This window comes from Micromys minutus (assembly GCF_963924665.1).
Source record: "Micromys minutus genome assembly, chromosome: 20".
Taxonomy (NCBI): domain Eukaryota; kingdom Metazoa; phylum Chordata; class Mammalia; order Rodentia; family Muridae; genus Micromys; species Micromys minutus.
This window is the reverse complement of record NC_137955.1, coordinates 47,243,620-47,315,708: the sequence shown is the minus strand read 5'-3', so window position 1 is coordinate 47,315,708 and position 72,089 is coordinate 47,243,620. Positions and strand designations below refer to the sequence as shown.

Sequence of the window (72,089 nt, the reverse complement as noted above, 5' to 3'; positions counted from 1 at the left end):
CAGTAGCTGTATTCAGGCACACCAGAAGAGGGTAACAGATCCCATTACAGATGGTTGTGAGCCACCATGTGCTTGCTGGGATTTGAACTCAGGACCTCTGGAAGAGCTGTCAGTGCTCTTTGCTGTTCTCTGGTAACATTCTTAGCATTTGTGCTGGTGAAGTAAGATGTTTGTGCTGACATTCCTAATTAATCCACTTAATAATCTACCCACTGGATTGATTTGAGTTGGATAAGGTCTGAGGATTAGGAAAGATTTTTACCACACTTCACACAGTCACAGAGTTTTATTCAGTAGGAATTATTTGATGTCTTTTAAGGGCTGAATAAAGATAAAGTTTTTAAGATCTTTGTAGGATTTCTCTAGAGCATGAACTTTCATGTGTCAAGTAAGGTGATAAACAGTAAAAAGACTTTTGAACATTCATCACACCTACGTGGATATTCTTCAAAATTGATTGTTTTATGTCTTCTAAGGCAGGATTATCTGGAAAAACATCTGCCACATTGGTAACACTTTAAGGTTTCTCTCCAGTATGAACTGGCTTGTGTTTCCTAAGGGATGAGTGATAACGAAAGGCTTTGTGACACTTTTCACACTTGTATGGTTTCTCACCAGTGTGAACTGTTTTATGTTCCTGAAGGCTGGATAAACAAGAAAACCTTTTCCCACATTCTTCACACTTATAAGGATTGTCTTCAGAATGGATTATTCGATGTCTTCTAAGATAGAAAGGCGTGTGAAAGAATTTGCCACAGTCTTCACACTTGTAGGAGTTGTCTTTAGAGTGAGTTTTTTGATGTCTTCTAAGGCAGGAAGATGAAGAAAGACATTTGCCACACTCTTCACACTTGTAGGAGTTGTCTTTAGAGTGAACGGTTTGATGTCTTCTAAGGCAGGAAGATGAAGAAAAACATTTGCCACACTCTTCACACTTGTAGGGGCTGTCTTCAGAGTGAAAGGTTTGATGTCTTCTAAGGCAGGAAGATGAAGAAAGACATTTGCCACACTCTTCACACTTGTAGGACCTGCTGTCTTCAGAGTGAACAGTTTGATGTCTTCTAAGGCAGGAAGATGAAGAAAGACATTTGCCACACTCTTCACACTTGTAGGGACTGTCTTCAGAGTGAACGGTTTGATGTCTTCTAAGGCAGGAAGATGAAGAAAGACATTTGCCACACTCTTCACACTTGTAGGGGTTGTCTTCAGAGTGAACGGTTTGATGTTTTCTAAGGCAGGAAGATGCGGTAAAACATCTGCCACACTCTTCACACTTGTAAGGTTTCTCTCCAGTATGAACTGTATTGTGTTTCCTAAGGTCTGAGTGATAACGAAAGGCTTTAAAACATTCTCCACACTTGAAGGGTTTCTCTCCAGTGTGGATTTCTTCATGTTTCTGAAGGTGTAGAGGAGCAGAAAATCTTCTGACACATTTGTCATTCTGGTAGGAATTTTTTGGACAATAAAATCTTTGATGCTCTTTAAGGAATGAAGGGTCATAAAATGCTTTTTCACATTCTTCACACTTGTAGGGTTTCTCTCCAGAATGAATTCTCTGGTGTTGCTTCAGCATTGAAGGATAATAAAATGATCTGCCACATTCTTCACACTTGAAGAGTTTTTCATCAGTGTGGTTTTTCATGTGTATAAAATGTGAGGAGCGAGTACTAAAGGCCTTATGACACTCTTTACACTTGTAGGGTTTGTCTCCAGTGTGAAGTCTCTGGTGTATAGAAAGTGCTTTATAAGAACTGAGGGCCTTCCCACACTTTTCACACTTGTAGGGTTTCTCTTCTGTACGAATTCTTAGGCACTGACCAAAAAGTGATTTACAATTAAGGGGCTTGCTGTAATACTTGGGATCATTGGGTTTTATTCCTGTTGAGCCAAAGTAGAGATAAGAACAAAAGTTAAGCAATATTCTTTATACTTCTATGGATCATTTTTTAAAATGAAGACATTAACTCATATATATTTAAGCATAAATAACAGTGTGCAGTATATTTCAATGGCTGTGGCACTGAGCAAAATTTACATAAACACTGGGTGGTAACTGTGTATGTTTTTTGGTGTAAGAGCCCATCACAGAGAACACAGAAATAAAGGTATTATTATTCAAAGTTAAATTGTTAAGTAAGTTCAATGGGCATTTTGCTTCCAAACATAAGCCTTTCAATCAATATAGATATTATAAGGCCACACATCCATGAAATTATAAAGTAGCCAAGCAGAAAAAAAATTTAATTGTGATTGTGTGAGATTGACAGAATATTGAATTTTATCCTAAGTATAACGTTTTACTTTGGAAGGCACATAAGATATGTTACATAATAGTTAGACCTTCCCCATCAAGACCAAATCACAGGGCCTAAGCACTGGGACAGTACCTTCTGTTTTCATGTGTCAATATGTGTCCATGAATAGATATCTCAATTATGGATTACTTTTTTTTTTTTTTTTTTTTTTTTTTGTGGCCCTGTTTGTCCTGTAAATGAGGACATTTGTATATGAGGCTGACCTTGAACTCAGAGATCCATCTTCTTCTTGCAAGTTCTGTGATTAATGAAATGGGGCACCAGGCTTGGCAATAAAATTAGCTTTATCTAAGACTAATTAATTTACACAATTAAATAACCAGGGCTAAAAAGATGGCTTAGGGGTTAGGAGAACTGACCTCTCTTTGGTCAAGAGAACTTGCAGTCCACAGCCTCCTGTGATGAGATCTGACGCCCTGTTCTGGTAAGTGTGAAGGGCTACAGAGTACTCACATATAAAGCATAAATCAATGTTTTTTAAACACCACATTAAGTAACCATTGAGAACTGAGTGGAGAGAGGCAATGAACAGGGCATGAAAATGGAAGGGAAGCATAGATCGCTGCAGCAGCCACCAGACCAGGTGCACAGCGGGCAGAAGCAGGGACGTGTGCATCCCAGGGGACGAGCCAGATGGTAGAACCAGTGTTCAAGGTACCGTGGATAAGGGGTGAATCCCGAATTTCTGTGGGGAGAATCCTTTCCCTACACTGCTTATGCATAAACTAGAGATAAAAGCAAGGTTGGGTCCTTTATATTGGGTTCACAAACCTCTGAGATAAGGCATTTTGTGAGTTTTTGGGACTCCCAGGCCTTATGACTGAAGTCAGCCTTTGTTTCTGCTCCACCAAGTGTAGATACCTTGAATTCTCATATCTAGAACTTTGAGTTCTTCAAATATAGTTTTCATGGTATCTCAGGTACTTATGTGTTTAAAGCATGCACACTGATCCACAGCAGACAACACATCCCTGTCTCACAGAATCAGGATAGCATCCTCAACACTGGGGTCTTTATATGAGGAAAATATCTATTGAGCTGCTGAGGTTGTCTACTCATCTGAAGACACTGAAAGAGGTTTTGCTTAGGTAACAACTGGGTTCAGTCTCACAGAGAAACAATGCCGTTTGAACATAGACAATGATTTTATAAATCGTCATAGGTTGTTTTAGCTCACTGAACACCTGGTTCTTCACATAGGCTGTGCCTGATATATTTTTTTCCATCTTTGGACTTGAACTCTGTCCCCAACCCCCACATTCCTACACACCTGAGTATACATAAGCTCTTGCTTGTTTCTTCATATCCCAAGGCCCTTGTCCATTCTCAAGATATCTCACCAGGAATGGCTTAGGGAAAGCAAGACCTGTTTGTAGGAAGGAGAACGAGACTGTTTGAGTGTTCATCTCCTGGGAACTGACATGTCCCTGTCAGTACAGTGTCCATAAGGAGATGATACAATAAATAACTGTAGACAGTTAGTTCCTTAGATGGTCTCTCACACATACAGTACAATACGGAAAGGAACGGACACTATCCTCAGTCTGTGTTTCCTTAAAGAGAAAACATTCAAACTGAATTGAGAAACAATTTCATTAACAAGTGTGATCCATGCCTGATGCCAATGCATTTCTAACAGTCCCACAAGAACGAAGGAGGCACGCTTCCAACACAAACATTCCAAACACAGGAGGAGAAAGAATGAAATGTTTCTTAGCTGTATAGCAAACTTTTCTACAAATGAAGGATATGAACCTCACTGTTGGAATACTCCCATGAGTCATTATACTAAGTGAGGAAGTTACATGTCGATGATGAAATACAACTTTCCTACATGCTCACCCAGGAACACAAGGTGGCTGTAATTCTCCAGCATCACGTCCCTGTACAGAGTCCATTGAGCAGGCTGCAGGTATTCCCACTCCTCTGGAGAGAAATCAATGGCCACATCCCAGAAAGACAGCATTTCCTGAAATAAAGACCAATGAAGAATGTCACAACTTTAATGAATTAAAACAATTTATAATATAAACTAAGTAAACCACTTTAAAGTATAATTTAAACCACTAATATTAATATAAATACCAAGACCCATTGGGTATATAACTATAGCTAAAAAATATAATTATTGATACTATCTTAATTATTTCAAAACTATCTAATGTTAGAATTGGTTTTTTTTTTTTTTTTTTTTTTTTTTTTTTTTTTTTTTTTTTTTTTGTCCTATTCATTAAAGTCCCAGGATGGCATACAATAATAGTCACAGTTTTTCCTTTTCTTTTTTTAAGATTTATTTGTTTTTTTTGTTTTTTTTTTTTTTTTTTTTTGAGTGTACTCCCTATAGCTGTTCTCAGACACACCAGAAGAGGCCATCTGACCCTGTTATAAGATGGTTGTGAGCTACCATGTAGTTGCTGGGAATTCAGGACCTCTGGAAGAGCAGTCAGTGCTTTTAACCACTGAGCTATCTCTCCTGTCCTTTCCTTTTTATTAATGTGAAAAATATGGGCCATTTGTGTATTAATGGAGAATTTTGTAGTCGTTGCATGAGTAAGCTTGGGATTGGTTTTCTCAATGTGATAAGCTCACCTCCTCAATCACTTCCTTTCCTGTAAAAAGTAACTTTGATTCTCCTGATGTAATTGTTGTCTCTGAGGCTCACGGCTAATGCAGGCCTAGTTCTGGAAGCTTCCGGCCTCCATAGAATCTTTTCCAGGCCTGGGACATTTTCAGCCTCTGAGACTTGCTGCTGAATAATCTGACCTTTCTAGTTCTTTCTGAACTCTTGCTGGAGGGTTTAACCTAGCGGTAGTGGATCAAACTCCTCTCCAGGCTGACTGATGCAGTCTGGCTGCTTGCAGCTTCTCCTGCATTGCTCTGCTTGGCCTCACACCAACTCTGTCAATCTATTCTAGTCTTCTGGCCTCTTCTCATTCTATGGCGTGTTCTGTCTTCACCCGTGTCTCCCTTCCTCACATAGGAAATGCAGACAATTAATCACCAAACGTAACATCCTTCACAAGAGCATGCTAAAGAAAGGAGTTTAAATCATGTGGACTGGGTCAGCATGAGAGAAGCACTTGGAGTTTGTAGTCAGCAAACTGCTGAGTGCAGGGATTTGCCATGGCTTGATTTCACTCAAGTACTGGGAGAATGCGAACCCAAGAACTCTTGGAGAGCCTATCTTGATGCAAGCAGGCAAGAGGTTTACTTAGGAGATCAGAGCTATGAGGACGACATGTATCTCATGCCAAGAGATAGAGGAGTCGACCCCAACCTCAAATGGGGAGACGTATTTATAGAAAAAAATATCACATAAGCAGTCAGCAACAGGCGCATAGCAATTTCATTGGTCGTTCAAATTGGCACACTCTGTGTATTTTGGACAGGGTTCAACTCTAGGCTATGCTATTTTGGGGCATGCTGACCTTGTACTGGTTTTTCTCAGGACCTTGGAGCCAGACCTTATCAAGTCCAGATGGTCTGGGGTTAGGCCATTTTTTCAAAATGTTATTTTGTTCTTAACCTTGAGGCATACTTGTCCTGAAGGCAGGTTCAGTGGGGCCAACTTAAAATTTTACCTCTTTCAGCATCTCATGCAGGAGACAGAGCAGTCCCAACACCGAGCTCAGGTAGGGGGATGTATTTATAGGGAAAAATCACATAAGCAGTTAGCAACAGATGGATAGCAATTTTATTGGTTCATTCAAATAGGCACACTCTGTCTATTTTGGACAGGGTTCAACTCTAGGCCACCCTATTTTGGGGCACGCTGACCTTCATACTTATTTTTCTCAGAACTGCAGAGCCCGAGACCAGATGGTCTGCAGTTGGGCCATTTCTTGGAACATGTTACTTTGTTCTTAGCCTTGAGACATACTTGTCCTCAAGGCAGGGTTAGTGGGGCCAACTTAAAATTTTAACTCTTTCACTGGCAGATCTGTGGCTCTGATCCAGGATTTTTCAACACGCCACCAGCGGTGCCTCGGATTTTTCCTCTCTTGGTTCTTTAACTGGCAGAGAAAATGAACACAATCAGACCTCATGCCGTTGCTATAAAGCTGGCTACAAAGTACACGGGGACCAGAAGCGCCATTTACTCTAAAGACACTGAGGAATCTGACAGCATCCAGGTAAGGATGGCACAGCTAGGGAAGTGTGTAGTGAGCAGTGCAGGTCCCTGAGCTCCTGCACTGCCACAGGAGCAGAAGGTCAACTGACCACCATTAGTTCGCAGTCCTGGCCCTTGCACCGTTATCTATTCCCCCACTACCAAGCTGCTCCAGAGCACCCAGGCAGACTCGGGCTGCACACGGTGTGCTAAGGGAACCTTCACTCAGGGCACAATCCCAAACGCCCCGTCCCCTCACTCCAAAAGGGCAGCCTCACCTGACCCAACCAGTTCAGCAAAGCCAGTCCCAGCAGCTACTTCTGCACTGCTACACAGCCCTGATGTGCTCCCGCTGAGACGGAGCCCTGCTCCCCGCACAGAGCCCCAGGCTACACGGCTCCCAGGACCAACCTCCAAGTCACAGACAACAGGAATGTACAGCCGCACACGATTTCCGCCCAACTTTGAGGACCAGACCCGGGTACAGACCTGAAGTTTTAAAACGGGATTTCCTGGAAGACTCCAGGCAGTCACAGTGCTGCAGACTACATCTCCCAGAAGTCCGTGCGAAGGAAATCCCGGAACCGAGGTTCAGTGAATTCCAGTGTTCCTTGTATCTGAGGATTTTACCCAGCAGTGGAGCTTAGGTGGAGGCAGCTTTATCTGGAGAGCAGCTTTTGGAACCACGTGGACCAATGACCCGGCTATCTATTCCCACAGAGAAACAAAGGCATAGAACGACTTAATAAGCGAAAGGTTTAATAGTTCCAGTGCACTGCGGATGTCATGCCATCGGGACAGAGGCGACTCCAAGGTTTCAAAGTACACATTTTTTTAATAGTAATTTGAGGGCAGATTTCAGCAACAACATAGGGTGGTGGCTTCTCATTGGTGGATCACAGTGACTCTTGAATTCATTGGGTGAGGGGGTTTAGGCTGCTGATCATGTGTATTCCGGACTTCTTAATGAGAGCTTGTGGCTGTCAGCCAGTAAACTCTGGTTTTTCATCCTCATTTGTTTCTCAGAACTGGCTGTTTTGAAAAAGTCTCAGAGTAGGAGCAACTTGACCTGACCAAGAGCCTCACACAGCTGTGGATAATGAGATCAGTTTCTGACTCCAGAATCACAACAGGAGATATATGGATATGAATCGAGTCTTCGACAGAACTATTTGGCTTAGGTCGTTTCAGGTTGTAATTTTAATATTACATCTTTCTGGGGGGAAAAACGTTGACTTAGTTGTTCGTTAAAATAGCATAGGAATACATAAAGGAATGTGGAAAAAAAAGGTAACTTTTTAAATGACGTTTATAACGACCCTTGGCGCGCCTGACTATGCTCCCAGCTCCTTAGGGGCTTTTGACAAATGGACCGGGGATACAAAGCTGGTGTGGCTTCTGCCCCAGCACGTTTGTACACTCTTGTTTGTGTTTCTACTTTTCAGAGATATAGAAATAATCCCCCCAGGGCATTGGTAATATTACACATACATGAACACATGCTGTTTTAGCAGACTGAGAAGGTTGACTCTGAAGCTAACATTTGGCATCCCATGTCATACCCAGGCATGCGTGTGTCTAAGGTCCCTCTAAATCTCCTGTCCTGAGTTCATGCCCCTGACTCTCAGGCACTGGACAGAAGATCAACAAACCTCAAGAAGGCATTGATTAAGAACAGCTAACAGGATTCCTATGTACCACAGATATTACCGCTGTTTATCTGTTAGATAGAGGTGTCTGTAGTAAAGGCAGGTCACATATCCAGTCATTTCTCCAACTTGTAGGACACAGTTCAGACATAAATGCACAAGGCTTCAAGTTTTACTTTTGAAACCAGAGTGTACAGAGTACACACATTCTAAAGTGGTCTCCACCCTCCCAGTGATAGGACAGTAGCCTGCAACTAGGATTTTCTTTCAAATGCCTCTGAAATCAGTGTTGGTGTGGCTACTCACAAAGCAGCCAGGTGATCACATAGATTTAAACCCTTGGCCGTTTCTTAGATCCTGTGAACCTGCTGAAGGTGGGTTCGAAACTTCAGATGCAGTGGACTTGACTGTCTCCAGGCTGTGGTTAGAGACTGTGATGGTTTGGCTCAGAAAGTGGCACTATTAGGAGGTGTGGCCCTGCTGGAATAGGTGTATCACTATGGGTGTGGCTTAAATCCAACATGCTAGCTGCCTGGAAGTCAGTCTTCCACTAGCCACCTTCAGATGAAAATGTTGAGTCCTCAGCTCCACCTGCACCATGTCTGCCTGGATGCTGCCATGCTCCTGCCTGAACCTCTGAACCTGTAAGCCAGCCCCAAATAAATATTGTCTTTATAAGAGTTTCCTTGGTCATGGTTTCTCTTCACAGCAATAGAGACCTTAACTAAGACATAGCGACAGACCCAAAGTAGCCCCTGAGAGTACAACAGGAAATACTATGGGTGCCCCCTTACAGATGAATACTTCACCCATAATGACCTCATCCTTTTGGACTCAGAGTGTGATAGTCCCTAATAACCCAATCCTGGATTATGCTCAGAGAACCTCATAAGTCACAGTATGTAGAGACTTTTGTGTCTTCATATTTATTGCTCCAACATGCCCACGGCTAAACACAAAAACACACACATACAGAGAGAGAGAGAGAGAGAGAGAGAGAGAGAGAGAGAGAGAGAGAGAGAAATGCTCCTTAGCTCTAAGAAATTGTAATTACAAAATTTATAGAAAAATGGATGGATATAGTACTCATGATCTTGAGATTATTTAGTCTTGTAAAGGTAAACACTGCATGTGCTTTATCTAGGCGTTTCATCTAGACAGTAATATTTCTCTATATATGAAGAAATTTGCATGTGGTTAAATTATATTGTAGGCACATTGTTTTGTGCACTGTGTAAATGTTATCAGTGTATTATTCAAATGCTGATTTCTCTGCCTTCATAGATGGTTGCAATCCAGACATGGCATTGCGGTGCTTAAGTCTGTCCTCTCTCAACTTGTGTAAGCATTGCTCCCCATTTATTATTGAACTCTTTAATAAAAGCTGATCAGCCAGCGGCTGTGCAGAAGGGAGAATGGAGGTGATCTTCTGCTAACCAAGGGAAGGGGAGACAGAGGAGGAGGAAAGAATAGGCCAGAAGGAGAGACGTGGAAAAACACATGAATCCCAGAGAGCAACACAAATACTAAAATGCAAGTACCTCAGGGATTTCCCCAGGGAGGTAGCCAGATTACCTGTGCCATGAGTGCTACAGAGGAAAGGTGAGCACTGGTCTTTTCCTCCCCTCTGCAAACCTCGTCATCACAGCTGTTTTGGTTCCTTGTTATCCATCATTACTAAAGTAAGGAAAGGAGTATACCAGCCAAGTGAACGTGGTGGGTAGATGTTAAAAAGACCACATATTACATATTTCCAGTGATTGATTTTGGTAGAAAGGGGGACTTTATTTACATAGAGATGTCACGTAAACATTCGCCAGAACACGGAGTGCTGGACACACTGAATAAGCACAGAGAAATGAACAACACATTGAAAAGAAAGGGCCGCATCCTCCAGCTCCGAAGCCCATCCCCAGTAACAGAGGCTTCTGTGTGGAAACCTACTTTAAAAAGAAAATGGCTAAGAAGTGGGCAGCAAGGCACTCTGAACAGAGACCAGGATTGCTATGTGTATGGGACTGAGTGTATTCTTTCTGCTTGGAGTCTCTGTAGACTTAGTTATCATTTACCTCAGCAAAACGGAGGCAGAGGTCATCACAAATGGGAGTGGCCTCTATGTGTATACATTGGTTCTAAAAGAGGATGTTTTTCAGAGCTATAGTCTGTGGGGGAAGTTTCTCAAGGGGCCCAGGCATAAATGACGAAGAAAGCAGAGACTCACACCCTAAAGAGGAAATAGCACACAGTAGAGACTCACTGTCAGGACTAAACTGTGTACCAGAGACACCTACTTCCTACCAAATTCCTGAGTTCAGGGTCAGCCTGGAACAGAGCAAGTTTAGGTCCAGACTCAGACCCGGTGGGAATGGTAAGTTCAGAATAGGACCTCACCCTAACTAAACTTATTGTCTGTGCCTACAAATTTAGGCAGATCTCTAAATTCATTTGCAATGCTAAATATACAAATAAAGAATGCACTTACTGTCCTTTTCTAAAACTCAGGGAGCAGAAGTCAGGGGGATGCTGATTAAAAGGATACTCAAAAAAGAACCAGGGGTGGACGATTGAATTGATATGCGAATATTGGGGTTTTTGTCTGCAAGAGATTCCTTATCCAAAGAGGTTTAGAATTTTTTCTAGCAGGAGAGAGCTGCATGAAGACTGAACACAATTCGTTTAGAATGTTTTTTTCTAGCAGGTTTTTTGACTTTGGTCAGAAAACCAAAAGCTATTTAGAGAGTTTATAGAATTTGTCTAGCACAACTGAGCTGCCTAGAGCAGAGAGTTATCTTGGCCAGAAAGCTCTCTCAACCAGACTACAGAGCAAAGAGCTCTCTGCACAGCTGTCTGGACGGCTGTCTTGAGCGGAACACAGGCTGTGAGCTTGTACCCACAATTTGACTTCAAGTCATCTGTTTTGCACTCCTTGAACACCCCTTCTTCAAAACCCCTTTCCAAACTGAGGTTGGTCCTTGGCATGTATCACCCAATTATTCTCACTCACAGTTGCAGCCTTTGGAATGAGCTTTAAATTCAACCAGAAAATAATTGGTCACTCCCATAACTTTGCTGCAACTATTTCTCTATGGGCACAAGTTGCCATGACATTTATTTCACTCCCTGGGTCCAAGGCTGGGTAAGACATCTGTTACTCCCATGGTGGCCTGACTAGATTGCCCACCATGAACATTAGCTGATAGAGAGGAATCTTCTCCATTTCAACCACCGAACTTTAGCAACACCATTCATAAAATTAGAATTCCACATTTACTTTAGAACTGGTAATTGAAATAAGTTCTGTGACCAATCACAACGATTATTAGAGCCAATCAAGAGCACAGATGGCCATGTATATCCAGTGTCACGCCTTAGAAAGACTCAGGAAGGCCGAGAGGGATGCTGAGACTCCAAAAGTAAAAATATCCATGCTCATATCAGAGATGTACAGTGAGGTGTTACATTATGTTTCTTTTTTTCATTGTGGTATTCCAAACAGAGAGGGCAGGACCCTTCGATCTATGAAACACTATAAGAAATAAGGCTATTTCTCAGAAAGGACCTTTTGTATAGTTCTTGATCCTCTCCCAGGAAGAAAAATCCATTCCCACCTTTCTTGAAGATGGGAGATAAAACTTACTCGCCTGAAGATACTCCAAATGGGATGAGGTGTAGTGTCAGGATAACCTGACCTAGCTCAAGTCACTCCATCCCCACTTCTTTTAGTTACTCAAATCTGATTTTTATGAAAGGCCAGGGACTAGAACTGCGGTTTCATTTTTTTTCCAAGGCTATCAATTGGCAAGCATGTAATAACCAGTGAATTAAGCAGGACCTGGTCACTAGATGTAGCAGACTTGGTAAACCTTCAAGACAGTGCCCAGTGTGAATGAGCTGCTGTGGCTGTATGGGAAGTGACGATGGCTAGTTTTCTGTCAGCCTGATGCAGGCGAGTCATTCGGGATGGAAACCCCAATCGAGAACATGCCCCGGTAAGACCCAACTGTTGGCGAACCTAAGAGCCAATATTCCCAATGTTCCTACTACTGTGAACTTTTAATATAATTAGAAGTTGTGGTGACCCGCTAACCATAAAAATAGTTTTATGGCTGCTTCATAATTGTACTTTTGCTGTTACAAGTCACAATGTCAATATCTGATATGCAGGATGGTCTTAGGTGACCCCTGTGAAAGCGCTATTCGACTCCCAAAGTAGTTGCCACAGGTTGAAATCCCATATAGGATATGGGAGGAACCAGTTTATTCAAGTGGGCTCACCCATGACCTCTGTACTTGTGCTGTAAGACTGGGCAGGCTTTGAGTGCAAACAAGTTAATTTGTACCTCTTCATGGCATCTGCAGCATGAGTTCCTGCCATCAGGTCGCTCTGTTTAGGTTCCTGTTATGACGCCCTTCCCAAATTTCTTGGGTCATGTTGGTTTATCATAACAATTGGAGTTATAGGAAAATCACTATTTAGAATTTAAAGGAAATATGAGATTCTTCATTCTGAAACCAAATATGACTTACAGTGTGTTTTGCTAGCTTTTCTGGGGAGACAAACACTTGTTCCCATTCAGATTAGATTAGCTCCAATGCAAATCACCTTACTGAAGTAAGCTTAGTGAGGAATATGAGTTTATGGAAATTCTTACACACCCGGGGAATAAGTTATTTCAAGAGGATGGCCTAACTGTGGAAAAGCAGAAACTATACCACAGCCCAGAGATCAGATTCCAGGCACCCAAAAGACCATGTTACAACACGGCAAGTTTCCTGAAATATCCATACCTACAGATGACAGGAACTCCTAAATTCCTACAGTACTCAAGCACAGCAGTTGAACACTGGTTAAGAGGTTACAGGAAAGACAAGTCTGTGCTGTTCTCTGATGGCTTTCTTAGCATTTGCGCTGGTGGAAGCAAGAAGTTTGTGTTGACGTTCCAAACCACTTGACTTGATCATCTTCCCTGTGGATTCCTTTGAATTGGATAAATCTGAATTGTTAGCAAACATATTACCATATTCCACACACTCATAGAGTCTGTAGTCAGAATGGATGTTGCCTTAGTCGGTCAATTACGGTTCCCACTGCTTCTACCATGTGTTAAGTAAGGCTATCAGATTATCTGGGATTTATCACACTTCCCACGTGTCTTAGTTGGGGTTTTACTTCTGTGAACAGACACCATGACCAAAGCAACTTTTTTTAAAGTTTATTTTTAATTGGGGAAAAAAAGGACAAAAGTGAAGAGGGCAACAAAGGAGGAGGAGGAAGAAGCAGGAAAGAGAGCAAAGGTGAGCAGGTTCTGACTTTTATTTAGGACATGACGTCCAAAGCAACTTTTTTTTTTTTTTTTTACAAAAGATATTTTAAATCTATTTAAAGTAGGTGAAAACACTGTCTCTGTCTTCAGACACACCAGAGGAGTGCCTCAGATCCAATTACAAATGGCTGTGAGCCACCATGTGGTTGCTGAGAATTGAATTCAGGACCTCTGGAAGAATAGTCAGTGCTCTTAACCACTGAGCCATCTGTCCAGCCTCCAAAGCAACTCTCATAAGGACAACATTTAATTGGGACTGGCTTACAGATTATAGGATTCAGTCTATTATCATCAAGGCAGGAACATGGCAACATCCAAGCAGGCATGGAGTAGGAAGAGCTGAGAGTTCTACATCTTCATCTGAAGGCTGCTAGAAGACTGGCTTCCAGGCAACTAGGACAAGGGTCTTAAAGCCACACCCACCGTGACACACCTACTCCAACCTGGCTACATGCCCTACCAGTGACACTCCCTGGGCCAAGCAAATGCAAACCATCAAACCACATCCACCAGTTTTCATTACAGTTAGGATCTCTCTTGTATGAATGTCCTCCTGTCTGCAAAGGGATGACCTATACTTAAAGACTTGGTGACATTCTTCACACTATTATGGTCTCTCTCCAGTATGAAGTCTTTTATGTTTCCTCAGATTTGCAGAATGGGTAAACTTCTTGTCACATTTTTCACACTTGTAGGGATTATATTTAGAATGGAACAGTTGATGTCGTCTGAGTTTGAAAATATTCGGAAAAGATCTGCCACAGTCTTCGCAGCTGTAAGGAATAGTTTTGTTATGGATGGTTTGATGTCTTCTAAGGAGTGAAAATGAGCCAAAATATCTGCCACATGCTTCACACAGGTAGAGGCTGTCTTCAGAATGGATTCTTTGGTGTTTAGTAAGGGAAGAAGACATGAAAGCATTTGCCACACTCTCCACATTTGTAAAGTTTCTCTCCAGTGTGAACTGTCTTGTGGTTGTTAAGCTGTGAGTGATATTGAAAGGCTTTGTGACATTCTTCACACGTAAAGCACTTCTTCTCACAATGAATTCTTTGATGGGTTTTAAGGAATGAAGGATCCTGAAAAGCTTTTCCACAGTCCTCACACTGGTAGGGTCTCACTCTGGAATGAATTCTCAGATGTTGCTTCAGCATTGAAGGATGATAAAATGATCTGCCACATTCTTGACACTTGAAGTTTTTTTCATCAGTGTGGTTTTTCTGGTGTATAAAAAGTGAGGAGCGAGTACTGAAGGCCTTATGACACTCTTCACACTTGTAGGGTTTGTCTCCAGTGTGAAGTCTCTGGTGTATAGAAAGTGTTAAGAGAGAGCTAAGGGGCTTCCCACATTCTTCACACTTGTAGGGCTTCTCTCCTGTACGAATTCTTGGTCGTTTATTATGAAGTGAATTACAATTAGTTCCCTTGCTGTAATGATTAGGATCATTGGGTGTTATTCCTGCTGAGCCAAAGGAGAAGTATGAACAAAAGTTAAGCAATATTCTTTATAATTATTTAGTTTATTTTTTAAATGAAGACATTAACTCTTATGTATTAATCCCTTAAAAATTTGCAGTATATTTCAATACCTGTAGATACATAGTTCACAAATACAGTAGGTGGAAGCAACCTATTTAAACCACAACCAAATAGAACATAGAAATAACGGCATGCTATTCAAATTTAAAGAGCTAAGTTATAAGGGCCGCACACTAACAGAAATAAGTCCATTTAGAAATTGTATGGCCAGTCATCCGTGAGGTAATTAAATAGAGAAACCTGAAAAAATTAAAAGTTTATAGTGATTGTGAAATTGAGCAAACATTGAATTTTTGTACCAAGCATAAAATTTTTATTTTGTAAGGAAAAAAGATATATTGTGTAATAAGTAGACTGCCCATACCAAGATTAAGTGGTATAGCCTATAGATTTGGGACAATAGTTATGGTCACCCATGAGTAACAAAAATTTGCCATATGTAACATATGTGTTGATGAACAGATACCTAAAGTAACTACTTTCTGTTTAGTTGATTGGCATGGGTTATTTAAAATGTGGTTTCCCTGTGGAGCACTGCCTGTCTTGGAAACTGCTATGTATATAAGGCTGGCCTGGAACTCACAGACCTACCTACCTGCCTCCAACTCTCAAATTCTGAGGTTAATGCAATGGGACATCAGGCCTGGCAATACAATGACTTTTTTAAAAGTTTCAGTGGTTATATGTGAATACACTGTCACTTTCTTCAGACACACCAGACTAGGGCATCACAAGAAGAAGAAACCTAAGAACTTCTTGACATCAAAATTATGTTTCAAGAGAGATGGGAAAGCTGAGCTTTCTGTTGAATCACTGCACCTCCTACCAACCTGGGTAGCATGTTTTTATTGCTTGTCTTTTTACATCAGTAGACCCTTGTCCTTGCTCCAAAGATGTCACCCGCTGTGGCTTAGAAACAGCAAGACCTTTTTGTAGGAAAATAAAATGAGATTGTTTAAGAGTTCATCCCCTGGGAATTGGTATGTCCCTTCAAATAAAGTGTTAACAAGGAAAGAGAATTATTTCCTTCAAATGGTTTCTCACAGAATTACCGGAATACATATGGGAATGTACAGTGTTCAGATTCTGAGTTTCATTTAAGGAAAAAAATTAACACTGAATTGTTAAATGTGTTAATGAGTAAGTGTGCTCCAAGAATTTCTAATAGTGAAACATATATGCTTTTAACACAGAAAGAAAAGTTCAACACACAGGAGAAAAACAATGAAGTGGTTCTGAGCTGTACAACAACCTGACTAACGTTTTAAAAATACTATGAAACTTGATGTTGTAAAGCAAATACTCTGGGGCTGTAGAGATGGTTCAGTGGTTAGAGCACTGACTGCTCTTCCAGAGGTCCTGAGTTCAATTCCCAGCAACCACATGGTGGCTCACGACATCTGTAGTAGGATCTGAGGCCCTCTTCTGGTGACAAACGATGGTGTCTAAAGACAAGAAACAATGTGACCACATACATAAAATAAATAAATAAATATTAAAAAAGAAAAGAAATACCCTCACAAATCCCATTTTGAACAAACCATGTGTTGATGGTAAGGTACAAATTCTTTCTAGATGTAATCTTCACCCAGGAACACAAGGTGGCTATAATTCTCCAACATCACGTTTCTGTACAGAATCTGCTGAGCAGGCTTCAGGTATTCCCACTCTTCTGGAGAGAAATAATGGCTACATCCCAGAAGGACAGCATTTCCTGAAATGAAAAGAATCCATTTTTCATAATTTATTGAGTAAAGTCCCAGAATTACCTACAAAAATAGACATACATTACTTTTCCTTAACTAATTCATGACAATTTCAGCAATTTACATATTAATGGAGTATTTTGTTATAATTGCACAAATTAGCTTTGAATCATCTCAGTTTTGCTATAGTCATCTCAAACACTATCTTCTTGAATGTACTCCTATAATTCTTGCATACCTCCAGCATTTGGGGGCAACAGGACTGGGAGCTTCTGAGGTCTTAGAATGAGACAGGCTCCCTACAGCCTCATACAACTGATGCTTGGGCCCCAGCAGTAGGGATATATTTGGGAACAATTGGGAGGTGTGACCTTGTCACAAGACAAATGTCACATGGAGTAGGCATTGAGGTTACCCAATAGCATGTGATTTCCAGTTATGTGCATGTGCCTCACCCTTGGGTCAAGGTGTGAGCTGTCTCCTCCTGCTCAGGACCATGCCTGCCGCTTGCTGCCAGGCTTCCTGCAGAGGAATGACATTTCAGCTCTTCAACCCCAAGCAGGAAATCAAACTGCTTTATGTGGTGTCTCACCACAACGAATAAGACCCTCAGTTCTGTGATTTTCCAGTGGAGAAGAGAACTGCATGCTCACCTCAGATCAGGCTCTAATAACAGACTCAGCAGAGTCTCAATCTTTATCAGTCACTTGATTACTGGGGTTGCAGACAGGCATTGGTTTGAGGGATTAGAACAGGAACACACATGACCCAAGGCAGACATTCGACTGGACGCTGGGTAAGAGCTCAGGAAAGTTGATGCCTGCAGACCACTGTGAGTCTTGGAGGATGCTGTAGTGATGACGGGGTCTCTCCCCCATAGTCCTTGCTGTGTAGATCAGCTTCATCAGTGAGACTCCTGGGAGTCTTGTAAAGAACTCTGAATTCCCCATGCCTATTCACCCGCTTACTTTCTTAGGGTTGATGAGGCCCACCTCCACAATGGGATGTTTCCTTGGAATGGAGATTGTTGTTGGTCAAGTCACAGGCACATTCATAAGTGAGGGAGCAATGAGGGTTTCTACCCAACACTGCCTCACTGTCCAATGCCTACTCCCAACATGCCTTGTGTCCTGCCATAATGAGAATGGACTAAACCTCTAAAACTCAAGCCAAAGATTTTCTTTCTAGGAAGTGTCTTGTTCCTGGTGTCTCTTCGTAGCAATAACACCCTAACTAAGACAAATAGGAAACGTAATATTTGTTCAAGGAGACTTGCTGATCAATTCTTTGCAGGTATTTATGAAAAATAGATCCAGCCTATCTACACACCCGCCTTTGCCACTGATGAAGGAGAATTAAGCTGGAACTTATATTCATCTCTCTTTCTAATCTCTAATGTGCACTTGATGTTTACATATTAATAAACTCTTTGTTTCTAGAGAAATCAACTACAAAAGGTATGTAATATGTTGTCTCTAACTTTTAATCCACCAATTTTCTTTGCCTGGAATACTCCTTCGCTTACTTTAAAAATGATGCAAACCAAAGTACGGTGACCACCATCATGAACAAGGGTAGAAGGAAGGGAAGGGGGGGCAGGGCAGCCACTGGTCACTTTTCCTCCCTTGTACTCACGCCAAGCCAAGTGGAAGACACTCGGTGAGTGTGGCTGCATCTCATCTCTGGGGAACCACCCCCTCTTCCCAATGGTACACACATGAATGACGCCCTAGTCCTCAGCATCTATGTCCCTCTGGGAGACTTCTCACCACTCTGAAAACTTTATTACAGTCATGTTGGACAATCACTGACAAAATAGGTCAAGTTTGGATATGTCCCAAGCAACAGGGATTAAAATGATACTTGGAGAATTTAATACATGTATAATGTGCTTTATTCAAATAGACTCCACATTCCTTCACTTCAAATAACGTTTTACCCTTTATAACAATTTACCCTCCAATGTCTTTTCCTCAAGCTTCTTAATTTCTTTATTCCACTCAGTGCTCCCTCTTTGTGGAGGGGTGGAGATCAATCCATTAGAGACTGGAACCCCCTCAGCTTGACTGTCTCCTGCAAGAGCCATAGCTCCTCCACTTGTGGTGAGACGTTATGAGGCCCTAAGGCAACATGTTTGTTGCAAAGCTGGTTTCAGCTTGTGCTCATGTTGTGCAAGTCTATTAGACAGAGCATGAACATGACTGAAATAGCCGTGACATTTTTAGCAAATGTGGTGTCACTGTAGCCATCACTGTATCTGATTCTGACCATCTTCCTGCCTCTTCTCCCTCAGAGATTCCTGACTTTCTGCATTAGTCCGATGATATCGGTATTGCATATACATCAGTGCCCTCCGCAGATTGTTCCCCACACTGTGACCAATTGTGAGTCTCTGGATTATCCACCTACCACACAATTCAAGTTTCTGGTGCGCGGTAGGGGCCTGAATCTCTGGGTACAAACGTGTGAGCTTGGGTTCAGTTAGTTACAGGTCATACGCAAGAGAAACAGGAGGAGGTTTTCCCCCTGGACATATCACAGGTTAATCATCTGATTACCATCCGTCCTTGTTAGTTACAGTGAGAGGAAGAAGCTTAAAATTTAACAAGAAAATAATTGGTCACTCCCACAACTTTGTTGTCACTTTTGCTCCATTGGCACATCAACTTGCCCAGCCATATATTCTACTCCCTGGGTCCATGGCTGGGTAAGACTGCTTATCACCTTACGCCAATGGTAGCAAACCTAGATTGTTCGTCCACTGTAATACTATCCAGAAGACAGGAGCTTCTAAATTGGTACCACCTGATGGTATGAATGAACTTCAGAAACTAGTAAATGAAATAACTCATGGAAGAAAGTTACAAGTCTTCCTTATTATAAAGCCACAACATAAAGGCCAATTTTCAGGAGGGATCCTTTGTATACATATAGATCCTCTCTGATCAGAGGACTCCCTTTTCAGAAGATGGGAGATATGATTTACTTCCCTGAAGAGGCGCCAGAGCATATTAAGTACAGCGTGAGGACGACCTCACCTGGCCTCTGTCACCCCATTCTCCACTTCTTTGACTTCTTCCCAAATCCTTGACTTTTATGAAGGTGCAGAGACTGGCCCTTGGACTCATTTTTCCTGAAGCAACCAGTTACCTCAGTGGGACACAATTGTAAGACAAGGTTTAGCAAAAGAGAGAGAGCACCAGCCTTTCACAAAGCCTTTTCCCTTAGACACTTAGCATATTATTGTATACGGCTCGCATGTAATTTACTCAGAAAGGGTATTTGTCCCATCCTAGAGGAATGGTACTACTGACCCTGGGGATGTCCTGACATCTGGGTTATTGTCAATTTAACACCTTCATCTCCAGTACTCTAGTTCTCAGACCAAGATTTTAAAATATATACTTAGCTAATTTAAAATTTTATGTTACATTAAATACACTAAGTTTATTGTAAACTTGTATTGTGTGCTTTAGGACACACTCAATAGCTCATACAGAAGACTAGAGACTGAGAGATATATATTGGTCTCTGCATCCTCTCTCGACTCCATACATAAGTCTCATTTGTGCCTAGTATGACTAAAACTATTATTGTAGGTACCTTAGAGACATTTACTCACTTCAATAGAACACTTTACCCAAATTAGTAAACTCCCACTTGAGATACTTTGTAGGATCAGCATTAGTAATAAAGTAAGAACTGCACCTATGTTTCATGACTGACACCACATTCCACTAGTCAAACACGTCTCTTCTACTGAGTGAGTGCATGTGGCCGGGGCCCAAGTTTCAATTCACTGCCAAGTTTCTATGACATGACAGTTTGAATAAGGTGAGAAACACTTCTGCAATGAAAGGATGTGAAGTTCCTTCATTCTAGAACTAAATAAGACTGAGAGTGTGTTCTGTTAGATGTTCCTGGAGAGACAAACACTAGTGTGCATTCAGTCTAGGTTAGAACCACAGGACCCCATTTTTCTAAAGGGGAGGAATGTGAGTTTATAGAGCTGTTTACATGCCCAGGAGAAACATCATTACCTCTAATGTCTGACCTACTGAGAAAAACAACAGCAAATATACCATGGCCCAGATCTGAGACCCATATTAGGATAAGGTAACAGTTTCATTTTATATCTATAGGTTCAGAAGAAACTCATCAATCCCTGCAACATTCTGGCACACTATGGAAAGCCCTGGTTGAGAGATTGCAGCAAAGTCTCTGCTGTTCTCTGGTAACATTCTTAGCATTTGTGCTGGTGAAGGAAGATGTTTGTTCTGACATTCCTAACTAATCCACTTAATAATCTACCCACTGGATTGATTTGAGTTGGATAAGGTCTGAGGATTAAGAAAGATTGTTACCACACTCCACGCAGTCACAGAGTTTTATTCAGTAGGAATTATTTGATGTCTTTTAAGGGCTGAATAAAGATAAAGTTTTTAAGATCTTTGTAGGATTTCTCTCCAGCATGAACTTTCATGCGTCAAGTAAAGTGATAAACAGTAAAAAGGCTTTACCACATTCATCACACCTGCGTGGATATTCTTCAGAGTGAATTGCTTTATGTTTCTAAGGCAGGACTATCTGGAAAACATCTGCCACATTGTTAACACTTTAAGGTTTCTCTCCAGTATGAACTGGCTTGTGTTTCCTAAAGGATGAATGATGGCGAAAGGTTTTGTGACACGTTTCACACTTGTATGGTTTCTCACCAGTGTGAATTGTTTTATGTTCCTGAAGGCTGGATAAACAAGAAAACCTTTTGTCACATTCTTCACACTTATAAGGATTGTCTTCAGAATGGATTATTTGATGTCGTCTAAGGTAGAAAGGTGTGTGAAAGAATTTGCCACACTCTTCACACTTGTAGGAGTAGTCTTTAGAGTGAGTTTTTTGATGTCTTCTAAGACATGAAGATGAAGAAAGACATTTGCCACACTCTTCACACTTGTAGGGGTTGTATTCAGAGTGAAACGTTTGATGTCTTCTAAGGCAGGAAGCTGAGGTAAAACATCTGCCACACTCTTCACACTTGTAAGGTTTCTCTCCAGTATGAACTGTATTGTGTTTCCTAAGGTCTGAGTGATAACGAAAGGCTTTAAAACATTCTCCACACTTGAAGGGTTTCATTCCAGTGTGGATTTCTTCATGTTTCTGAAGGTGTAGAGGAGCAGAAAATCTTCTGACACATTTGTCACTCTGGTAGGAATTTTGTGGACAAAAAATTCTTAGATGATGATAAAGGGAAGAAGGGTTATAAAAAGCTTTTTCACATTCTTTACACTTGTAGGGTTTCTCTCCAGAATGAATTCTCTGATGTTGCTTCAGCATTGAGGGATAATAAAATGATCTGCCACATTCTTCACACCTATAGGGTTTTTCATCAGTGTGGTTTTTCTGGTGTATAAAAAGTGAGGAGCGAGTACTGAAGGCCTTATGACACTCTTCACACTTGTAGGGTTTGTCTCCAGTGTGAAGTCTCTGGTGTATAGAAAGTGCTTTTTGAGAACTGAGGGCCTTCCCACACTCTTCACACTTGTAGGGTTTCTCTCCTGTACGAATTTGGAGGCATTGACCAAAAAGTGATTTACAATTGATGGGTTTACTGTAATACTTGGGATCATTGGGTTTTATTCCTGTTGAGCCAAAGTAGAGATAAGAACAAAAGTTAAGCAATATTCTTTATACTTCTATGGATCATTTTTAAAATGAAGACATTAACTCATATATATTTAAGCATAAATAATAGTATGTAGTATATTTCAATGGCTGTAGGCACTGAGCAAAATTTACATAAACACTGGGTGGTAACTGTGTATGTTTTCTGATGTAAGAGCCCATCACAGAGAACACAGATATAATGGTATCTTATTCAAAGTTAAATTGTTAAGTAAGTTCTAAGGGCATTTTACTTCCAAAAATAAGCCTTTCGATCAGTATAGATATTATAAGGCCACACAACCATGAAATTATAAAGTAGCAAAGTAGAAAATAAAAGTTAATTGCACTAGTGTGAAATTAACAGAACATTGAATTTTATCCTAAGTATAAAGTTTTACTTTGGAAGGCACATAAGATATGTTACATAACAGTTAGACTGTTCCCATCAAGACCAAATCACAGAGCCTTAGCATTTGGGACAGTACTTTGTTTTCATGTGTCAATATGGGTCCATGAATAGATATCTCAATTATGGATTACTTTTTTTTTTTTTTTTTTTTTTTTTGTGGCCCTGTTTGTCCTGTAAATGAGGACATTTGTATATGAGGCTGACCTTGAACTCAGAGATCCATCTGCTTTTTCCTTGTAAGTGCTGTGATTAATGAAATGGGGCACCAGGCTTGGCAATAAAATTATCTTTATCTAAGACTAATTAATTTACACAATTAAATAACCAGGGTTAAAAGATGGCTCAGGGGTTAGGAGAACTGACCTCTCTTTGGTCAAGAGAACTTGCAGTCCACAGCCTCCTGTGATGAGATCTGACGCCCTGTTCTGGTAAGTGTGAAGGGCTACAGAGTACTCACATATAAAGCATAAATCAATGTTTTTTAAACACCACATTAAGTAACCATTGAGAACTGAGTGGAGAGAGGCAATGAACAGGGCATGAAAATGGAAGGGAAGCATAGATCGCTGCAGCAGCCACCAGACCAGGTGCACAGCGGGCAGAAGCAGGGACGTGTGCATCCCAGGGGACGAGCCAGATGGTAGAACCAGTGTTCAAGGTACCGTGGATAAGGGGTGAATCCCGAATTTCTGTGGGGAGAATCCTTTCCCTACACTGCTTATGCATAAACTAGAGATAAAAGCAAGGTTGGGTCCTTTATATTGGGTTCACAAACCTCTGAGATAAGGCATTTTGTGAGTTTTTGGGACTCCCAGGCCTTATGACTGAAGTCAGCCTTTGTTTCTGCTCCACCAAGTGTAGATACCCTTGAACTCTCATCTCTAGAACTTTGAGTTCTTCAAATATAGTTTCCATGGTATCTCAGATACTTATGTGTGTAAAGCATGCACACTGAACCACAACAGACAACACATCCCTGTCTCACAGAATCAGGATAGCATCCTCAACACTGGGGTCTTTATATGAGGAAAATATCTATTGAGCTGCGGAGGTTGTCTACTCATCTGAAGACACTGAAAGAGGTTTTGCTTAGGTAATGACTGGGTTCAGTCTCACAGAGAAACAATGCCGTTTGAACATAGACAATGATCTTATAAATCGTCATAGGTTGTTTTAGCTCACTGAACACCTGGTTCCCCAGATACGCAGTGCCCCACCCACTTCAAGCTCAAGCATAACTGACTCAGATTTCTCCCACAGACTCTGTCCTGCCTCAGGCTGGCTCCCTGATCCTGTGACAGACAGAAGGACAACAGGACAGCCTGGGGAAAGACACCATGCACTTGGGAACAGCTAAGAGGTGAACTCTTCACAGTAGAGGCTGCTATCATTTCCCTTGTGGTGGAAACTGAGTAGAAGAACAACTAATGGGATGCATGGGTAGAAGATGAGACGGACAGAAGAGACACAATGCTCAAGTCTCTAGATCCCAACAACACAATCACAGCTAAATTCTGGTAGACGCTATAACCATCAACTTCGTGATTATGGTAACTCTACCTGCTATCTACACCACAGATCCTGGGTTTTCAAGTCTTCCTGGAAACTCTCAAGGTACAATGACCGTCTGTGCATAGGTCATATTGATTCAGAAGATGTGCCTTGTTGACGGGTCATGTTAGTTAGTCAGATAACCCTTGATGTGTAGTTTGCTTGCAACCTTCCTTTATTTAGCCGATGTTGCACAGTGTCCTCTAAGCTGAACAATGACCTTCATCACAGGAGAAGTGCGTCACAGCTTGGCTGCTCAAAGATTAGCACTCCTTCAAAATAAAGGATCCAGGGAAGGTCACTGAAGCCTTACTGTGCTTTCCGGTCCCTACTCTCAGCTAGTTCTGTGTCATGAAGTGTTAACCGCATGGCCTTTCAAGGTTTCCTAGAGACAGCAGGGTACAGAGACCAGAAAAACTAAAACTGGGTTGCAAGACCCACCTCAGCAACCTGGGGTAACTGTTACACATTGTAGCTAAGGGCCCACAGGAAAGTCAGTATTGCCTAACAAGTATACCCTGTTGGAAATCTTGTTACATCAAATGTTAAGTTTACTTGTTACACTTAAGTCTCATTTGAATTTGCTTAACCCAAAGGTGTATATGTAAAGGATCAGGTGCCTGGGCCTTAGGGAGTGAGATTTCTCAATTGACTCTTCAGTCAGTTAGAAACTGAACTGCCCTGCTCTCTTCCCATCTGTGTTGTTACAAAAGGTGACCTCTCTTCCAAGTCTATCCCTAAACCTCTTGCTGACATATAAATTTTCTCTGTGGATGTCAGGGTAATCATTATATAAAGATCCAAAGTATACTTATTGAAGGTTATATCTCTAACAAAAGGACTAAACTATTTAAGATAATACAAGTTATATAAATGAAAAATGGGAAAAAAGTACAAAATCATGAGGCTAGGTCACATTAGGTCTGACTATGTAATACAGGCATTATGGGAAAGATTTAATCTCAAACGTTACGTTTCTAACCTATAAAATTCTATTAATATTAACAAACACTTCACACTTAAAGATGTCTATCCAGTTATTATGTCTTTGTTAACTTTCTTAAGATTCGGCCACATGGAAAATGGTGTCATGGCAAGAAATGATCATTACCTGCATACCTTTTTATTCTTACAAGTGTCTCTTGAAAAGCCAAGCCATACTGTTGTCTTTTCTGTATTTTGTGATGAAGGCAAAGAAGGAACGCAGAGGATCTGGAGGAGTGATCTATGTTGTATGTAGATGCACCAGGAAGGGATTAGGAAAGTGAGGTCCAGTTCTTCCAGTGTGTATTTGTATTAAAGTTTACTTAGGGAAGAAAGACTCTCACTTCAGACACTGTAATTATTTTTATTAATTTACTTTCTATTTCATGTGTAGTGGTGTTTTGCCTGCATACGTGTCTGCAAATTAGTCTGTGTGATAGTGTCAATCCCCTGAAACTGTAGCTAAAAACAGTTGGAGCTACCATGTGTGTTCAGGCAACTGAGCCCTTCCTCTGGAAGAGAAGCCAGTGATTTTATTTGCTGACCCATCTTTCCAGTCTTTGCAATTATAATTTTGGGGGCTAAAATTTTTAATACAAATAATTACTTTGATTTATTAAATCCTAATCTGATGAGAGTCACTGATTCACTAAAATGTCACAACCAATATAATTAAGCCATCACTGGTAATAATGACTCACTTAATGTGTGATTAAATACAATCAGTGTATCCTGACTGTGTTTAAACTATTGCTAAATATAAATATAATTCATTCATAGAGAAAATATTAGACTAAGTGACTAATACCATTATCAAGCCCTCGGTACATGTCAAAGTTTAGCCTAAAACAGGGGATTCACAAAAATTTACAGTCATCTTAAAGTTTGCTCAATTTGGAGTACTATTCAAAATCTTCTGTAGTTAAAAAACGCTTGAGTGAAGACAGTGTGAACTACACTACACTTGCATGGTAGAACACATCCAGGATAGATGATCACAGTTACTATTAGTACACTGTCCACTGGGACATAAACCTACAGAGTGTGGCACAATAGCATCATCACAAGATAAGGATGCAGGGGAACAGGACCTGCCAGCATCTGCTGCTTTGTTTGTGGCTGTCCTGTACGCCAGACCAGGAACTCCTACTCCTTATGTGCATGGAAGATGGATTACTCCTCCTGCTTCACAACACAGGGGATGGATCCTCTCATGCTGGGGAGCTCTTAGACTCTGCACCCACAGTCTACAAGTCTCAATGGAAGCCCTCCTTGCAAGTGCTCTGCACTCAGTGTCTCTTGATCTGATGATCACTGAGGACACTGTGTACAGGGGAACCTCCTACCAATGCCTGCCACCCAAATGATAGGGGAACTACATGCAAGTCCAAATGGCTGTGCCCTGTCCCCTGGCTTTGATTTCTCCTGCTCCTAACAAAGCTAATCCCTGAGCTAAGAGGTCAATCCTGATTCTGTGAGCAGTCCTCAGCAGAGTGAGAGACAGTATACAACAGAGACTGTGCCACAGGGCCAGTCAGCACAGCAGGCTGAACTGTGGGCACTCATTTCAACTAAGGTGCATGAGACACATGTGACCCCCACAGGCAGGGAACAAAGCAGTATGTCCTGAGGAGGAGGAGACATGGACTGTGACTGAGTCACCTTCCAGAAGCGACTGCCCCAGCTCCTCAGCCTTGATCCCATTACAGACCGGGAAGGGGGTGGAGATATACACAGGAGACCTAGAGGAAGGACCATGAGATCTCTTCCTCCCAGTGGACTCAGTAATACTAACCATAACAGTTCCTCTAGGAATAACCACAGAGACTACCCAGGAATGGACTCTAAACAGGAGACTTTACTAGGTCTGATGTATGTGGGAACATTGGGTTTAGGAACAAAATTTCTGATTTTTCTTTTTAAATTGATGACTGTATATATATTCAAATACAATGAAGTCCTTTTATAAAATATAAATATTTTCCTTTTAAAAATGAAGCCATGTAAGAGGCACACAATCACTGGTTACTTAACTGGTTTGATGGGTATCCATGAATGAACACGTAAAGGACTTAAGAGTTCTCTCATCCTTCTCTTCCTAGGTCTAATGGTCTGGCCCTGGTAATAAACTGGTCATAAAACTTTGTTGAAGAAATAAAATAGCCTCTGTGAAACGATTGTGCACATTGGCACAATACAGCACCTTAAACACTAAGTCTCAATGTTTTCATTCTTCAGTAAGATCAGTGAGAAATGAACTGACCAAAGTGACTCCTGTTTGTCTGACTCCTGTCAAACTGCCACCCCAGGACAATCTGTCCTAATCAACAGACCTAAAACTGTTGAACCCCCTGCTTCTGCCTGCCCTGTGTCATGGGATGGTGGTGTTGATTTTATTAACCAAGCCATGCTCACTCTGGTACAATAATCTTCCTGGCATTAGTCTGCCCTAACCTCATCAAATAAATGACTCACAGTCTGACCAGTAATCAGTTGCATTTCTCTAAGTATTACATTAAAATAGACACTCAAAAAAGAAAAATCTCAAATTCCCTGAAATACATCAACAGGTCACTCTTTGCAAGATATAAATCTTAACAGACTTAAAACACCTTAAATGTATGAGAAATATTAAGAATAAACCTGAAAATGATTTTCATAATACACACTAAGGCACATGGGAAAGCCTGGCTCTTTGTTCCATCTTTGTACATGAACTATGTCCCCTGGTCCCCAAATTCCTACACACCTGGGTGCACAGAGGCTCCTGCTTGTCTCTTCATATCCCAAGGCCCTTGTCCTTTCTCCAGATATCTCACCAGGAATGGCTTAGAGACAGCAAGACCTGTTTGTAGGAAGGAGAACGAGACTGTTTGAGTGTTCATCTCCTGGGAACTGACATGTCCCTGTCAGTACAGTGTCCATAAGGAGATGATACAATAAATAACTCTAGACAGTTAGTTCCTTAGATGGACTCTCACACATACAGTACAATACGGAAAGGAACGGACACTATCCTCAGTCTGAGTCTCCTTAAAGAGAAAACATTCAAACTGAACTGAGAAACAATTTCATTAACAAGTGTGATCCATGCCTGATGCAGATGCATTTCTAACAGTCCCACAAGAACGAAGGAGGCAAGCTTCCAACACAAACATTCCAAACACAGGAGGAGAAAGAACGAAATGTTTCTTAGCTTTATAGCAAACTTTTCTACAAATGAAGGATATGAACCTCACTGTTGGAATACTCCCATGAGTCATTATACTAAGTGAGGAAGTTACATGTCGATGATGAAATACAAACTTCCTACATGCTCACCCAGGAACACAAGGTGGCTGTAATTCTCCAGCATCACGTCCCGGTACAGAGTCCACTGAGCAGGCTGCAGGCATTCCCACTCCTCTGGAGAGAAATCAATGACCACATCCCAGAAAGACACCATTTCCTGAAATAAAGACCAATGAATAAGGTCACAACTTTAATTAATTAAAGCCATCCATAGTATAAATTAATTGAACCATTATTAAAATATAATTTACATCACTAATACTAATATAAATACCAAGACCCATTGGGGATATAACTATATTTAAAAAATATAATTATTGATGCTATTTTAATTATTTCAAAAGTATCTAATGTCAGAATTGTTTTTTGTATCTTAATCAATAAAGTCCCAGGATGGCATACAATAATAGTCACAGTTTTTCCTTTTCTTTTTTTAAGATTTATTTATTGATGTTTTTTTTTCAAGTGCACTCCCTATAGCTGTTCTCAGACACACCAGAAGAGGCCATCAGATCCCATTACAGATGGTTGTGAGCCACCATGTGGTTGCTGGGAATTCAGGACCTTTGGAAGAGCAGTCAGTGCTCTTAACCACTGAGTCATCTCTCCAGCCCTTTCCTTTTTATTAATGTGAAAAATATGGACCATTTGTGTATTAATGGGGAATTTTGTAGTAGTTGCATGAGTAAGCTTGGGATTGGTTTTCTCAGTATGATAAACTCACCTCCTCAATCGCTTCCTTTTCTGTAAAAAGTAACTTTGATTCTCCTGATGTAATTGTTGTCTCTGAGGCTCAAGGCTAATGGAGGCCTAGTTCTGGAAGCTTCCGGCCTCCATAGAATCTTTTCCAGGCCTGGGACATTTTCAGCCTCTGAGACTTGCTGCTGAATAATCTGACCTTTCTAGTTCTTTCTGAACTCTTGCTAGCGGGTTTAACCTAGCGGTAGTGGATCAAACTCCTCTCCAGGCTGACTGATGCAGTCTGGCTGCTTGCAGCTTCTCCTGCATTGCTCTGCTTGGCCTCACACCAACTCTGTCAATGTATTCTAGTCTTCTGGCTTCTTCTCATTCTATGGCGTGTTCTGTCTTCACCTGTGTCTCCCTTCCTCACATAGAAAATGTGTATTAAGCAGTGCAGGTCCCTGAGCTCCTGCACTGCCACAGGAGCAGAAGGTCAACTGACCACCATTATTCGCAATTCTGGCCCTTGCACCGTTATCTATTCCCCCACTACCAAGCTGCTCTAGAGCACCCAGGCAGACTCGGGCTGCACACGGTGTGCTAAGGGAACCTTCACTCAGGGCACAGTCCCAAACGCCCCGTCCCCTCATTCCAAAAATCTCTGCCTCACCTGACACTAGTTCAGCAAAGTGAGTCCAAGCAGCTACTTCTGCACTGCCACACAGTCCTGATGTGCTCCCGCTGAGACGGAGCCTTGCTCTCCGCACAGAGCCCCAGGCTACACGGCTCCCAGGACCAACCTCCGAGTCACAAACAACAGGAATGTACAGCCGCACACGATTTCCGCCCAACTTTGAGGATGAGACACGAGTACAGACCTGAAGTTTTAGAATGGGATTTCCTGGAAGACTCCTGGCGGTCACCGTGGTGCAGACTACATCTCCCAGAAGTCCGTGCGAAGGAAATCCCGGAAACAAGAGTAAAGGGCTTCCAGTGTTCCTTGTATCTGAAGATCACACCCAGTAGTGGAGTGTAGGAGGAGGTAGTTTCGTCTGCAGTGGAGCTTTTTGAACCGCGTGGCCCAATGACCCGGCTATCTATTCCCACAGAGAAACAGAGGCCTAGAATGACGTAATAAGGACAAGGTTTAGCGGTTCCAGTGCACTGGAGATGTCCTGCAATCGGGACAGAGGCGACTCCAAGGTTTCGAAGTACACTTTTTTTTTTTTTTTTTTTTTTTTTAAATAGAGTTTTGAGGGCAGATTTCAGCAACCACATGGGGTGGTGGTATCGCATTGGTGGGTCACAGTGAGTCTTGATTTCATTGGATGAGGGGGTTTAGGCTGCTGATATTGGGTATTCCTGACTTCGTAATGAGACCTTGTGGCTGTCAGCCAGTAAACTCTGGTTTTTCGTCTTTTGTTTCTCAGAACTGGGTGTTTTGAAAAAGTTTCAGAGTAGGGGTAACTTGATCTGGGCAAGAGCTTCACATTTTTGTGTGTTTTGGAAAGTCTGAAGGAGCGAGGGCAACTTGTTTCTAGGTGGCCTGGCCAAGAGCCTCACACAGCTATGGATTATGAAATTGAAGGAGTTAAAATTTTAAATTGGCCCCACTGACCCTCCCCTGAGGACAAGTATGTCTCAAGGCTGAGAACAAAAACCGCCGACCATCTGGTCTTGATAAGGTCTGGCTCGGCAGTCCTGAGAAAAACCAGTACAAAGTCAGTGTGCCCCAAAATAGAGTAGCCTATAGTTGCTTGCCGTCCAAAATAGACAGTGTACCTGTTTGAATGAACCAATGAGATTGCTATGCGACTGTTGCTAACTTTTTATGTGATTTTTCCTTATAAATACGTCTCCACATTTGAGTTCGGGTTTGACTTCTCTATCTCCTGTGTGAGATACAAGTCATGCCTAGAACTCTGGAAATAAAACTTTTGCCTGATTGGAGCAAGATAGGCTCTCCCTGAGTTCGTGGGTTTGCGTTTCCCAGTACTTGAGAGAGGGGCTTCCCCAATTTGGAAGTCTGTCAAGATCAGTTTCTGACTCCAGAATCACAACAGGAGATGTATGGATATGAATGGAGCCCTCGACAGAACTATTTGGCTTAGGTCGTTTCAGGTTGTAATTTTAATATTACATCTTTCTGGGGGGAGAACGTTGACTTAGTTCATTGAAATGGCATAGCAATACATGATGGAACGTGGGAAGAAAAAGTAACTTTTTAAATGACGTTTATAACGACCCTTGGCGTGCCTGACTATGCTCCCAGCTCCTTAGGGGCTTTTGACAAATGGACCGGGGATACAAAGCTGGTGTGGCTTCTGCCCCAGCACGTTTGTACACTCTTGTTTGTGTTTCTACTTTTCAGAGATATAGAAATAGTCCCCCCAGGGCATTGGTAATATTACACATACATGAACACATGCTGTTTTAGCAGACTGAGAAGGTTGACTCTGAAGCTAACATTTGGCATCCCGTGTCATACCCAGGCACGCGTGTGTCTAAGGTCCCTCTAAATCTCCTGTCCTGAGTTCATGCCCCTGACTCTCAGGCACTGGACAGAAGATCAACAAACCTCAAGAAGGCAACCATTAAGAACAGCTAACAGGATTTCTATGTATCGCAGATATTACCGCTGTTTATCTGTTAGATAGAGGTGTCTGTAGTAAAGGCAGGTCACATATCCAGTCATTTCTCCAACTTGTAGGACACAGTTCAGACATAAATGCACAAGGCTTCAAGTTTTACTGTTGAAACCAGAGCATACAGAGTACACACATTCTGAAGTGGTCTCCACCCTCCCAGTGATAGGACAGTAGCCTGCAACTAGGATTTCCTTCCAAATGCCTCTGAAATCAGTGTTGGTGTGGCTACTCACAAAGCAGCCAGGTGAACACATGGAGTTAAATCCTTGGCCATTTCTTAGATCCTGTGAACCTGCTGAAGGTGGGTTCGAAACTTCAGATGCAGTGGACTTGACTGTCTCCAGGCTGTGGTTAGAGACTGTGATGGTTTGGCCCAGAGAGTAGCACTATTAGGAGGTGTGGCCCTGCTGGAATAGGTGTGTCACTGTGGGTGTGTGCTTAAATCCAACATGCTAGCTGCCTGGAAGTCAGTCTTCCACTAGCCTTCAGATGAAAATGTTGAGCCCTCAGCTCCACCTGCACCATGTCTGCCTGGATGCTGCCATGCTCCTGCCTGAACCTCTGAACCTGTAAGCCAGCCCCAAATAAATATTGTCTTTATAATAGTTGCCTTGGTCATGGTTTCTCTTCACAGCAATAGAGACTTTAATTAAGACTAGCCACAGACCCAAAGTAGCCCCTGAGAGTACAACAGGAAATACTATGGGTGCCCCCTTACAGATGAATACTTCACACCCATCATCACCTCATCCTATTGGACCCAGGGTGATAGTGTCTGTACTGTCCCTAGTAATCCGATCCTGGATTATGCTCAGAGAACGTCATAAGTCAAGGTATGTAGCGACCCTTGTGTTCTTATATGTATTGCTCCTTTATTCCCAATAGTAAACAATCTGTATCATCGTAGATATCAATGAACATATTAAAGAAAAAATAGTTTTGTAAATATAAATGTTTATTACACACACACACGCACACACACACGCGCACACACACACAGAGAGATTGATGCCCTTTAGCTTTAAGAAACTGTAATCACAAAATTTACTGAAAAATGGATGGATGTAGTACTCATTGAAAGATCCTCGTTGAGAGGACCTTTAGCTGAGGAGATCCCAGGACCCAAGAATCAGCCGAGACCACTGGATGCAAGTCGCAAGAGGGTTTTATTGGTCACAGACGTCCGTGGGCGACAGCTTATTCAGAGGACTGGCGCGCTAGACCAAGGGACAGTTTCTTTTTATAGGGTTTGGGGGGCAGAAGCAAAGTACAAAAGCAGAAACATAGTAACCAGGTTCTACTTGGCTAGTTTAAATGTGGCCAGGGAGTGAGCCCAAAAATATGGCTCTAAGGACACAACTCCTGGTACCAGCCGGGGTTACAGCTTCAGAGAATAGTTGTGTTAGGCTTATCTAAGTGTGGGAACTATGGCAGAAATATGGCTCAAAGGAAGCAACTCCTGGTACCAGTTGGGGATGCAGCTTCCAAGGATAATTGCTTTGGGCTTATCTAAGTGTGGGAACGGTGACAGAAATATGGCTCCAAGGAAGTAACTCCTGGTACCAGTTGGGGGCTGCAGCTTATCTGAAAGCTGGACTTATCTGAGTGTCTTCCTTTCTTTGTCTATTGTAAGCTAGCCACCAACCGGTATCTTGCTTGGCCACCTGGGATCCTGACCTAGCCTGCCATGTGTGCACAGCCTTACAGACATGGCATTTATTGTTGCTAAGTGGGGGTCTTTCACTCATAATATTGAGATTACTTTGTTTTATAAAGGGAAACACTGCATCTTTGTTTTCTAATCGTTTCATCTAGACAGTTGAGTAATGTTTGTGTTGGGCAGTGGGTTAAAGAAACAGGCTGGGGCAGTAATTCCACCCGGGATGGAGGCAGTAAGGGCAGCCGGAATGAGCCACCAGAGAAGGGAACCATGTGGTGAACATGTTTTAGGCAAGAATCCACTAAAAGGTTTAAGGCTATTAACCGAAAAGTTAGTTAGAAAGTTTTTATTTTCTAATAAGAGGGCCAGCGCCATGCTGAGGCACGAGTTGTCTCAAGGGCGGGAACCTTAAACAAAAGAAACACAGAGACAGCCTCTGCTGTCAGGCTGTCCGCGCGCGCGCACACACACACACACACACACACACACACACACACACAAGGGGGCGTGGGGGTTGAGGGAGGGAAAGAGACAGAGAGAGAGTAGTAGTCGCTATTTGGTTCTTTAAAAAATGTTTTGAAAAATTAAAAAGCGTATTTGTTTGTTTTAAGATGGTTTAAAAAATTGATAAAGAAGTCATTTGGTTTTCTAGTTAGAAGAAGAGTATAGAATTTACATGAATCACACGGGAATTTTCACCTGCGGTTCAGAACTAAGATAGGAAGGAGTCTGTCCACCAGCAGAGTGAATACAGAGATATGTTAGAGAAGTTTTCAGTAAATGAAGATCTGATGCTCCAAACTAAGAGAAGGACAGATCAAAAAACTTTAAACTAAGGTTCTGGTTTTACAAATCGCTTAGTTATTGATTTGTAAGTGATAGTCAGTTAGTTTGTTTTGTGAATTATCCCGCTAAGGTCAGGTCCATTGTCAGATGCTGGCTATTGAGGGCTTATAATTATCTTAATTGTTTATATTGTTTCAATATATATATGATGTTGAGTTCTGTGTTTATATTATTTCTCTGAAAAATAATACAAGATACAGGATATTCTAGTTGCCAACTAAGGGACACACTATTTTGGAAGAAAGGTTTTGTATTTGTGTTTTTAAAAATTGTGATTTGGCTTGGTGTGCTTTCCCGAGTTATACAGATCATATTTGATAGAGGTAGACCACCTGAAAAACTAAATTCAAAAAGATCAAACAAATATTTCTTGATACTAAAATGTTTTCTGTTGAGTTTTATATATATTACAGAATGTGCAGCTATGGTGAAGCTTGTCATCAGAATGCTGAACTGTCCTGATTCCAGACATCAGAGACTGCAATAGGCAGGGAGGCTTTCCTTCTTGAAACCTGTCCAGCTTCCTCATTCCCCTCTCCCCTCTAAATTCTCAGTGCCTGTATATTCAGCTTGAAGAAGCTATGAAGAGTCATCGCCTGATTCCCTGGACTTTGTGGGGTGAAAGAAGTTATTGTTAGGTTGTTTTTATGAAGAATTTAGAAATGGTCATAATCATACAGGGAAGAATTAGCCAGATTTGATTAGCCAGCCATAATCTTATTTTGGTAACTAAGCTAAAGTCATATCCTCACTGGTAAGAATATTTCTAATTAATGCAAAGATAAAGTTATATTCTTTACTGTACTAAAAAAATGATTTGATACAGATTTAAAGTTTATACACCATGTTTAGTTGGTTAAACGATACTAGTTGAGGGTTAGATGACAAACTCATGGTTCTGAGTCATTAGAAGTGTGTTTTTTTTTTTTCATTTTTTTAAAAGATAATTTCAATTAAAGATAGTCAAAAGTAGTCAAGGCTTGGGGCTGGAGAGATGGCTCAGCGATTAAGAGCACTGACTGCTCTTCCAGAAGTCCTGAGTTCAATGCCCAGCAACCACATGGTGGCTCACAACCATCTGTAATGGGAACAGATCCCCTCTTCTGTTATGTCTGAAAACAGCTACAGTGCACTCACATAAAATAAATGAATAAAATCTTTAAAAAAAAAAAGTAGTCAAGGCTTAACAGTTCAAAGATGTGTGGATAAATAATCTTCAAAGGTGTCAGAAGTCCACAGAATATAACCTTTATAGACATTTTTTTAAATTAAAGATAATTTGACTAGAGACCTGTCTGCTCCTGTCAGTGCCCCTTCTTAGATTCTAAGAAGAAACTGAGCATCAATAGAGTTGCTCCTGTTTTGGTGAGACAGCCACTGTACAAGAATTATCAGCCCTTTAGATTTCTGCATTAAAATGGTCTGTCAGTTATGATCCTGGGCTGAAGACTGTCAGAAGGCTGAAGACTGATGCTCCAACATTTTGCGAGATGTGAGACTGTCTAGGTGATCAGTGGTCTCTATCTATTGGCTAGTTTTGGAAGCTGTGTTTTGTGCTTTCCATATTTCAGGTAATATTAGTCATTATGGGGTTTTTGACATGGTTGAAGACTCCTATTCTCATAGTAAACCCATCTGTTTAACATTGAGAAAGGTAATATTGATCTAAAAGGGTGGTTTTCAGTTGAAGTACAACCTAAAACCAAGATATAAGTCAGGTGTAGAATTATAGTCTTTTAAGATAGACGACAGAGTGCTTTATTTAATAGACAAAATTGATAGACTGGATGTTAAGGCTGCCTTATACTTCATAAACTGTAGAATGGTAATACTTATACTCATTTCATACTTGAGGGGAAAAAGCCTTTTAACTGGAATAAAAAAGGGAAATGTTGTAGATTGCCCTTCTGTGCTGTGTATTTTGATGTTAATTCCACTTCCCCAAGGGCTGCCTGGTCATGTACTGAGGTGACTTTATTAGAAGCTTTTCCCCATTTTAATTAGTAAAATAAAGGGGGGAGCCTGTGATTGGGCAGGGAAAGGGAAGGTGGAGAGAGAGGGTCAGAGGAGAGGGATGGGGAAAGGGGCAGAAAAGAAAGATAAGATGGAGCTTGAGAAGGATTAGCTGGATCCAGGTGGACTTAACTGGCACTGGGGAGCTATGGACATTTTTAGGATTTTATAGGTCTTTTATATCATATGGAAGGGCAGTTTGTAACTTTGTCTATTAGATGTAATCTTATTGTATAGAGGGTTTGAGGATTGAGAATTGAATATATAAACCTGTATGAGTCATGTTTGTGTTGGGCGAGGCAGTAATTCCAGAGTGAGACTGTGGGGCAGCTTGGACTGAGTGACAGACATCGGGCACCAGGTCTATACCAGAAGCGGCGCCTACAGAGTAAGCCATTTAGGAGTCGAGGTGAACAAGCTTGGGCTTCTGCCCAGAAAGGCTCTTAATAGGAAGGAAGTGAGGGTTGAGTTTTAAAAGTCAAAAGGCTGCACTCACAGCCCATGAGATATACACCAAGACATTCTTTTATGTTTGTTTGGGTTTGGTTGTTATTGTTTATTTCACTGTACCGTTCCATAGCAGGAAGGAGGGACCCTTGCACCTATAGAACACAACATAAAGGCCAATTTTCAGGAGGGATCCTTTGTATACATATAGATCCTCTCTGATCAGAGGACTCCCTTTTCAGAAGATGGGAGATATGATTTACTTCCCTGAAGAGGCGCCAGAGCATATTAAGTACAGCGTGAGGACGACCTCACCTGGCCTCTGTCACCCCATTCTCCACTTCTTTGACTTCTTCCCAAATCCTTGACTTTTATGAAGGTGCAGAGATTGGGCCCTTGGACTCATTTTTCCTGAAGCAACCAGTTACCTCAGTGGGACACAATTGTAAGACAAGGTTTAGCAAAAGAGAGAGAGCACCAGCCTTTCACAAAGCCTTTTCCCTTAGACACTTAGTATATTATTGTATACGGCTCGCATGTAATTTACTCAGAAAGGTATTTGTCCCATCCTAGAGGAATGGTACTACTGACCCTGGGGATGTCCTGACATCTGGGTTATTGTCAATTTAACACCTTCATCTCCAGTACTCTAGTTCTCAGACCAAGATTTTAAAATATATAATTAGCTAATTTAAAAATTTATGTTACATTAAATACACTAAGTTTATTGTAAACTTGTATTGTGTGCTTTAGGACACACTCAATAGCTCATACAGAAGACTAAAGATGAAGAGATATACATTGGTCTCTTCATCCTCATTTCTCCATACATAAATCTCACTTGTACATAGTATGACTAAAGCTATAATTTTAGGTACATTACCAAAATTTACTCACTTCAAAATTATTCATTGTTAACTTTTAGGTTTTAATTTCCTGTGACATAACTCTTTACCCAAATTAGTAAAATCCCATTTGAGATACTTCATAGGATCAGCATTAGTATTAAAGAACTGCACCTATGTTTCATGACTGACACCACATTCCACTAGTCAAACACGTCCCTTCTACTGAGTGAGTGCATGTGGCCAGGGCCCATGTTTCAATTCACTGCCAAGTTTCTATGACATGAAAGTTTGAGTAAGGTGAGAAACACTTCTGCAATGAAAGGAAATGAAGATTCTTCATTCTAGAACTACATGTAATGTCAATGTCTTCTGTTAGATCTTCCTGAAGATAATATTAATGCCCATTCAGTTTAGTTTAGAACCAAAGGAAAATATTTTACTAATGGGGAAAAATGTGAGTTTATACAGCTTTTCACATGCCCAGAAGAAACATTACTACCTCTAATAATGTCTGACCTACTGAGAAAAATTACAGTAAGTTTACCACAGCCCAGATCTGAGACCCATATTAGGATAAGGTAACAGTTTCATTTTATATCTATAGGTACAGAAGAAACTACTCAACCCTGCAAGATTCTGGCACACTATGGAAAGCCCTGGTTGAGAGATTACAGCAAAGTCTCTGCTGTTCTCTGGTAACATTCTTAGCATTTGTGCTGGTGAAGTAAGATGTTTGTGCTGACATTCCTAACTAATCCACTTAATCTACCCTTGGATTGATTTGAGTTGGATAAGGTCTGAGAATTAAGAAAGATTTTTACCACACTCCACACAGTCACAGAGTTTTATTCAGTAGGAATTATTGGATGTCTTTTACGGGCTCAATAAGGATACACTGCTAAAGACCTTTGTATGATTTCTCTCCATTATGAACTATCATGTGTCGACTAAGACTATAGATGTTAACAAAGGCTTTACCACATTCTACACACTTGTATGGATTGTCTTCAGAGTGAACTGCTTGATGTCGCATAAGGCATGAGGATGAGGAAAAGCACCTAGAACACTTTTCACACTTGTAGGATTTCTCTCTAGTATGAACTGTCTTATGTCTCCTCAGGGATGAGTGATACCGAAAGGCTTTGTGACAATTCTCACACTTGTATGGTTTCTCTCCAGTATGAATTGTTTTATGTTCCTGAAGGCTTGCTGCACAAGAAAACCTTTTGCCACACTCTTCACATTTATAAGGATTGTCCTCAGAATGGAATGTTTGATGTCGACTAAGGGATGTAGATGAGCAAAAGCATCTGCCACACTCTTCACACTTGTAGGGGTTGTCTTCAGAGTGAATTGTTTGATGTCTTCTAAGGCAGGAAGATAAGGAAAAGCATCTGCCACACTCTTCACACTTGTAAGGTTTCTCTCCAGTATGAACTGTCTTATGTATCCTAAGGGCTGAGTGATAACGAAAGGCTTTAAAACATTCTCCACACTTGAAGGGTTTCTCTCCAGTGTGGATTTGTTCATGTTCTTGAAGGTGTAGAGGAGGAGAAAATGTTCTGTCACATTTTTCAAACTGGTAATGACTTTCACGCCAGTGAAGTCTTTGATGTTGCTTCAGGAATGACGGATAGAAAAAGGATTCTCCACATTCTTCACACTTGTAGGGTTTCTCTCCAGAATGAATTCTTTGATGTTGCTTCAGCATTGAGGGATAATAAAATGATCTGCCACATTCTTCACACTTGAAGAGTTTTTCATCAGTGTGGTTTTTCTGGTGTATAAAAAGTGAGGAGCGAGTACTGAAGGCCTTATGACACTCTTCACACTTGTAGGGTTTGTCTCCAGTGTGAAGTCTCTGGTGTATAGAAAGTGCTTTTTGAGAACTGAGGGCCTTCCCACACTCTTCACACTTGTAGGGCTTCTCTCCTGTACGAATTCGGAGCCATGGACCAAAAAGTGATTTACAATTAAGGGGCTTGCTGTAAGACCTATGATCATTGGGTTTTATTCCTGTTGAGCCAAAGTTGAGATATGAACAAAAGTTAAGCAATATTCTTTATACTTCTATGGATCATTTTTTAAATGAAGACATTAACTCATATATATTTAAGCATAAATAATAGTATGTAGTATATTTCAATGGCTGTAGGCATTGAGCATAATTTACATAAACACTGGGTGGTAACTGTGTGTTTTTACTGGAGTAAGAGCACATCAAAGAGAACACAGTAAAAATGGTATCTTATTCAACGTTAATAGTTAACTAAGTTCTAAGGGCATTTTACTGCCAGAAATAAGCTTATCAAGCAATATAGATATTTTAAGGCCACACATCCATGAAATTATAAAGTAGCCAAGCAGGAAAAACGAAGTTAATTGCAATAGTGTGATATTTGCTGAACATTGAATTTTTATCCTAACTATAAAGTTTTACTTTGAAAGGCACATAAGATATGTTGCATAACAATTAGACTGTTCCCATCAAGACCAAATCACAGAGCCTAAGTATTTGGGACAGTACTTTATGTTTTCATGTGTCAATATCGGTCCATGAATAGATATCTCAATTATGGATTAGTTTTTGGTTTGGTTGTTTGTTTTTTGTTTTATTTATTTATTTATTTATTTATTTATTTAGAGAGTAAGTTTTTTTGTGGCCCTGTTTGTCCTGTAAATGAGGACATTTGTATATGAGGCCGACCTTGAACTCAGAGATCTGCTTCCTCCTTGCAGGTACTGTGAGTAATCAAATGGGGCACCAGGCTTGACAAAAAAAATTACCTTTATCTAAGACTAACTAATTTATACAATTAAATAACCAGGGCTGAAGAGATGGCTCAGGGGTTAAGAGAAATGACTGCTCTTCAGTCAAGACTATTGGCCAGCATCTGCTGTGTTGTATCCCTCTGTCCTGTAGGCCAGACCAGGAACTCCTACTCCTTATGTGCAGGGAAGATGGATTACTCCTCCTGTTTCACAACACAGGGGATAGATCCTCTCATGCTGGGGAGCTCTTAGACTCTGCCCACAGTCTACAAGTCTCAATGGAAGCCCTCCTTGCAAGTGCTCTGCACTCAATGTCTCTTGATCTGATCACTGAGGATACTCTGTACAGGGGAACCTCCTACCAATGCCTGCCACCCAAATGATAGGGGAACTACATGCAAGTCCAAATGGCCGGGCCCTGTCCCCTGGCTTTGATTTCTCCTGCTCCTAACAAAGCTAATCCCTGAGCTGAGAGGTCAATCCTGATTCTGTGAGCAGTCTTCAGCAGAGTGAGAGACAGTATACAACAGAGACAGTGCCACAGGGCCAGTCAGCACAGCAGGCTGAACTGTGGGCACTCATTTCAACTAAGGTGCATGAGACACATGTGACCCCCACAGGCAGGTAACAAAGCAATATGTCCTGAGGAGGAGGAGACATGGACTGTGACTGAGTCACCTTCCAGAAGCGACTGCCCCAGCTCCTCAGCCTTGATCCCATTACAGACCGGGAAGGGGGTGGAGATATACACAGGAGACCTAGAGGAAGGACCATGAGATCTCTTCCTCCCAGTGGACTCAGAAAAACTAAATGTAGTCCTTTTATAAGATATAAATATTTTCTTTAAAAACAATGAAGACATGTAAGAGGCACACAATCACTGCTTACTTAACTGGTTTGATGGGTATCCGTGAATGAACACGTAAAACACTTAAGAGTTCTCTCATCCTTCTCTTCCTAGGTCTAATGGTCTGGCCCTGGTAATAAACTGGTCATAAAACTTTGTTGAAGAAATAAAATAGCCTCTGTGAAATGATTGTGCACATTGGCACAATACAGCACCTTAAACACTAAGTCGATGTTTTCGTTCTTCAGTAAGATCAGTGAGAAATGAACTGACCAAAGTGACTCCTGCTAGTCTGACTCCTGTCCAACTGCCCCCCCAGGACAATCTGTCCTAATCAACAGACCTGAAACTGTTGAACCCCCTGCTTCTGCCTGCCCTGTGTCATGGGATGGTGGTGTTGATTTTATTAACCAAGCCATGCTCACTTTGGTACAATAATCTTCCTGGCATGAGTCTGCCCTAAGCTCATCAAATAAATGACTCCCAGTCTGACCAATAAATCGTTGCATTTACTTGAGTATTACATTAAAATAGACACTGAAAAATGAAAAACTTTGGAAGTCTCTGAAATACATCAACAGATCACTGTTTGTGAGATATAAATACTAAGAGCCTTTAAACACCTTAAACGTATGAGAAATATGAAGGGGATACCTAAAAATGATTTTCATAATACACACTAAGGCACATGGGAAAGCCTGGCTCTTTTTTCCATCTTTGTACATGAACTATGTCCCCTGGTCCCCAAATTCCTACACACCTGGGTGCACAGAGGCTCCTGCTTGTCTCTTCATATCCCAAGGTCCTTGTCCTTTCTCCAGATATCTCACCAGGAATGGCTTAGAGACAGCAAGACCTGTTTGTAGGAAGGAGAACGAGACTGTTTGAGTGTTCATCTCCTGGGAACTGACATGTCCCTGTCAGTACAGTGTCCATAAGGAGATGATACAATAAATAACTCTAGACAGTTAGTTCCTTAGATGGTCTCTCACACATACAGTACAATACGGAAAGGAATGGACACTATCCTCAGTCTGAGTCTCCTTAAAGAGAAAACATTCAAACTGAATTGAGAAACAATTTCATTAACAAGTGTGATCCATGCCTGATGCCAATACATTTCTAACAGTCCCACAAGAAAGAAGGAGGCACGCTTCCAACACAAACATTCCAAACACAGGAGGAGAAAAAACGAAATGTTTCTTAGCTGTATAGCAAACTTTTCTACAAATGAAGGATATGAACCTCACTGTTGGAATACTCCCATGAGTCATTATACTAAGTGAGGAAGTTACATGTCGATGATGAAATACAACTTTCCTACATGCTCACCCAGGAACACAAGGTGGCTGTAATTCTCCAGCATCACGTCCCGGTACAGAGTCCACTGAGCAGGCTGCAGGTATTCCCACTCATCTGGAGAGAAATCAAGGGCCACATCCCAGAAAGAAACCATTTCCTGAAATAAACACCAATGAAGAATGTCACACCTTTATTTAAAACCATCTATGGTCTACATTAGTTAAACCATTCATAAAATTAATAAGATCCATTGATAATACAAAAACCAAGATACACTGGATGTTGGTACAGATGAAACATATAATTGTTGACACTATTTTAATTATCTCAAAGTATCTAATGTCATAATTGATTTTTTTTGGTCTCATTCAATACAGTCCAACAATGCCATATGAAAAAAGTCATTGATTTCATTTTTATTAATGTGAAAAATATTAGCAATTTATGAATTAGTGGGGAATTTTCCAGTAGTTGCATGAGTAAGCTTGGGATTGGTTTTCTCAGTGTGATAAGCTCACCTCCTCAATCACTTTCTTTCCTGTAAAAAGTAACTTTGATTCTCCTGATGTAATTGTTGTCTCTGAGGCTCACGGCTAATGCAGGCCTAGTTCTGGAAGCTTCCAGCCTCCATAGAATCTCTTCCAGGCCTGGGACATTTTCAGCCTCTGAGACTTGCTGCTGAATAATCTGACCTTTCTAGTTCTTTCTGAACTCTTGCTGGCGGGTTTAACTTAGCGGTAGTGGATCAAACTCCTCTCCAGGCTGACTGATGCAGTCTGGCTTCTTGCAGCTTCTCCTGCATTGCTCTGCTTGGCCTCACACCAACTCTGTCAATGTATTCTAGTCTTCTGGCTTCATCTCATTCTATGGCATGTTCTGTCTTCACCAGTGTCTACCTTGTTTGTTCTCTGTAACTGTTGTTTTTACAATTGTCCCAGTAAAATGGTCTTTTTCTTTTTTTCTTCGCTCTGCCCTGCTTCCTTTCTTTCTGTTCTCTCTCGAGGGTTGGGCACATCCCATTCTGTACAATCTTTCTGATCCATCACTTTGTCTGCCACCCAATCAGACACCACTTTTAAGCATGGATGCTTCTTTCTACAAACTAACCTTACCTTCATTGTTTGGGATTAAAGGGCATATCTGTATCCAGCCAGGGCGATTAAAGGTGTGTGTTAAGAGATGAGTCACACCACAGCCAGACACAGGGTATTTCGGTCAACTACACAACTTGGCATTCATAATGTGACCAAATAATCTGTAATATTCCAGGCTTCTGAAATATACCCCACATAATCTTTACACACTTCCGGCATTTGGGGCACAGGACTGGGAGCTTCTCCCAGTCACATGGTTCCAGAACACCCACTGCTCAGGAATTGTCCCCACGCCTGGGTTTCCTCAGGTCATCGGCCAATGGGAACACACAGTAAATCTCCAACTTCTGTGTGTTACAGTTCTTTACATTTTATATACTGATAAAATCATGTGTTATGTAGCTTTATTTGAAGATAATTCCAGTTTCACCTACACGTTACAACTGACAAGACCATTTTTTTCTCTGACACATTATTGATTACAAAACTAGTACATCAGTTTTCCCATACATCTCCTCACTGTAGCTTCTCTTCTGTCTCCCAACACTGCAGCACAAATACATAGTGTATTCTTTCTATTACTTCACACACACATACACACACACACACACACACACACACACACACTTACACATAACTTTGTAAGTATGAATGTCTGGTTCTCTTTACTACCTCCTTTATTTATATTTTCCAGACTGACCGTCGTTATGGGTTGAACACGAGTGGGTGGATCCCTGGGGAACATCAGTTCTCTAACTCTGAGCAGGTCTAAGCTGCCCAGACTTCATCCAGCCAGGGCTCCCCCCTGCAGGGCACTACATGCTGATGTCATTGCTAGGGCAGTCAAAATGATGGCTTATCAAGCTTCCCTTCCCAGAAGCACAAACTCACAGCAAACCTCTGGTTTTGATATGGTCCTCTGGTCCTCACACCCAAACTGCTCCTGCCCCAGAAATATTCCCTGGTTATTATCTGCAGAAACTGCAGTGTAGACATACCCAGAAGGTCAGATCACAGGGTCATACATAGCTCTCTGCAATTTTGGTAAGTTTCGGTTTTCTGTAATGCTCTCTGTGCTGCTGGGAGAGGTGCTTGGGGCAGTAAGAGCTACACACTTACGTGTAGGTCTGTAAGGAAAGGTATTCGAAATGCAGTTAGCATTTATGATGATTCAGTAAATGTCATTAGTATGTTCTCCTCTGAGATTTAAACCTCACAAGTCACCAAGCACGATGTAACCTCCACTACTGAGGCTTTAACTCCCACTGGACAACGTCTACAAATGTCAAGATATCGAGTGGCACTGTGGCATCTTTAGGGATACAATGCCATACAGGACATTGCTGTGGCCCACCGCCATAAGAGACTGTTTATTGCTTCTCTCCCTTGGAACCCGGTAAAGCAACCTCCAATCACTATGGACAACTTGTCCTCCTGCGGGTTTTCGTACCAGATCCAGCTTCGATGCAAGGTGTTTTTGTCGTTGGGAGGGGCTGGCTGTTGTCACAAGACTATAGGACAACTGGAATACATCACATATTCTTTTGTCTAATGAGCAGAGTTCAGCAGTGACGACGAGGCTGGGACATCTCCCAAAACACCAGCAGAATGAAGGACTTTGGTGAACAGAAGTTTATCAAGGGAAAAGAAACTGAAATGACTTGAAACCTTCTTTACAGCTAGAGAGAAGGACCCTGTCTTTACAAGTAGGCGAGAGAAAGCGCTTACACTCCTTTTAACCATATGATCACCAAGTATGTGGGAAAACCGGCAATGCAGAGAACGGCGAGAGCTCAGAGCAGAGCAGAGCAAAGATGAAAACAATTTCCTGCGAGAGAAAGAAATGTTTACAATGGACAATTAGCTGTGAGGATCACTGTCAGGTCCCCCTGCTTTGCAGAATTCCCTCCGTGTCCACTACACGTGGTTCCTCACCATAGTCAACGATTCCCTAAGGCCTCCAATTCTGGAAGCTCTCCCTGCTGTGTTCCAGAATTTCCCACCTACGACCTGTTGTGCCTTGATTTTTTTTCTCCCTTAGTTCTTTAACTGACAGAGAAAACGAACATAATCAAACTGTTACAATACGCTGGCGACAGAGTACAGGGGAACCAGAACCCCCATTTGCTCTAAAGTTACTGACTGAGGAATCCGACAGTACCCATCTGAGAATGGAGCAGCTAGCGGAGCATGCTTCCCAGCAAAGCTACTCCGTGAGCTCCCTACATGACCTCAGGTGCGGTCTTCTCACCATCAGCCGCTGGCCGTCCTGGCCCCTGCAGTATTACCTACTCCCGCGCTACCAGGCTGCTCTGTGTCCTAGAAGCCCAAGGCGTACTCCTACTGCATGCAGTGTCCTAAGGAAACCTTCACCCAGGACACAATCCCAACTGCCCTCTTCCCAGCCCAGAACTACAGCCTCACGTGACCCAGCCAGTTCAGCTCGACAAATCCCAGCAGCCTTCCCGCTCTCCCACCCAGCCCAGGTCCGCTCCCTCCAAGACCTATTCCTGCTCCCCGCCCCCGCTCCCACACCCGCTGCTTGCACAAAGCCCCAGGCTGTGATGTTTCCTGGACCAACCTCCGAGACAAAGACTACAGAAATGTTCAGCTGCACAGGACAAAACTTTCAGGAAGACGCATTTATAAAAAAAAAAAAAAAAAAAAAACCGAAACCTAAATTGGTATTGCATAGATGGCTCATCGCGATATCACATTCGCATGGACTACATATCCCAGAAGTCTGCGCGAATGGTTTCCTGAACCTGAGTGTGTGGCTATGTGGTTCAAATATTTGTATCCTTCTCACTGTTGGCTTTACTATGGTACTTAGCCTACTTTAAAGCACTTGACTATAATGTAGACTCTGTCTTAATACTCAATATTGCAAATAAAAAATAACAATACTTGTTCCTCTGTCCTCACACTCTGCATGAGACATATACATGGATCAGGTTCCCCTCTCAAAAAAGTTTCTCAGTGAATACTGGGACCCACTATACTGTGGTAAGTTGGTCAGGGACACAAAGAGCATATAAATCATTTAACAAAGTTAAAACTTTCAAACGTTAATATATGTAAGAAATTCTGTTTTACTGGGAGCTGTACTCCAATTTTAAAGGTCTCTGGTTACTCACCAACACAGGAACATATGACCACCTGGTATGGTTGTTACTTCCCCTGCTCTGACTACACATAGAGGGACACAGCTTCTGAGACCACACTGATAGTTTTAACTGCTGAGCCATCTCTCCAGTCCCAGGAATTGTAATTTTGCAGGCTGAAATTTTCAATAGAAGCAATTACTTTGACGTATTAAAATCCTAATCTGATGAGAGTCACTAATTCGCTGTCATATGTCACAACAAATATAATTAAACCAAATTGGTAATGATGAGTCCCCTAATGAGTGATTAAATAGAATCAAAGTGTCCAAATTGTGTTTGTATTCATGCTAAATACAAATGTAATTCATTGATAGAGACAAGATGGGACCGAGTGACTAATGCCTCCGTTCCATCATACAGTCCTCTGTACATGTCAAAGTTTAGCCTACAAAGGGGAACTCAAACAAATTTACAGTCATCTTAAAGTTTGCTCAATATAGAATACTATTGAAAACCAAGTGTAATTAAAAAACTGGTTGTGTAAATTGAATGCTTGAGTGAAGACAGTTTGAACTATACTACACTTGCATGGTAAAACACATCCAGGATAGATGATCACACTTACTATTAGCTCACTGTTCACTGGGACACAGAGTGTGAACAATAGCATCATAACAGGATAAGGATGCAGGGGAACAGGACCTGCCAGCATCTGCTGCTAGTAAGATCCTAAGAGACACTGCTGCCCAGTTGCTTCTGATTGGTAAATAAAGCTTACATCAGCCAATGGCTGGGCAGAGCAGACAGAGGTAGGACTTTAGTATTTCTGGGCTAGGGACAGAGAGGGAGGAAGGAAAAGTAGTAGTAGTAGGAGGAGATCCACCAGGCACCTGAGAAGGTGAGGGACAGAGAGTATAGCCACCATGTAGGAGCTAGTGAATTGTGGCTCAAGATGGCCCCCAGACTGGGTCCAGGGCATCAAAGATAGAATATAGGATTTAGTAAGTAATAACTCAGGAAGATAAAAGGGAGGTGTAATAGTCATGTGGAGATTACACGAAGTGTCCCAACCGTTGAGCTGTTCCAGGCATATCACAATATAAAGATTGTGTGTGTGTGTGTGTGTGTGTGTGTGTGTGTGTGTGTGTGTTTTATTTGGGAGCCCAGAACACTGGGGCAAGTAGCAAAAAATATGGCACTGATGGGGTCAATTTAGGTATTTAATTGGCTACTACTACATAGATCTGATTATTTTTAATCACTATACACAGGTCTGCGTATTCTTCCTCACCCTGCTGAGTTGGTACAAAAGCCTGTGTGATGGATTGTATGTGCTTAGTCCAAGAAGTGGCATTATTAGGAGGTGTCACCCTGTTAGAGTAGGTATGTCACTGTGGGTGTGGGCTTAAGATCCTCCTCCTAGCTTCCTGGAAGTCAGTCTTCTGCTAGCAGCCTTCAGATGAAGATGTAGAACTCTCAGCTCCTCCTGCACCATGCCTGCCTGGATGCTGCCATGCTCCTGCCTTGATGATAATGGACTGACCCTCTGAACCTGTAAGCCAGCCCCAATGAAATGCTGTCCTTGTGAGAGTTGCCTTGGTCTTGGTGTTCATTCACAGCATTAAGACCCTAAGACATAAGTTGGTACTAGGAGTCGGGTATTGCTTTGAAAGGCCTGACTGTGCTTTGTTTAGAAGAATGTGGTTTTGGGGACTTTGCATTTGGAAAGCCATGGAATGATTTAAGTGGGAATTAATCCTCATAGAAATATGGAAGAGTTTGTTGCGGTGAGTGATTTAAACTGTGTAGACCTGGCCCAAGAGGTTTCAGAAGAGAAGAATTTCAGTAAATGACATAGAGACTGTTTTGTGGTATTTTAGTAAAGAATGTGATTGGTTTTTGCTCTTCTCTGAAGAGTCTACCTGATGCTAAGATAAATAAATTTATATTAATTACCTTGACAAAGAAAGTCTCAGAAACACAGTGTAGACTTTGTTCTCTGGTTAAATCTGAAGAAGAGAATTTTGAATAAGCACAGCAAATCTTAGAAAGAAAAAAAATATAAAGGGCATCAGGAAGTAAAATGGAGTCAAATCCCGTGTTGACAGCTATTAAATTGAATTAAGGGAGTGGAGACCTTGCTAAATTTAGGTTCAGGCATTTAGCTACAAGCCTTTAATCCCAGGAGTCAAAGGCAAACAGATCTCTGCATTCAAGGCCAGCCTGGGACAGAGCAAATCCTAGGTGAAGAAAGGCTTTAGTCTAGATGTGGTGGTACACACCTTTAATCCCAGCAATTAGGAGACAGGCATGGGTTCAAAGTCAGTCTACGGAGCAGGACAGCCAAGCTTAGGCAGTGACAGAGTTGGAAAACAGAGAGCTGGTGATAATGTAATATGACAAGTGGGCCATGTTTCAGCCCCAAGAAGCAACAGGACACAGCAGTTTTGGGGATTTGGCCCTTGAATATGTTCAAGAGGAGAAAAATATGGGGACAATTGATGCTGGTTAGCTGGCGCTATACAATCATAATCCTATTTTGGTAACTAAGCTAAAGTCATATCTTCATTGGTAAGAATCTTCCTAATTGATACAAAGTTAAAGTTATAATCTTTGTAGTATTAAAGGTTGAATTGATACAGATTTAAAGTTTAAACATTGTGTTTAGTTGGTTAAACAATCTACTTGGAGGCAGATAACAAGCTCCTGGTTCTGAGTCATTAAAAGGCACCTTTTAAAAAAGATAATTTCAATTTAAGATAGCCAAGAGTAGTCAAGGCTTAACAGTGCAGAGATGCTTTATGTACATAGATAATCTTCAAAAGCGTCAGAAGTCCACAAAATATGATATTTATAGACTTTTTTTTTTAAAGATCATTTGACTAGAGACCTGTCTGCTCCTGACTGTGCCCCTTCTTAGATTCTAAGAAGAAACTGAGCACCAATAGAGTTTCTCCAGTTGTGGTGAGACAGCCACTATACAAGAATTGCCTCATTCATCTACAGACAATACTGTCTAGAAAGGGACATTTTGGCAGAATAGTCGACTGATAATTTTGCCAAGCCAAAATTATCAGCCCTTCAGATTTCTGCATTAAAAGGTCTGTCATATATGATCCTGGGCCAGAAGGCTGAAGACTGATGCTCCAACATTTTGAGAGAGGTGGGACTGTCCTAGTGATCAGCAGTAGTCTCTATATATTGGTTCATTTTAGAAACTGTGTTTTGTGCTTCTCATTATCAGGTAATATTAGTCATTCTGAAATTTCTGATGTGGTTGAAGACTGGTAACCTCTTAGCCAGACCAGCTGTTTGGTGTTAAGAAAGTTAATATAGATCTCAAAAGATGATTTTCAAATAACATAGAATCTAAAACCGAGATATAAGTCAGATATAAAGTTACAGTCTTTCAAGATAGATAAAAGCATGCTTTATTTAATAGACAAAATTGGTAGGCTAGATGTTAAGGCTGTCTTATACTTTATACATAGTAAAATAGTAATAGTTCATCTTATAGTTGAGAAAAAAAACTCTTTTAACTAGACAAAAAGGAGGAAATGTAGATTGTCCTGAAGATGTTTGTATTTTAATGTTAATTCCATTCCCCCCCCCAAAAAAAAGGGCTGGCTAGTCACATGACTTCAACTGAACCTTCCCATTTTAATTAGTAAAATAAAGGAAAGCCAGTGAGTGGGCGGGGTGAGGGAAGTAGAGAGGGCTGAGAGGTCAGAAGGTCAGAGGACGGAGGTTAGAGATCATGGCCACATGGAGCTTCCCAAGGAGCAGCTGGACCCAGGTGGGATTTATTGGTGCTAAAAAGCTATGAACATTAAGGATTCTACAGGTCTAATATCTCATATAGAAGGGCAGTTTGTATCTTTGTCTATTTGATGCAATCTTGTTGCATAGAGGATTTGTGGATTGAGAGTTGAATATATAAATCTGCATGAAAAGCTATTGGGCTGTAAAGTGTTTGTGGGATTTTTGGGTACAGAAATACCCTGGGACAGAGGCGGAGAACAGGCGGTAGTAAAGGGAGTTGCTCGGACAAGTTGGGCTGTATTGGCTGCTCCGACTGGGCTCCAGAGGTGCATGGGGCTCCGAATCAGGATCAGGGCTGAGGAGTGAGACCTCAGGGCCAGTAAAGAGATAAACTGATTATTATTTTTTTAATATTTACTGCAACATCCCCCAAAATTTGTTTGCATGAGAGTGTCTAGATATAGCTTCAGGGAATCTGCCACCAGTTAATTCTGATTGGTAAATAAAGATGTCAGGCACCAAGCAGGGGCCTCTTAGCAGAGGATAGTGAACAGGAAACCAAAGCCTCAAATCATGCCTACATGTGAAAACTTTAGCAGAGCCAGTGTGTGTGTGTGTGTGTGTGTGTGTGTGTGTAAAGCTCTACTCTTATAGAGTGGAAAACAATGGCTCCAGCCACAAAACCAACAAGGGCAGCCTGCTAGAATGAGCCAAGAGGGCTGAATTAGCTCCCATAGACAAATGCTGGTTTGAGGAGACTGCAGACAAAAATAATAAGAAAAGAATGTTTCCCAGAGCTCTAGGGGGACTGAAAAGCTCCAAACTTGTGAACTGGCATGGTACTAAGTTTGAAAGCAGTAAAAAAAATGAGAGGTGTATATAATCATAGATGTTAAATTGGAAAACATGATGACATAATGCATCTGGATCCAATACGATTTTGTTCTGTCAGGAAATAAGTTGTATTTTCATTAACGATTATACTATTGTATATATATCCTCCTTAAGTGAGATCAGAACAAAGCAGACTTAGGTAACGAGAGGCCTGAAAGATGGATTGCTAGATTACAGGCCATAGAACCGAGATTAGAGAATCTGGAATCTACAAGATCAAAACAGGTAGTTCCAGACTGAAGGAAAGGAACCCGAGAACGCTAGAGAAACAAGTGTGTCAACCCATAGGAAAACCATATATTGAGTTAAGAACAGAGATTATATTTCATAGTGCCTTAGAACAATGTCATGAATAGATTATGTATTTCATTTTACAGAGTTTTGAGAGTTAAGGTATGTACACATATTGATATGTTATACTATTGATACATATTCAGAATCCCACTGGACTTTTGGGTTGAATTCTGAAAGAGATGATCCTCATGTTGCACATTTATTAGAGATGAAGGTTCTCTTGGAGATGCCTTGGAGATTAAAACTAGTAATGCTCAGGCGCATGCGTCCATTAGGATAGAAGTGTATTTTAAACAATTTGTTATGGAACCTGTTACCAATATCGCTTCCAGTTCTATAGGTCCGTCAGTTGTGAAGAGATCCAGCATTCCTTTAGGGGATGCTCATAGAACAGAAGGGGATATTAATCTCACACAGAGAGATTAAATAATATTCATTGACTCTAGGGTTTTGACTCTCAGTGAGGCAGATAACATGTGCTGAAATACACTGGAGTTTGGAAGAGACTGATGAATTAGATCTCTATATGTATGTATCTGATAGTCTCATAATGGAGGGCAGGATATATATTGCATTGGGGAAGAGATTTTGCCTTTATCTCAACAGGAGAGAAAAGGCTGTTGATTCCATCCAAATTAGTGAAAATCAGATCTGATAGGAGGAGACTTCTGAAGATATTGGCTACAGATAGAAAGAAATAAGGAAAAAATACAAAAACCAAAAAAACGAACAAAATACAGGTAAAGAATATTCTGATCACCCTCCATGGGAACAGCTCTGAAGCTGGCTGGGACATGAAAATGTCTGCAGCTAGAATTTCAGCTACACACATCCTAGAAATCTTTTTGGCTACAGAGTAACTGGGACTTGCACCATCCTTTCAAATGACATAGATAAAAGTTTATATTACAGTTTGGTTATATAATCCAAACTAACTTTATACAGAGAGACGGATATTTTTCCTGCTTGACTAGATATCAAAGAATAAACTGTGCACACCGCACATTCAATTCATGTGTAAAGGCAAAATGTCTATTATCTCTAAACGTTTTTATGTTCCCAGAGAAAAGCAGACAAGCAACCCTGACATGACTTACCTTGAGGATTGTGGTAGTTTGGATGTGCTTGGCTCAGGGAGTATCACCATGAGGAGGTGTGACCTTGTTAGAGAATGTGTGTCTTTGTGGGCGTGGTCTTTAAGACCCTTCTCCGAGCTGCCTGGAAGCCAGTCTTCTATTAACAGTGCAATGTCAGGATAACCCGACCCGGCCTAAGTGATGGCATTCCCCATTTTTAGTTACTTTCAAATCTTTGAGTTTTATGAAGAGGCAGGGACTGAGCCCCTGGAGTCATTTGTCCCATCGAAACCTGTCAACAGACAAAGTAACAACCCGATAGCTAAGCAGTTCCAGATCACTAGACCAGATGTAGCAGAGATGGTAAAGTTTGAGTTCAGAGACCAGTTTTGATTGTTGAGATTCAGACCTGGGGGAAGTGGCTGATGTGGTTCCGTAACATCCCAAAGTAACCCTTGGCCTCAAGGTTCTCCCAGCATCCCTCAGTCTCTAGCAAAATTTTCAGCCCAGGGAATGGGCTTCCTCTGTTGGGATTCTGTAAACCCCACCTCTCAGTTACCTAGCAACAGCCAGGTATACCCCACCCCTCAATTACCCAGCAGTGGCCAGGTATGCTCCGCCCCAGTGACCTGACACTATAAAAGGAGCTGCTTGACCCCTCCTCTCTCTCTTGGCCTCTCCTGCCCTTGTGCACTTGCAGCCTTGCTCTCCCTTCCCTTCCCCCCTCTCTCCCACGTGCTCATGGCCGGCCTCTACTCCTCTCTCTGCCTCTACCACCCTCTTAACTCTCCCATGACCTGAATAAACTCTATTCCGTACTATACTGTTGTGTGGCTGGTCCCTCAGGGAAGGGATTCCCAACATGGACCTCCCAGAGGCATCTCCCCTGCCCTCAGGCCTCGCCGCACCTCTATGGGCCATATGCCCCCCACTCTCTTCATCCTTCCCCTAACATTGGTGCCGTGACTCGGATCGTTATCCTTTCACAACATTGGTGCCCTGTGACTTTTCCTTTCATTGGTGCCCCGTCATCTTTTCCTTACATCCTCTCTGCTAGAGGGTCTTCATTATATAATCCTGACCTTTTGGTTCTCCCTCCCACTGCTCCCCCTTTTCCTCTTTCTCTTTCCCCCTCTCTCTCCACTTGCATGCACATGCTCTTTCTCTTTCCCCTTTCCTTGTCTCCTTCTGCACATTGACTTCCTTGGCTTCATTCTTGGGACCAGTGAATCCACCTGAGAACTGCTCCAAATCAACCTGCTTGTATATTTTGTCTCATTTCACTGGAAGAGATTCTGGTACGGAGACTTGGAAGAGTTGAGCCCTTGTCCCCCAAGCTTAGCATGCCAGGCTCAGCCTGGCCATATGGGCTGCCTCTTCCCTCCATCTTTCTCCTCACTTGACACAACTGAATTTGTAGTAGGTGAGTTATCCTTTCCCAGTCATGGTCAAGAGGTACCAAGCTCCTCTTCCGTGGCTCAAGATCCCTTTTATCTCCTGCCAAATGTCTTGTGCAAGATCAAGTCCATTCCAGAAAACAAAACAAAACAAAACAAAACCCACAGTCACTTAGGATTCAGTGATATCTGACCAACTGACCTTGAGCTACCCACATACCCCACCCTACTGTATGACACACCTCCCCCAAGCTTTTGAGCAGGATGCTGCCCATTGAGTCTTCTGGGTTGCCAGTAAAAGCTGGTAAAATTGATGCCACTGTAGGGTTAATGGTAGGGTCCCACGTCTGCTCTACCATAGGGCATGGCCGCTCAGGGAGGTAGGATTCAGGAAGTTTGTCAGCGCTTACCCCAAGCTGTCAGCGGGTGGGTGTCGGGCTGTAGGGAAGCCACAGGGCATGGCTCTGGGGGTGCAGAAGCACAGTCTGAGGCGTGTGTGGGGAGGGGGGGTCCAGACAGCCGGAGCTCCCTTGGGGCTCCCCATGGCGGATCCAAATGAAAAGAGACAGTCCATGGTTTTAAGGCATTGATTGTCATGGAGGAGTGTGGATGTGTAAAACCGTACCCCACTTCTCAGGGTGGGCCCGAGATTAAATACCTTTTACAGGGAGGAGTCTGGGCAGGAAAGTTAATCGGCTAAGCCTCCAGGCTTTTAGGTACCTCATTAAACGGGGATCCCTCTTGAAACTTCTCTACCTGTGGAGGGACTTGGGGCATTTCCCTTACGTGGCTGATGGCCACAAATCTATGGAGGGCTATGGCTAATGACAGGGCCTGCTTTCTCAGGAGTCAAGTGAAACACCTACAGTCCCTTTCAGAGTCACCGGGGTGTCAAGCCTCCTTAACGGGAACCAGGGTGCCTTTCACGGTCCCACATGCCACCATGTCTAAATCTCAACTGCTAGGCACCCTGGGAGTGTCTGCTGCAAAATTTACCCAAATCGAAATTGCCACAGACTTTGCATGGACAACTTCAATCTGACCTCCCTGAGTCCAGGGGTTTTGGAAACAGTTCTCTCAACCCCGCCTCTCCTTCACTACTACACATCTGTTCCAGCCACAAGAGCTGCTGATCTGATCCTCCTGAGGTGTGTACAAATTAACTGTCTGTGAATCTGGGGCCAAATTCTAGAGTCTGATTCCTCCTGTCGCTCGTGTGGCCCCGGATCTCTGCCTGCCCACATAGACTGTGCACCCTTCCCATTCCTGGATTTCTGTAGCCACCTTGCACTGAGCCAAACGAACACACTCTCTTCCTCGACAAACCTAGATTTTATTACAAAACCTAGGCCCCATTCAAAGGCCCCAAATTGGCACACTTGATTTCTAAATTTCACTTCCATGGACAAATGATTCCCAAATATCATATCTAAACTTACTATGCTCTACACTTAAGGTTCTCCTTCCTGTTAAGGCTTGGGTAACTGCTGCCTGTCTAGCCAGCCATTTTATGGGGTTACTAATGTTACAAGGAAAGTTACTAGGAAACAGTTACACTGGTACAGATCACTGTATTTTGATACAGAATTAAGGTTATATTTCAGCTAAGACATACTGTGTATCAAATTTAAGGTATTGTAACAGTGTAATTCTTAGATATTCAATGTGAAGTTCTAGTCCTGAGATGGTTTGCATATGCTTGGCTCAGGGAGTGGCACTATTTGGAGGTGTGGCCTTGTTGGAGTGGGTGTGTCTTTGCGGGCATGGGCTTTAAGACCCTACTCCTAGCTGTCTTCAAGTCAGTCTTCTGCTAACAGCCTTCAGATGAAGATGTAGAACTCTCAGCTCTGCCTGCACCATGCCCTTCTGGGAAGCTGCCATGCTCTCACCTAGATTATAATGAAACGAACCTCTGAACCTGTAAGCCAGCCCCAATTAAATGCTGTCCTTATAAGACTTGCCTTGCTAATGGTGTCTGTTCACAGTAGTTAAACCATGACTAAGACAAGTTCTTTTGATAGTTGCCATTAAAAAATTGTTTAAGATTGTTAAGAAATGCAATTTAATAGTTAGATGTTAGGGCCTAAAAAATCACCAAAGAATGACACTCCAGACTCAAGTAGTATGCAAAAGCAAAGAACATTTATTTGAAAGAATTTCCTGCAGGCAGATGGCTCTGCATTCGGGAATGGAGACCCCTGGTAGACTCCCAGGCTCAGCTTTTTTTGTCAGTTAAAGGAATTCCAGGAAGAGTTCTGTGTCCTTTAACCTTGTTGGGTCAGCTCTATCTCTACAGGTGTGACTGATCCAATAATTGGTTAGGCTTTGGAGACTTCCCATGAGGGCTGCTTAATCATTCTAGGTACAAATCCTTACTTCAGGCCAGATGACACAGTGCCCTCAGATTGGCTGCCCACGGCTGTGGTTGACTGCTCACAGGTTCCGGGTTCTAATCTGGAAAACAAAAACTTAGTTCTAGTATCCGAAACTGCCAGTCTGCAGCCTGTCCTAGAGTCAGCCTGGCCCTTGACAACTCAGACCTCTTGAGTCAGTCAAACTTGTAGGTTTATTAGGTACTAGTTTAGTTACTAACAGATATTTTCTATGGTGATGAGATAGTAAACAGCTAGAGATAAGTATATTGCCTATTCAAATATTCTGAGACTGTTAGATGGTTTTCAGAAACATTAGAAATCTGTAGAATTTAAGAGATATTTTTGTTAATCTTTGACAATGAGAAATGTCAGCTCCTGGTAGCACCCCTGTACTACTTTGAAGATGATGATGAGCATCAAGAACCTCCTGATTGAGTTTGCTGCAAATGTGGCATGCCACCGCTGGGCAAAAAACTGCCTCTGCCTCAACTGCTGAGTGTATGCTGTCCAAGCTGTGGACAAAGAAAGCTGTCTGCCAAACTCTCCCAGGATAAGGTAGAGAAATCCTTCATATATCCTGTGCCACAGAGAAATCTGTGAGATGTTCTGGGCCAACAGTTAAAAAAAGATAAATGATCCAGTGTTGCAGAGGAATCTTTTGAGACTGCCAAGCTGCTAGATGTCTCTAACATTTCTATAGTTTTGGAAGCTGCTTGCTAGGCGCTTCCTGTTTATTCAGGAAATATTTCCCCTTCTTAGGTCTCTAATGGGGTTAAAGACTGGATAGTTATAGTCTCACAGTTAAGCTTAAGTTGTTTAGTGTTGCAGTAAATATTAAAAAGTAAATGGTTTATCTCCCTATTGGCCCTGAGGTCTCACTCCTCAGGCCTGATTTTAGTTCAGAGCTACGCGCACCTCTGGCACCCTGTCTGAGTCACCACCATGGCCAAACTTGTCTGTTCAACTCCCTTCCCTGGCGGTTTTCTACTGCCTTTTCTCTTCCTCTGCCCTGGGGTGTTTCTGTACCCCAAAATCCCACATAAATACAACTCTACAGCCCGATAGCTTTTCAGACAGGTTTATATATTAACTCTCAATCCACAAACCCTCTACACAATAAGATTACATCAAATAGACAAAGATACAAACTGCCCTTCTACATGAGATTTTAGACCTATAAAACCCTTAATGTTCATTGCTATTTAATGCCAATCAATATCACCAGGGTCTAGCTGGTCCTTGGGAACCTCCATCTTGCCATGACCTCCACCCTCTGACCTCTCACCTCCTCAGACCTCTCAGCCCTCTCCACCTCCTTTGCCTCACCCAGTCACTGACTTTCCTTTATTTTACTAACTAAAACGAGAAGGTTCAGTTAGAGTCACATGACTAGGAAACCCTTCTTGGGGAAGTGGAATTAACATTAAAATATAAACAGCTTCAGGACAATCTACAATTTAGAATTTAAAAAAATGTTTTAAGGTTTAAAAATGTTTTTTAGGTTCATAAATGCAAGTTATGATAAAATGTTATGTAGGTACAGAATTTTGAACTCATGAAGATAGAAGACATACTGTTTTCTTCAAAGTTACAGAAATGGACTGGTCATTGTGAATGTAATTCTTACCATATACTATGTAGTTCATTGATGTTAGATAGTTTGTTTGTTTTTTTTTAAGATTAAAAGTGGGAATATTGCAGGATATTTGATCATACTATGAACCCCAAGATTGTGAACTGGAAAACCCTTTGTGTATTGTGACTTAGCCCTAGCACACACCTTTAATCCAAGAGCCAAATAAATTCAACCATAGGTAAAGAGGCAGAACAAGCAACCAGCTGGCAGGGAATGAACATTACCAGCAGGCAGGACTTTGGGAAGTATATTTAAGGCAGGGTGGAAAAGGATCGAAAGAGATTTTTCCACCTGGAATTCAGTGGATGCATTCTCTGATTCTTTTGAGCTAGCAGGCTTTACAATGATATCTGGCTTCTGAGTCCTGATAAAATTGAACAGGAGTTTTTGTTTTTAAAATCACAAGACTTTTTCACCACTAGGTATATAGCTTGAGTATGGAATTCAAAGCCCACTCCTACAATGACACACATCCTACAAGGAGATGCCCACTCCAAAAGCCGACACCTCCTAATAGTGACACTCTTTATGGGACAAGAATTAAACGAGAGTCTATGAGGACCATATCTATTTACCACCATAGTATTCTAATAGATACATACCTAGTCCTTTCATTGTTAGAGTAGCTTTCTCTCAAAGCTGGTGGAGAATGGAGGCACAGACCCACAGCCAAACATTACTAAGAGAGCCCAGGTATGAAGCCTCCATCAGGCTTTTTACTTCGAGCTTAGGGAATTCTGAGGAAGTAAAGGATAAAGTATTCTAGGAACAAGATGGGTTGAGGACATTGCAAGAGCAATGCCTGAGGAATCATTTAAGCAGGGCTCATGTGGTTCTCAGAGACTGAAGTGGGAATCATGGAACCAGCAGCGATCTAGATGTATAAGGTCTGCAGCATATGTTATAGTTGTAGATTTTTTTTGTGTGTGTGTGTGGGGGGGAGGGTTCCTGACAGCCAGAGTGGGAGTATATCTGATGTCTTGCCTATTCTTGGTACTACTTTCCTCCTACTGGGTTGGAGAAAGCCCAGTTCATGTCTCTGAGAAGTTTGTTCTTTTCTGAAGGGGATATAGTGGGAGGGATGAGTCAGGGAGACGGGAGGCAGGAAAAAGTAAGACAAGTTGCTGTGGTTGGGATAACATGGTTCCCACCCCTGGAAAAGGGCCAGCTTGTGGCTCCATGGGTGTCGATGGTTGCTGTAGGCATAAGGTTCGTTTGTATAATAATGGACATATATGTTCCTCCTTCAAGTAATGTCCAGTCTGTTAAATTTAATGATTCCCATGATAATTAGAAACAGCACAAGTCCAGAAGTCAATGGTGTAGTTAATGTCTCAGCAAAAGTGTAACTACTGGGTCTGTCAGGAAAGCCTTTAAGGCTGTGGCAAACAACTATGAAAAAATGAGCCCAAAAATATATAATTTCTCAACTATGCAAACTATAAAGATGCAATATGAATTATACGATGGGCTTATGAAATGTTGATTCATGGGATAATCAAAGGGGAACTTGGATAAATGGCTGGATTGACATGTAAATAAAAGACTGGGTTCTGATCTGAAAGAAATGAGCTATCTAGAAAAATTTTCAGAAGAGCAAGAGAGAACTGCTTAGGAGAACTGTCTGGAGCATAACACAGAGAAAGCAGTCTTGAAAGTTATCTCAAGTTGAATATAGGTTACTAGCTTGGACCCACAATTTGAATTCAAGTTTTTTTTTTTTTTTTTTTTTTCACCACTCACTAAAACCCCTTCACTCAAAACCCTTCTCCAAGCCACATACTTCACTGTGTTAGGTATTTTCTCCTGTAATGGATGATCTTGTGTTTAGAAAGCTGAATAATGGAAGGCCTTGTCATGTACTTCACACTCATACCGTTTTTCTCCTGTATGAATTTTCTTGTGATGAGAAAGTTTTGATGCAACATGGAATGCCTGGCCACATACTTCACACTTGTAGCATTTTTTTCCTCTATGAATTCTCTTGTGCTTAGAAAGTAACGATGGAAAGTAGAAGGCCTTGCCACATACTTCACACTTGTGTGGTTTCTCTCCTGTGTGAATTTTCTTATGTCTGGAGAGTTCTGATAAATAATTGAAGGCCTTCCCGCAGTCTTCACATTTGTGGGGTTTTTCTCTTGTATGAATTATTTTGTGTTGTGAAAGTAATGATGGATAATAGAAGGACTTACTGCATACATCACACTTGTAGGGTTTCTCTTTTGTATGAATTCTCTTGTGTTTAGAAAGTAACGATGGAAAGTGGAAGGCCTTGCCACACACTTCACACTTGTGTGGTTTCTCTCCTGTGTGAATTTTCTTATGTCTGGAAAGTCGTGATGGATAATAAAAGGCCTTGCCACAGTCTTCACATTTGTAGGGTTTTTCTCCTGTATGAATTATTTTGTGTTGAGAAAGTAATAATGGATAATGGAAGGACTTGTCACATACTTCACACTTGTAGGGTTTCTCTTTTGTATGAATTTTCTTATGTCTAGAAAGTATGGATAGATAATAGAAGGCATTGCCACAAACATCACATTTGTAGGATTTTTCTCCTGTATGAGTTATTTTGTGTTGAGAAAGTTTTGATGAATTATGGAAGGCTTTGCCACATATTTTACAGTTGTAGGGTTTCTCTCCTGTATGAGTTCTCATATGGGTGACAAGTCTTGATAGATAATCGAAGGCCTTGCCACATACTTCACACTTGTGTGGTTTCTCTTCTGTATAAATTTTCTTATAATCAGAAAGTATTGATAGATAATGGAAGTCCTGGCTATAGTCTTCAGAATTGTAGAGTTTTTTTCTTAAATGAGTTCTTTTGTGTGTAGATAGTACTGATGGAAAACAGAAACACTTGCCACATTCTTCACACTTGTAAGGCTTTGCTCTTAAATGAATTCTCTGGTGATTCTGATAAGCTCTTTTGTGCTCAAAGGCTTTGTGACATTCTTTGCATGTATAGCATTTTCCCCCTGGTGAGAAAGGGTTGAGAAATGAATGAAAACAGATTAATATTCTATATATTTACACTACTTATTTTTAAAATCAAACATTTATTCATATTTGCATTTGTCTATAAAAATGATAAGCTACATTCAAATTTCTACCTGTATTCATTGAAGCTTAATTTACAATACAGAATAGGTGAAAGTCATACAAACTTTGACTGAAATGAGAAGACCATGACCACATAGAACATGGAAACAAGGGAATATTAATCAATGTCAAACATGTAAGGAAAGCATAACATCAACTATGAAACCCATCATAGCATTATGTAAATACAAAACAACTCCTTAAACAAATACAAAAAGGTTATGATGAGTTAAAAACAAAGTATAAAATAGTGTAACTTGGAAAACACCCGAATAAACAATATATATATATTTTTTCTGAATATATAAAACCTGAATGAACAACATCCATGTATGTATATGTATACACATACATATGTGTGCTTGTATTTATGTTTATATACATTTATATCATTTGAAATATATAGTTTAGTTTTAAAAGTTATGAAAGTTCAGTGGCATTAGAACTTTCCATAATAACATGAAATAATAAAGTTCTAGAACTTAAGGCAAAGAATTTTATAACTATCTTTAGGCATAATGTCTTTGTATACTGTGCAAAGATTATACTCATATTATACAAACACTGATTTCTCCGCCCCCATATCCTGTTGCCAAGCAAACATGGCATTGTAATGCTTATCCTCAGAATCTCCCATCTCAAGTTTGTATAAATATTGGTCCCATGTATTCTCTGACCTGTCAATAAAAGCTGATCCCCCAATGGCCGGGCTGAAGAGAGAATAGAGCTGGACTTCTGCCAGCCTAGGGAAGAAGGCACACACATACAAGCACACACACACAGAGGGAAGGATAAATAGCTATGAGGGAGGGGTCCAGAGACACATTATTGTCTCAGGCTCATCCATTTGGAGCTAGCTGGGATAGACAAAATCACTTTTAAAAATGCATGTACATGTTTCTTATGAAAAACACAAACACCCAAGTTAAAGATTACATAGACATGAAAGAGCTTAGGCTGTCTGGGGAAACACAAGTTAATTACATGGTAGAAGGAAAAAAGCTAATTCGACTCAAAGCATCCTAAACAATACATGATGTCGCATCTGAAAGAAAGAGAAAATGAGATCTTTTAAAGGTGATTTATATCAGGATATTTTGTCTCAGTGGCTTTATGCTGTAATTTAGAATTCCCTACTCTGTTCCATGACACACCTGGGTGCACAGTGGTAGCCTTTCGTTTCTTCATATCTGAAGGCTCCTTTATTTGTTCCAGAAATGTGACCAGGTGTGGCTTAGAGGAAGCAAGGCCTGTTTGTGGGAAAAGGGAACAACATTGTTAGTATATTCTCCTGGGAAATAAAATGTCCCTCCAGGATTGTTTAAACAAAGACAAGAAGCTTGTAGAGGATCAGTTCTTATGTGTTTTCTGTTGGGCACATCCGAATGTTTAGGAGGAAATTAAGAGTTTGTGGATTCCAAGCTTCACATCCCTCAGTTACAGGGAGAATTTTTAAAACCTAAGTGTGTGACAATCTCTTTAAGGTGTATCAGTTTCGTTCTAATACAAACGATACATTCAAGGGGTGGGGGTATGAACACAAGAAGAAATAGTTCTAAGCTAAATGAATAATGTTAATTTTCTTTAAAAGTAGCCCTATGAGCCTTCCTGTTGGAAGCACAAACTCCTATGAGGTACTGTACAAAGGGAGCAACTTTAATACTGATAATCCATTAAGAATTCATCATGGAAGTTATCCTCACCCAGAAACAAAAGGTTGTTGTAATTTTCCAACATCACGTCCCTGTACAATTTCCACTGAACAGGACCCAGGTATTCCCACTCCTCTGCAGAGAAATATATTACCACATCCCAGAATGACAACATATCCTGAAAAAAGAAAAAAAAAAGAGTAAATACCACACATTGTTGGGGGTTGGTCTGGTGCTTCTACATATTCAGATGCTAACTTCTGTACCCCAAGATCTGGCTTCCCCAAGACAAGAGAATTCCTATGTACACCATTGTTTGTTATGTAAACCTTGCTCTCCAATTTATAACTATTGATTAAATTAAACTGGCAATAGTCAATTATGGGGGAAAGTGGAGGTAGGCAGGGCTTTGGTGACTAGGCTGTAGGTCAAAGGTAAGGACCATGAAAAGGAGAAATAGGGAGAGGAAGGAGAGATGGGAGGACAGAAGGTCTCCATTAGACATGCTGGGTCAGTGGCAAGTGCCTAAGCGAAACGCCCTTGCCTCCACTCTGGACAGACTGATGTACCAGAAATAATCCAGGAAAGACTCAAAGAGCAAAGATTTGGGGAGCACAGATGGGGAAGTAGCCAGTCTTGCTTGAGGAAAATAGATTAGGAGTAATTCCCCAGTAATTGAGCAAATGTCACAAAAATAATAAGGTGAGTCTCATTCATTTTGAAGCTAAACTTGGATAGAAGTAACAACCACTACCTTATTCATAAGCTGATTATAATCACAAATAATGATATAAGTACCATGAGGCGTTATGAGCTTCTGCATATAAACCTAAAGGTGGCCCTGTGTGAGAGGCGAACTGGAAGTACTTCTGACATAGGTAATATCCCTGAAGTACTATTGACGTGATGCTGTGGGTAACACAGGACTCATCTATAAGGAAAGTGGATGGCAGAAGGTCCTAGAAACCTCTAGGGTTTAACACTTTTAAGGTCCACAAAATGGAGAACAAGTGCAACCACAATACAGTGTGCTGGGACTGGAGAGAAGGCTCAGCAGTTAAGAGCACTGGCTACTCTTCCAAAGGACATGGGGTTGATTCCTGCATGCCACATGGCCACCATAACTGTCTATAACTCCAGTTACAGAGGATCCAACAATCTCTGAGACATGAAAGCACCAAAATACAACACATTAATGCCTGAGTTACATCCATTTAGTCCCCTGCTTGTGTTATAATACAGCACACACTGCACACATTTCTCGCAGGAGAGAGCCGTGCTGATGGAGAAGGCCCTTCTCAACCCAATATGCACAATCACAAAGACAAATGCAATGACGGTGCAGATCTGATGAGCACCTCTGGGCTGAGGTCAGCATCCTGAGCACAGACAGATGCAGATGACAGGGCACCAGGGGTCTGAGTTTGAGCAGCCAGTGGGTACAATATGTGAAGAATTTGTAAACAAACATAATCAAAGGATATTAACAGGGTATAAATAGGAAATTCAGCAATAAGTTCAGTCACTGGGGAACTATACAGACCCAAGGCTGTCTCAGAGGCCCCATGAGAGGACAAAGGGAACGTTAGTTCTGTCTTTGTCCAGCAGTGTCCAGGCAAATCTGACACAGGATGTACTGCCATGAAGGAGTCAATGTTGCAGTTAAAAGGGGCTATAGCTGTTCTGGGACTTTTTTTTTTTTTAAATCTAAGGCAGCTGTTTCTGAGGTAACCTGTGCTCACATTGTGTGATTCATATCTCTGGTGACCTTGGCCATTTTCCAACTACTAATACTATGTTGCGTGTTGTACTTACTAAACTTGCTTGTATTTGGGTCATCAGTTCATAACCTGTTCCTGCTGTGTGTCCTTTTCCCAGCTATTGCTTCTGTCTTCTTTATGTCTTTTTCTTTTCCAGCCTTGGTCCACATGTTGCCATTTGAGGTCTTTATTCCCCTGGGTTCAGTACAACATCAGTACCCTAAGATTCCTTCATCTTATCTAAATGAAAAAAAGATAACCACCGAGCAATATTGTGCTAGGTTTCCTTTCCTGAGATTACCAGCAAATGGGATAAAAATTACATCTCCCACTTGATTTATAATTCTTTAGATTCACCCTCTGACACTGGAGGATTTCTGAGGCAGCATAAAGACAGAAGACAGAAGAGAGACAGGAGACTGACCTGTGACACACAGGAGTACATTGATTCGCTCACACAGTGAAGACAGACTCACAGGCATAGGAAATTGAGGAGTATAAAAACAGAGGGGAAAGAAGGCTGCAGCCATTTATTTATAGGGTCAGAATAAGGGGTTTGGGAATGAAGCACAAATTCCACTTTACTCTTTTGACAAATTGTTTTCTAAAGTTGAGACAGGTTAACACTTCTAAAGTCTCTCTCTAGAAAGAGTAAGAAGACTGGCAATGTCACCCGTAATCTCAGAGCACCAAGCAGAGTGGATTAGGTCTAGTGATCTTGAAGTCCATAAAAGAAATCTTCCCTAAACTAAGGAAGGACACACCCATAACAATATAAAACGCACACACCACTAATTGGACAAGGTCAGAAAAGCTTGTGGAATGATGAAATCTGTAAGTGAAAGAACACATTTATCAGGATAACAGCTGATATCTAAATGGATCTTTGAAAGCCAAAAGAATCTGGAGAAATGCATTCCAAGTCCTAACGAGTCTATGACATCCAACCTATCCACAATATAAAGTGTGTGACAAGAATTGTAGTCTACAATCCAAACCTATAGAAAATACAGAGAACAACATTTTAGGCTGAAGGGAGGGAGGAGCATAGCCAAGACACTGTGGAAAGGAATCAGCAGCCAAAATTGCAAAAACATAAAGGACCACTGAGAACACGAACAGCAGTGAAAATGAGGAACATGCTGACAATCAACACTCACACATCAGAACAAGTGACGTCCACTGTCCTCCATTCAAAAGACACGGGCCAGGAGAATGGATCAAGAAACAAATGCATCTGTATGTTCTCTGTAAGGAAATCTAAGTGATGATAACTTTTAAATTTTCCAAAGAGGACAAGTTTTCAAAATGTTTCCTTATGATTATCTGAATTTATCTGTTGTAATGGGGTTCACTTCTGACCCTGATCATTTGGGTCCTGTTTCTTGTGGTGAGCTGGGTCAAGCGTCCCTCAATCTTGTTCACCTTAATGAACCTGCTGTAAACTTGGTGATCATTTGAATCTTTTTATTTGACCTACGTTCAATTATTTCCCTTCTGCTTGTTTTGTGTCTTTGTTTTTCTTTCCTTTTATTCATTGCCATTGAGAGGATTTGCATTATGTTTGATCTTGTTTATCCAAAAATTCTTCATTGTATCATTTAATCATTTCTCTGTGTTCTTTCTCATGGTTCCATGTAGGTAATTAGAACATAATCTTCATCCACGGGATGAGCTTCCACAGATCCCAAAGGTTTAGTCTTCTTGAGATTTTATTTTCAATCTTGCATATGTTTTACAAATAAATAAACAAAACTAAAAGGGAAAGATTAATACCACAAACAGACTCAAATCAGATGGGGCAACTGAAATTGCAATAAAAACTTTTCCAAGTTAAAAAAAAAAAATTCTATGCCCAGATGGATTCACAACAATTCACAGAGGCATTCAAAGGTCTACATTTAATCCTTTCTTAACCATTAAATAAAGATAAGAAACAGAAGGCCCAGCTAGAAACTATTTCTATTGAGCTATTATCACTCTGATAACAAAATAAGGTAGAGACACAACACAAGCTACAACAACAAAAGAACACGAGTAGCCAATATTCATAAGGTAGTCAGAGTCAAAGTGCTCAAAAAATACTTGGAAAAAAACTTGCAAAGAAAATACAGATGCATGTCAAAAACCACTATTAACCACGACAAACTGGCTTTATCCAAATGAAGAGATGCTTCACCACATGCAAGTCAATAAATGCAATAAATGACAGAATATTATGGACCAAAAAAACCACAAGGTCATCTCAATGAGAGCATATGCATTCATGGTAAAGTGTTAGAGAATGGAGGACAAGAAGGCTGTTACTTTAAGAGAAGAAATGCCAAAATTAAGAAGGAAAAAAGGAAAGAAAAGAAAGAAAAGAGGAAGAGGTCGGAAGGGAAGGAGGAAAAAAGAAAAGTGTCTTTGGACTCACTGACTGAAATATTTTAACTTAAAAACAGAAATTCACAGAAACCGGTGCATCTCCAGTTGATTCAGTTCTCATTTTGATGCCCATCAAAATCAGTACAAAGAAGCTTTGTGGATTCCTTTCATAACCTCTGACATGTACACAGCCATCACCGGGAACTGAATGACATCACCCAGCATGAGGTTGCAGTTTCCCATTCCTGCCTGAGTCCTCCACACACACCATCAGTCATATGAGGATGAAATGAAGAGCCTGTGAGGAAAAGGGCAGGACTGCACGCCACAGGAGACTGGACTCCTCCCTGAGGAGAGGAAGGAATCCCAACTTAGGACTTTACTCTGTCTTGGATGGTGGTGATTACAGATGTGGAGGACAGTGGTAGATGTGGGGGTCATTTCCCACTTGCAGAGTACTAAGGTGTTCAAGAAAAATTCAGGTAAAATTAGAAGAAAGCCACATGAGATCGTGACAGAAAATAACAGAGAAGCTTATGCAAAGGTAACTAACATTCCTTGCAAACAGAGGAATGGTCAAACCATGCAAAGAAGAGAATCTTTCCCCCACGGGGTAAATGGAAACAAGTTTCTAACCCTCAACACTAGTCACTAACCAAAGGATGCTAGTGGAAATGTGGAGTTAAGATTTCAAATACATTCCATAGAACTTCTTGAAGCACATTTGTAAGTTTTCATAATTAGAAGATATCAATTGGATGAATTTTTGTCAGGATGCTGGTGCTCAGAAGTATATGAAAGGTATATGAAAAAGTTATTACAACACCCAAAGGACTGTTTTAAGAATCTTAAAAACAAGGGGTCTTGGGGCCTGGAGAGATGGCTCAGTGGTTAAGAGCACTGACTGCTCTTCCAGAGGACCTCAGTTCAAATCTCAGCAACCACATGGTGGCTCACAACCATCTGTAATGAGATCTGATGCCTTCTTAGGTGTATCTGAAGAAAGCTGTAGTGTACTTATATATAATACATAAATATTCAAAAAACAAAACAAAAAAAAAAAACAACAACAACAACAAAAAAAACCACACAGGCTCTCATGTAACCTAGGCTCACCATGAGTTGGCTATGAAGGAGAGGATGATTTTGAACTCCAGGAAAACTGTAAGACCTCAAGTGTACCACAGCTTTCCAAATTTATCTTACAGCCTTTCAAACACAGTTGAAAGGGGGAATTCTTAATAAAACTATTAAGGGTGTGTCAGTAAAAATGAATGTCACATTGTGTAACAGTAAATTTAACACAGTTCAGAAACTGCGGATAAAGTGAATAGACGGAAGAAAAACACACGAAGGGACACCGTTCGGAGCCCGGCAGACCGGCAGAGCCATTTCCTTTCCTTTCAGACATTTCAGCCCCACCCAGCGATCTTACCCTCATCACACCAAGTCATTTCTCACATCAGAAATGGAGTCCAAATTGTGGACAGAACACATACTCAGAACTGCTGAGGTATTGTTGTATAGCGATTTTTAATTTGATGTGTCAAATCCATAATTATCTGGATTGTGCAAACACAGGATCATGCTAATTACAAGATTATTCTGTGGCTGTACACAGCCGTGTATTGTGATGATTCACGTCACAGAGATGTCTACTAGAATTCCCATTCAAACAGAGGCATCCATTCGAAGTAACTAACACACCACACAACAATCATCCTCACGGGAGTGTTCCTGAACACTTAGAACTTTGGGAAACTGTATGCAAACCAGCAGTAGTCTACAGGATATTGGTGGCGCTAGATGTCCTGGTGTTCAGTCTGTCCTGATAATCTGACTACAGCCACGTGAGCACGGGTCACCCAGTGAGAGCACATTTCCCCGGTAAAGATGAGCGAGCTCCTTTCAACATCTCAGGCACAGGCAGTCAACAACCCGGCCTGCCCTTGCCACCTGTTTCCAACTTTCTCCCCTTCAAACCTGTGCCAGGGGCAGTGGCCCAGCCTAGGGCAGCACAGCATCTCCAGGTCAGCATCTTCCCCTGTCTCACAACCAGCCCGAGTGAGCTCCCTCCGCGGTCAACCCGCCACCCTGCACAGTCCCTCAGATCTGCAGGACGTCGCTGCCCCCTGCACCAACCTCCATATCAGAGATCCAAATGCAGCGCTCAACTGGACAACTGCACAAATTTGAGGAGAAGCGAAGTTCGAAAAGAGAATACTGAAGTTTGGTGCCGACAGCCCTTTCTGATGACGTCACAGACTCGGGACTACATTTCCCACAAGTCAGTTGGAAGGACTCCAGGACCCACATAAGAGTCTTGGTGCACTCCCCTTATTATAGTCCAACTGTGAGCAGATACACATAGGCGCACACAGGGAATTTCGGCTCTTTTAAAGTCCTTGGTCACAGCACGCGGTGTTAGCCTGTGAACTGAGATATTCACAGTAATGTTTATCACGTCTCCGTGTACATTGTAATTTTAAAGCTCAGTTCTACTTAGAGAAGAATCTTATTCATGAATGGAATATTATTTCTTTCAGGATCTGCTTTACTTGAAAATATGAAAGCAGGAAGTTAATAGAAGAGTGAGCTTTATTTCATTATGGTTCTACTGAAACTATCCCAGGTGCTTAAGACGGAAGAATTGGAAATCTAAGCTAGTCAGCACCCTGTGTTTTCCTTCTCTGTGTCTCCCACGGGGAGGGGCAGAGCTCCAGGAATCACAATGGCGTGTGTACTGACTCTTATTCCATTGTGTTCTACGGGATTTCCCTTTGTCTTAGGTTTGATGTTCCTTATTGATTTTCCTGTCTCTCTGCTGACCCTGTCATTGCTCATATTTGACAATATTTGAACACCAGTGGTATCTGCCTTGAACTTCCCTCACTTCTGAACAGAACACGGAGATGTTTTCTTCTTGAATAGAAAGGTATCAGATATGTTCAGATTACTGTCAGATGAGGTCACTGTACTAAAGTTACACTGGAAACAAGGACTATTGAGAATTCCCATCTCTTCTTGGGAAGGTTTATTCCTGTACAGTTCATACTTGTGTCAAAGTTATATAACAAAAAAGATTTCATACTTGCCTGGTGCATAATGATTCAAAAGGAAGCTTTTTCAGAGCAAAGACTGTACAAAGTCCCTATTGGATTCTTCTTCTCCAGGGAGTATGTTTATCCAGGGATTTGGAACAGCTTTCTCAACAGAGAGAAACTAGAGTCAAGGAGCAGTAGGCATGCATGTATTTAATTGGCAAGTGTCATGACTGCTATTTTCTCCTAAATGCTGCAGTGGAGGGTGCTGTTAGCAACCACAAGAACTTAACATTTCTGAGCATAGCTAGATTTCCAATGCGTGTATGTGTTGCGGTTTGCTCTGTTGCTATGTATTGCAATGCTAAATCCTCTACTTAAAAAAAAAAAACCAAACTATTATTTAAATCAAATTGGCTACAGCCAATTCCTTGAGGGATTAGAGGTAGGTAGGTTTTGAGTTACCTGGTAGAAGGTTAAGAAGAGAGAAAAGGAAGAAAGACCAGGAAAAGGAGGAGGAATGGGGAAAGGGGATGAAGCTGCCGTAAGGGGTCATGTCTAGGAGAAACAGCAAGTGTCTGGGGCACTGCACAGGAAGGTAGCCAGGCCGGCAGTTAGAAGAGTAGATTAGTGACCGCCCCCTGCCCCAGTAACTGTCAAAGCCAACAAAATAACCCTAGTCTGAGGGTTGTTTATTTGTAAACTGATCAGGCATAAACTAAAGTTAGTTGTGTGTATGTGTATACATGTGTGCTTGTGTATGTTCATGCACACTTACCTGAGGGGACAGTCACTCATATGAGATGGGCCAATTCTTGAGGATGTAGCATTGTTTCGCAACTCTTCTGTGGTCTCCATTTCTTTGCGTTGTGACTGTGTAAATCAGTAGGGAAGGAGCTACTATGGTGTAGTCACAACCAGAACATGAACATGTGTGGAAAGAGGAGCCACATCCAGCCGAATATTAGGGACCCAGGCACACTTATTGAAAAGACTACTAGAGCCAGATTCTCAGCCCTAATATGCTTGTTTAGAGCATGTTCACAGTTTTGAGTTTGTTGCCTGCTATTGTTTTTTACATCTTGACTGTCTAATTTTCTGCCTTTGAAACATTCTCCAGTAGGTGCCATGTTTGGCAAAATCAGTTTAAAATCTATGCTTACAGGCTACAGAGACTGATCAGTAGTTGAGAGTAATTACCATCGTTATAGAAGGTGAGTTTGTTTCCTAACATGGACACGGTGGCTCTCAAGAACATAGAGCAGCAGTTCTAGAGGATGTGATACGTGCTTTTCACATCAGCAAGCTCATAAGTCATCAGGAATCTATTGTAGAAAAGAAAGGCACACAGACACAAACACACAGACTGACGAGACAAATGGGATCACACACACACACACAGGCTGGTAGTAAAGTAAAATGAAATGAAATGTTAAATTAAAAAAAAAAATCTATGCTACTCATGGTGGTAGATACACTCAATTCCATTAGTCACGGGTCAGAGAGATTTGGATCCCTTAGGTGGAGGACAGCTGGTTTTCAGGTGTGTCAGTGCTATAGAGACAAACTCTGTCTGGAGCAAGACCAATAACAAGATGTAAAGCCAAGGTATGCAAATGATTAAACACCTGCCAGTTGTCATTTGAAAAGAGATCCTGTCATCAGTGATAAGCAAACATTCACCGAGACACAGCCCTTGCTGGAGCACTTCTCAATGCTCAATGTGTCTACCATCTGAGCCTGTAGACCAATTACCCAGATATATTACAGATCCCATCATCACTGCATCCCTTACAGGGAGCCACATGAGATGTATAGATACTTCCATGGCTTCTTGGAAGACATATTGATCTGGGTCAGCAGATTATATAGCAAATGGTGACTTCATAGGAGGTTGATGACTGAACTTCACTATATGACTTCAT

General features: G+C 41.4%; 1 protein-coding gene and 1 pseudogene across 2 annotated transcripts; both read right to left on the bottom strand.

Moving 5' to 3' along the window:
• Window positions 1-14,006: 14,006 nt before the first annotated feature.
• Window positions 14,007-16,649, bottom strand: LOC308433800 (annotated as a pseudogene). Its single transcript has 3 exons — window positions 16,527-16,649; window positions 15,769-15,864; window positions 14,007-14,858 (listed from the first exon to the last, which is right to left on the bottom strand). The product of its transcript is annotated as an uncharacterized misc_RNA (transcript).
• A 39,891-nt stretch (window positions 16,650-56,540) lies between these two features.
• Window positions 56,541-71,022, bottom strand: LOC308433799 (uncharacterized protein; the record flags this gene model as incomplete). The annotated part of the gene is made up of 6 exons (XM_080933889.1): window positions 56,541-56,685; window positions 60,119-61,220; window positions 62,499-62,594; window positions 63,048-63,174; window positions 69,266-69,395; window positions 70,943-71,022. 6 exons carry the CDS (start codon window positions 71,020-71,022, stop codon window positions 56,604-56,606), a joined length of 1,617 nt encoding a protein of 538 aa, XP_080790015.1. The 3' UTR covers window positions 56,541-56,603.
• Between the last annotated feature and the right edge of the window lie 1,067 nt (window positions 71,023-72,089).